Source organism: Lissotriton vulgaris, unplaced genomic scaffold (assembly GCF_964263255.1).
Source record: "Lissotriton vulgaris unplaced genomic scaffold, aLisVul1.2 SCAFFOLD_2350, whole genome shotgun sequence".
Lineage (NCBI taxonomy): Eukaryota > Metazoa > Chordata > Amphibia > Caudata > Salamandridae > Lissotriton > Lissotriton vulgaris.
In genome coordinates, this window is record NW_028245866.1 from 248236 (window position 1) to 320039 (window position 71804).

At 50.9% G+C, this 71804-nt stretch overlaps 1 pseudogene; it reads left to right on the forward strand.

Annotated features, from left to right (window-relative positions):
* The first annotated feature begins 53981 nt into the window (after positions 1–53981).
* LOC147666263 (uncharacterized) lies at positions 53982–56313 on the forward strand (annotated as a pseudogene).
* The last annotated feature ends 15491 nt before the right edge of the window (positions 56314–71804 follow it).

Here is a 71804-nt window from a genome sequence, read left to right on the forward strand (position 1 = left end):
GTCATGCTTTTTCATGAAGGGAAGGTGCAGTGACGTGTGATGGGTGGAGTTACACACAGTGCATCTCTTATAAAAAGACAAACAACTCCTATTCCATCAGGGCCCACCAGAGGGCGCTCCTCGCCTGCTGATGAAACCCACTGAGCTGCACATTGGATGAAAGGGAGAAGGGTTTCCTCTTCCGGGTCAGCAGCGGCAGAGGCAGCACCAGCAGCGGTGCTGACATCACTCCCGGCCTCTGCAGAGGAGGGAGGACCCACTGTGTGTCTGTGCAGCTATCTTCATCTTCAGACCCTCACAGACCCCCCTCAGACCCCAGATCTGCCCCCCCCCTCAGACCCCTAATCTGCCCCCCAGGCCACAGATGTGCCCCTGACCCCAGATCTGCCCCCCCCCCCCCCCCCCCATCAACACCCGAGGAGGAGGGAGAGCCTGGACATTCCTGCACAGGTGTCTGCTCAGGTAGGAGATTGTCAGCACCTTCTGCTGTGTTTGTAGAAATAGACTGATTAATCCTGGAGGGAATCTCTGAAGGACCCTGGGGCTGAGCTGGGCTCTTCTGTCCTGGGCCCCTGGGGCTGAGCTGGGCTCTTTTATCCGGGGGCCTTGGGGCTGAGCTGGGCTCTTCTATCTGGGGCCCCTGGGGCTGAGCTGGTCTCTTCTATCCGGGGGCCTTGGGGCTGAGCTGGGCTCTTCTATCCGGGGGCCTTGGGGCTGAGCTGGGCTCTTCTATCCGGGGGCCCCTGTGGTTGAGCTGGGCTCTTCTATTCGGGGACCATGGGGGGCTGAGCTGGGCTCTTCTATCTGTGGACTCCTGGGCCTGAGCTGGGCTCTTCTATCCAGGGGCTCATGGGGCTGAGCTGGGCTTTTCTATCTAGGGCCCCTCTGGGGGGCTTTCTTTCTGGCCCTAAGGATGTTTGTGGGCATCATTTGTGTTAAAGAGGAGATTTGAACACTGCAGTGCATCTTACTGTACGACGAGGAATCTGTGCACAGTAGTGCATCTTACTGTACTATGAGGAATCTGTGCACTGCAGTGCATCTTACTGTACTATGAGGAATCTGTGCACTGCACTGCACCTTACTGTACTATGAGGAATCTGTGCACTGCAGTGCATCTTACTGTACTGTGAGGAATCTGTTCACTGAAGTGCATCCTACTGTACTATGAGGAATCTGTGCACTGCACTGCACCTTACTGTACTATGAGGAATCTGTGCACTGCAGTGCATCTTACTGTACTGTGAGGAATCTGTTCACTGGAGTGCATCTTACTGCACTGTGAGGAATCTGTGCACTGTAGTGCATCTTACTGTACTGTGAGGAATCTGTGCACTGCACTGCACCTTACTGCACTGTGAGGGATCTGTGCACTACACTGCACCTTACTATACTATGAGGGATCTGTGCACTGCATCTTACTTTACTATGAGGAATCTGTGCAGTGCATCTTACTGTTCTATGAGGAATCTGTGCACTGCAATGCACCTTACTGCACTATGAGGGATCTGTGCACTGCACTGCATCTTGCTGTACTATGAGGAATCTATGCACTGGAGTGCATCTTACTGTACTATGAAGAATCTGTGCATTCATGTTTGTTACATTTCGGGGGTCTCTGGTTGGAACAGGTAAGGACTTGTGTCAAGCAGGGACCCTCTCCTCAAGTCAGTTTAAGGGGATTACCCTCTAAAATAACCCCTGCTCACCCTCTAGGTAGTGTGGTGCGAGCAGACAAGGCTTATCTAAGAGGCGTTATAGGCTAAGCACTTGTGAACACATACAGTAACTCAGTGACAACTCCACACATGGACACTACACCAATCTTTGTATAAAAAATACGTATCTTTATAACGTTTAAAATTAGGCCACAGTACTATTTAGCAAATGAGAGTCCTTTAAAAATGTGTAGTTTAAGTTCCATGCACTTCGCGCTGCCTGTGCGGCTCTCTCTGGGATGATCATATCTGGCAAGAGTTAAAAATCAGCGTCACGGACATTCGGGTCCGGCGCGCATACAGTCACAGTGCGAGGCGTACAGTTTTCCTTGAAATGCATCCGACGAGGACGAGGCACTGGCAGGAGTGAAGGCAAACCAGGGACGTTGGCGGCCCCACTGCGGTGCGGACCCCCGCTGGCTGTGGGCGTCTTGTGAGAGGCATAGTGCAGGGGCCCCGAGGAGTGAGGCGGACAATGCTGGTTTTCCGGCATTCACTGTGGGGGGCGTGATGCGCGTCGTGCCTCAGAGCGGGGATGCCTTTTCGATGCGAAGCAGCGCGGTACAAGGCAGCTGGTACATGGCGAACGTACGGGCCATACTCTTCGAGTGTGGGGCTGCCGGGGGATCTCACTAGCGCAGTGCAAGGGGGACGGTACGCTGCGAGCGAACGGGCCGTACTTAGCCTTTTTGGTGCACTCAGATCCCTGTGTCCAGCGGTAGGAGTGCCGCGAGTCAGTCCGGCTCGAATGGAGGAGGGAAAAGTGGGGTGCGGGTGGCCCTTCTTGGACAGTGCGAGCTATGGCTCGAATTTGGAGCGGAGTCACGTGGTGCGGGGTGGCTGGGCACAGACTTCAAAGTGAACAGGGGGGTACGAGTCGCACTCGGATTGCGGCTCCAGCAGTAGGTAAATCTTGGCAATGTCCAGCGGCTCTGTTTGAGGCAGTAGGAGTCCAATATTCCTGGGACTCCGTTCAGGGGGCAAGCTCACCCACAAGCCCTTGGAGATTGGTAAAAACACAAGTTGATAAAAGTCTCTTTAGTCTCTTCCTCTCCTCTCGCAGCAAGGCAACCACTGCAGGCCGATCCCCCAGGTCAGGGACAGTACTCCTCCTTGCAGCTTTCCCAGTTCCTTCTCGTTGGGCAGAGGTTCTTCTTGGTTCAAGCAGGATCTGATTTCTTCGGAGCAGGGCTCCAATATTTAAACCACAAATCTTTTGTTCTTTCAGGCCCGGGTGCCTTTTCCTAGTTCAGTCCAGTTCTTGAGCACTTTGTGGACATGCTTCTGACTTCTTCTTTCAGGGTGCAGGGCAGAGACATCAGACGCTCCACAGGAGGTGGAGCCAGCATTGTGGTGGTAGAGCACAGCCCTATTCATAGTCTAGGTGCACTCCTCCCACCCATCTGGATGTAATCTCTCTATTCGCCACCTGGCTGCCCAGCCTGTCTCCTGGAATTCTCCAGCCCTGTCACCCACAGAAACCAGACAGCAGATACACATCAGAGCAGAGGCGGGCTGAAATGGTTAGGCAAGCAAATGCCAACTTTCTAAAAGTGGTATTTGCAAACACAGAACATTAAAATAAACTTAACTGAAAGATGTATTTTATTATTCTGAGTTCAGGCATACTAAACTCGAATTTCTACCATGTTCCCTGAGTCTGTTAGGATCATAGAATGTAACAATTCTAACAGCCCATTCTGGCCTATGAGAACAGGTAGCCTTGCAATAGTACAAAACGAAAATGGCTGTGATTCAGTATTAGGACATGCCACACTTATCAGGGCTTGTCCTTCCTTATGCTTACAATGCTCCCTGCCCTTGGGCCTACCATAGGGGTGAATAATATGAAGTTAAGGGAAGGTTTAGGGACTGGCAAGTAGGTGCACTTGCCCAGTCAGCATGACAGTACCAGACTGCACGCAGGTTCTGCAATGGCAGACCTTAGACACATTTTAGCAGGCTGCTTCTGTGGGTGGCGCAACCAGTGCTGCAGGCCCACCAGCAGCATTTGTATTTACAAGCCCTGGGCACTCCTTGTGCACTTTACTGGTCGACTGACAGTAAAAAAAATAAGCCAATCATGGAATCCAATCAATATATGCATTTTATACAGAGAGCACTTGCACTGTGATACTGATTGGCAGTGGCACAGTGCTCCGAGCAGCTAACACCAGCAAAACACATGAGGCACATCAGCAAAAAGTGGAAGGGAGACTCACACCAATGGTGCCAGGTCTAACACTTGTCTCCTTCAGCTGAAATGTGGGGAGAACTACCCTACCCCAGGGTAGTTCTCATCACTAAGGCGAAAAAATCCAGACAGACCGTCAGCATTGGCGTGATCTGTGCCAGGGCGATTTTCCACTGTGAAATGCATACCCTGTAGTGTTTCAGTTTCATCAACTTTTATTCGATTATTAAATTGAATAATCATAAAAAGTACATTTAAAAAGGTTTTACACACAAAGAAAGTTTAAAAGTAATAGAATCACGTGAAAAGTTATATCACTGTACAGCAGAGCATTTTGAAATAGTGGAATCGATTTTACGAGTTTATGAGAAAAACTGGTTTAGCTAGAAATGTTACGGCGTGCTATTATGACTGTTTTAAGAAAAGTCGCTATGAGTTTGGCTTCATAAGGGGATTTGGGGGATTGTAAGTAGGAGAGTGCTGGGTAAGATTGTCTGAGTCCACTTGATCGGAGAATGGGGATGATCCATGTTTTCCTTGCTAGTTTGTAGTATTTGCAAAAAAGGACAACATGAATCGTGGATTGTGAGGAGACTCCGTCACAGGGGCATCTCGTCAGGTTGCTGGACCAGTTCTGTATTTCCGGGAATGAAACCAAGCAATAGAAAACATCGAAACGTAGTCTTGTGAGTAAGAACTTTTCGTGGTTCGATAAAAAATATGTCAAGTAGGGTTGGATAACTTTTCCTGGCTGCAATAAACAGATTTTTTCGTTTTGTGGTTTGATAATCTCGGCCTGATTCCGGAGGTCTCTCAGATGGCCCATGGACATTTGCTTAAGTTGTTTCCTTGAAATGTCTTCAACTGACGGTGGTTCAAGAAAATAATGTTCACAGTCCAGATCTTTAAAGAAGTTGTATATGTAATTTAGCCACGGGATTTTCTGCCATTTTGTCAAGCCTAGACAGTCAGTAATGAGGGAGCGGGTAAGATGACTTTCAGGATTACACCATATACGATGCCACAATAAGATTGGCTGGCATCGGATGGTATCGATGATGTATTCCATACCAAGCTCCCGGTGCGAGGCTAAAATCGGGGAACCTTGGGGAAGGGCAAGAATGTATTTGATAAAGGCATTTTCGGTGACCTGAAGCTGGTCAATGCGACCATGTCCCCAGATTCCAGCTCCGTAGGTGGCCACACTGTGGCATTTTGCGTAATATATGGCTAACAATTCGGATGGGGCTGGTTTACCCAATTTCCTCGAAAAAGATGTTAATGCTGAGGTTGCTCGACGGAAATGGAGGTTTCTAGCTTCCACTGCCTTGCGCCAGTTCATTTTGTCATCCACTAGGATACCCAAATATGGATAGACCGGGGTTTTTTCTAGACTGTTGTTATTGATAGAAATGGGTTTGGAAACTTTTGTCCTGGGGCCAATGTTCGTTGTAAATGTTTTCTTGATGTTAATTTTTAGGCCAAGAGTGTCCATGAATGTTGCGTATTTGTTGAGCTGCCGCTGGAGTTGGTTTAAGGTCCGTGCTAGGATTACTGAGTCATCAGCATACAAGAGGGTGGGTATCGGGCGGTGGTTTATCTGAGGCAAGTCCTGGCTCCCCTCCAGCATCGCCTGTTCAAGCCCATTTGTGTAAAGGTTGAACAGGAAGGGAGCCAGTACACAACCCTGTCTTACTCCTCTTGTTATTTGGAAGGGTCGTGACAGTTCGCCGCTGGTACCAAATCGTACTCGACCCTCTGCATTAGTGTAGAGTTCTCTTAGGAAGGTTAGTATCGGGGGATCCACACCAAGGTCGGCTAGTGTTTGCCAGAGCTTCGCATGCTGGACACAGTCAAATGCTGCACTTAGGTCTATGTAAACAAGGAAGATGTTGCCTCCTTTAGCACGGACATATTTTCCAACCAGGAGGACAAGGTTAAGGGCCTGTTCCACGGTCCCAAGTCCCTTCTGGAAACCGTATTGCAGGTCGGTTATGATGTTATTCTCCCGGGCCCAAGATTGTAGTCGGTCCAGGAGTAGTCGACCTGCAATCTTGCCCATGGAGTCCAGAAGGGAGATTGGCCTGTAACAAGTGGGATCGTTGCGGTCACCTTTTTTGAAGATGGGTAGTAGTATTGAGGTTGACCATGAATCGAAGAGGCCTGTTAAGACTACTGCTGACATGACCCGTGTAATTATTTTTGACCAGTAGTCTACGTCATATAGGAACAGATCCATTGGAATCCCGTCGGGGCCAGGGGCGTTGCCAGGTTTTGAAGCCTTAATTGCCTTTGTGATTTCGTTAAGGGAGAACCGTAAATTGATAGGGTAGATATTGTTTTTCTCCAGTTCGGCTTCTTGTGTTTGTTTGTTTGGTGTGGCATCTATCGGTGTTCCAAAAATTTTTGAAAAATGGGAAACCCAGTCCTCCTCGGTTATTGCCACATCGAGGTGATCAGGATCGTTGCTGTTGGCCAAGAAGGGTGATCTTATGGTCTGCCAAAATGCGGTGCTATCTTTCCTTTGAGCACTGTCATGTAGACGTAGCCAGAGGTCTCGTTTGATCTGTTTTTTGCGGTCTTGCCGAGCAGTGTTGTAGTTTTTCCTCAGTTGGGAAACTTCCTGGGGGTCTCTCGGCTGCTTGCGTAGAGCTTCTTTGAGAGATGTAAGAGCCTTCCGGCAGGAGGTATCAAACCATCTCACGGTAGGGAGCTTGGGCTTGTTTTTTGAGCTTACAAATAGCTCGTCCCTTACTGCTTCCCGTATTCTTTGGAAGGAGGTAACAATTGTTTCAGGTGGTGTCTCCAGGGACATACATTTGGATCGCCAATGGTGTGTTTTTCCGAGAATCCTCTGTATCGTCTCTTCTGGGTCAATCTTTGCCCATTTGATTGAGTACCCGTTCAGTTTGTTCATGGTGATCGAGTGTTGATCGAGGGTGTGTCCCTGCTTGTTTCGTGTGGATTACCACGCTGAGCGGATAGTGATCACTTATTGGGTTTGATCCAATCTCATAGTTAGTTGCCCTTTGAGGGAGTTTGAGGCTATTATGTAGTCAATTGTTGTGGAACAGCCTCGCCCATGAAAGGTGGGTAAATAGTCTTGCTGCGGATCTACTAGTTCGTTGACAAAATCCAGGTCTAGTGAGAAAAGGATTTCGTTTAGTTTGTTGCCGCATGGCGAATGAGCAAAGTGAGGTATCGGATTCCCAAGTTCATTTTGGAGCCCACAGTTCCCATTTTTGTGTTTTGGGCACAGTGTAAGATTGAAGTCGCCACCCCAAATAAGATAAGTTGGGGTTTTGTTATTGTCATTATGAAATGAAGTTAGAAATGCAGCTATTTCTTCTAGGTATGAGCAGCATTCCAGAGTGCCTGAGTTATTGTAATAGTTGATGAATATGTGATTGTTTCCTTTGGATGCTGTTGGCTGCGTGATTTGTATGATTTGAAAGGTGGGTGACTCCTTTAGTAGTTTCACTTTGAGAGGTAGGGTATTGGCGATATAGGTCGTAAGCCCCCCCTTTGGTCTACCCATGTTTCCTGGTATTGCTTGGGTGAAAAGAGTTTTGTAACCCACCAGATGCAGTGGGGTTGTGCACCAGGTTTCTTGTAGACACAGAATTTGGTGTTGCTTTGCTGTATCGAGCCACGAAGAGGATGTTATTTTTGTGGTTAGGCCTGCAATGTTCCAGTATGCGATGGAGACACTCAAGTTTGCAGTTTCCAACGAGGCATGTAGTGGATTTGGCTGGTTATTAACAACGTTGACTACTGATAGTTGTCGTGGTCTGACCCGCGGGGGTCCGACAGAAGCTTTAGAGGCTACAGTTGGTTGGTGACGCAATCCAGAGGTAGTGTGTTTGTCAGAAGGGGGCTCTGGGAGTGCTAGGTGTTGTGTGAAGTTAGCTGGTTGCGGTGTAGTGACAGGTTTTACGTGTCTAGGTTCATCCCTGAATGGTCAGTGGACCATCTCTAGACAGTCAAAACGGTTTTGCGTTGGGAGGCCCTGCCAGCCTTCGTAGGTTTGGCAGGGTCTTTCTTGCCAGTAGTGCCTCGGCCGTTCTCTCAGCCGTTCTCTCGGCCCATTCCTGCCTGCGTGGTCATATATATACTCCGTCTGGTTCCATGGCTCTTGGTTCCATGGTTCTTTAGGGAACTGATGCCAGGACCAAGGAGGTGTATTGCGGTGCTGTCTCACTGGAGGATAAAAAAAGGAGAGATGCCGAGCATCGATCCCCCCCTTCTTTTCCAGCGAGGGCCAGGCGCAGATGTAGTCCACTGCAGACGGGTCTTTGCATGTTACTACAATACAGTCACCGCGGATTGATTTTGTTGTTTTGCCTACCCAGGCTACCCTACGGATTGTGGTGATCCCTCCAGATAGATGGGATTCGAGAGGTCTGTTGATGCTTAGCCACTGCATGACCTTGTTTTTAAGTGACCATGCAGTTTCAGGTGTATTGTCAGTTAATTCTGGTACGCCTGTGAGGACTATCGTATAGGGAGTGGCTTCCGGGGGCAAATGGGCAGGGCGTCTTGTTACTGGTGTTTTTTTGAAGGTGTTTTTGGGAGACGGCTGGGAGGCCGCTGGTTTCAATGGGGGGGATGCTGGCTTTTTTTCCGGGTGAACTCTGCTGTTGTCTTTATTCATCACTGGGCCCGGGGTATCTACAATGACAGAGTCAGTGTTTTCAAGTTGTTGATTAGATACAGCAGAGGTTTTATTCCGCTGTATTTGAGGCGTTTTGGATGGTGGATTTTGATTTATAATGTTTTGTTTGTCACTTTTTTGAACTAGGGTTGTTGAATTGGAAGGTTTAACTGCTTTATTTGATTGTGCTTGGAATTGTTTTTTGGATGGCTGCGGTGGATTCCGTTGACCCTTTGTTTCAATGCGGGTGTTGGTGTCGAGGAGGGTGGCAGAAATTATAGTTAGCTGAGCTTCTAAGTTTCTGATGCTAAGTTGAATGGGTTTTAGATATTGAAATAAGAGATCTTTTGTTGTAGTGAGAACTTGCGAAGTGACTTTGCATGTTCTGCATATATTGTCAGAAGTCTCGTTTGAAATTGCCAAATGAGGTAGGTTGGTTGCAGAGGGGAGTAGTGTACTTTGCTGCGTTATGGAGATCGAATGTGTTGTAACATGCTCTGGACTCGGAGCCGTAATTGCTGCTTTATCGGCAGTTGGTGTGTTTCGTTTTGGGATAGCTCCTTCCCTTTCTCCTTGTTGGAACAGGTTAGTGTTTGTCTGGGCGTCCTCCTGGGTACGACAAATCGCCAGGTCAGGGGTTGCTTCCAAGTCGTCCGAAGTTATTGAGAGGTCAGACTCGGACTGTGTTACAGACAGATTTACTAAGGATGGTACTGTATTTATGTCTGGTGCTGACAGAGTCACGGGAAGGGAACAGTTTTGAGAGTTGTGGTGTATGGGAGAAGTGGCGTTTGCTATAGCGCCTAGAGAAGAACGTTTAGCGTTCGCGTTCATGAGATCTAGTGACACTCTCTTTTCCATCAGAGCAATACTCTGATTTATTACCTCATGGGTCCGTGAGATAAATAGGTCGATGGGACCCGTTATTTGAGCTACCTCCTGTGCATGTTTGGATTTAGTCTTTGTGGTACTCCTGGTTTTTGGTGGCATGATGTTAATTTGCTGCAGGTTCAGTGATGAAAGAGAGGTGGCCCGGTCCAGTCTCTATCGGGCACTAACTGGCAACAACGGGCCCGCCCTTGGCCCGGGCTTCGCCCCGGGCTACGACCCGCGCGCATCCCGCGATGCGCGTCTATGCTCTTGTTTTTATTACACTGTCAGGTGATGGGGGAGGCGGGCACTGGGAGGGGGCGCGGCTCACACGGGAAGAGGCAACAGCTGATGGAGTTGAAGGCTGAGCCTCGCAGTCCCGGAGCCACGCCTCGCGCCTCCTCTGCGGCCACGCAGACGATGAAACTTCCCTCTTCACCCAAGGGCTGGAACAGAGTTTAAGCAGGGAGCTACTCCTGTAGCGGCTGGTAAGAGCAAACCTAAGCAACCTCAAAGCGAGCGGCTCCCGCGAAGCGGGGGCCGCAAGAGGTTATGAAGCTTGGTGGGCGGGCACTGGGAGGGGGCGCGGCTCACACGGGAAGAGGCAACAGCTGATGGAGTTGAAGGCTGAGCCTCGCAGTCCCGGAGCCATGCCTCGCGCCTCCTCTGCGGCCACGCAGACGATGAAACTTCCCTCTTCACCCAAGGGCTGGAACAGAGTTTAAGCAGAGAGCTACTCCTGTAGCGGCTGGTAAGAGCAAACGTAAGCAACCTCAAAGCGTGAAATGGACCACCTCAACATCTTTGGATTGTCATCCCTCATTTGCATCAACTATCTGAGGGGCCTGTGGTCTGTCTGAACCTGGAGGTGAGTCCCAAACAGGTATGGTCTCAGCTTCTTCAGTGCCAAGACCACAACGAAAGCCTCACGCTCAATTGCACTCCACCTCTGTTCTCGTGGAAGTAACCTCCAACTGATGAAAGCTACAGGTTGGTCAAAGCCCTCCTACATGGTTACGTATATAGAAACAATGATTAACGTGGAAATAAATCTCTTTAGGAGTTTCACCAGAAGGGAAACCCATAACACACACATAGAATAATTCTTTTTGACAATAAATGTAACATGGTCAGGGACAAAAGTTTCATAGAAAAAGATATACTTTTATTACTTTAAAAATCTTTGCTTATTATCATCAAGACTTAGTTGTCATGCTTTTTCATGAAGGGAAGGTGTAGTGAGGTGTGATGGGTGAAGTAACGAACAGTGCATCTCTTATAAAAAGACAAACAACTCCTATTCCATCAGGGCCCACCAGAGGGCGCTCCTCGCCTGCTGATGAAACCCACTGAGCACACATTGGATGGAAGGGAGAAGGGTTTCCTCTTCCGGGTCAGCAGCGGCAGAGATAGCACCAGCAGCGGTGCTGACATCACTCCCGGCCTCTGCAGAGGAGGGAGGACCCCCTGTGTGATTGTGCAGCTATCTTCATCTTCAGACCCCCCTCAGACCCCAGATCTGCCCCCCCTCAGACCCCATATCTGCCCCCCAGTCCCCAGATCTGCCCCTGACCCTAGATCTGCCCCCCCCCCATCAACCACCCAGGAGGAAGACAGAACCTGGACATGTCTGCACACGTCTCTGCTCAGGTAGGAGATTGTCAGCACCTTCTGCTGTGTTTGTAGAAATAGACTGAATAATCATGGAGGGAATCTCTGCAGGAGCCGGGCTGAGCTGGGCTCTTCTATCCGGGGCCCCGGGGGCTGAGCTGGGCTCTTCTATCCGGGGCCCCTGGGGCTGAGCTGGGCTCTTCTATCCGAGGCTCCTGGGGCTGAGCTGAGCTCTTCTATCCAGGGGCCCCTGGGGCTGAGCTGGGCTCTTCTATCCGGGGGCTCTGGGGCTGAGCTGGGCTCTTCTATCGGGGGGGCCCTGGCGCTGAGCTGGGCTCTTCTATCCGGGGCCCTGGGGCTGAGCAGGGCTCTTCTATCTGGGGTCCCCTGAGGGGCTGAGCTGGCCTCATCTATCCGGGGCCGCTTTGGGGGACAGGCCGAGCTGGGCTCTTCTATCCAAGGCCCCTGGGGCTGAGCTAGGCTCTTTTATCCGGGGGCCCCTGGGGCTGAGCTGGGCTCTTCTATCCGGGCCCCTGGGGGCTGAGCTGGACTCTTCTATCTGGGGGCCCTTAGGGCTGAGCTGGGCTCTTCTATCCGGGGCCCCTGGGGCTGAGCTGGGCTTTTCTATGCGGGGGCCCAGGGGCTGACCTGGGCTCTTCTATCCCAGGGACCCCTGGGGGGCTGAGCTAGACTCTTCTATCTGGGGCCCCTAGGGCTGAGCTGGGCTCTTCTATCCGGGGCCCCTGTGGCTGAGCTGGGCTCTTCTGTCCAGGGCCCTGGGGCTGAGCTGGGCTGTTCTATCCGGGGGGGTTCTGAGACTGAGCTGGGCTCTTCTATCCGGGGCCCGAGGGCTGAGCTGGGCTCTTCTATCCGGGGGCCTCTGGGGCTGAGCTGGGCTCTTCTATCCGGGGGCCCGAGGGCTGAGCTGGGCTCTTCTATCCGGGGGCCCCTGGGGCTGAGCTGGGCTCTTCTATCCAGGGCCCCTGGGCTAAGGTGGGCTCTTCTATCCGGGGGCCCCTGGGGCTGAGCTGGGCTCTTCCATCCGGGGCCCTGGGGCTGAGTAGGGCTCTTCTATCTGGGGTCCCCTGAGCGGCTGAGCTGGCCTCTTCTATCCGGGGCCCTTCGGGCTGAGCTGAGCTCTTCTATCCGGGGGCCCCTGTGGTTGAGCTGGGCTCTTCTATTCGGGGACCCTGGGGGGCTGAGCTGGGCTCTTCTATCCGTGGACTCCTGGGCCTGAGCTGGGCTCTTCTATCCAGGGGCTCCCGGTGCTGAGCTGGGCTTTTCTATCTAGGGCCCCTCTGGGGGGGTTTCTTTCTGGCCCTAGGGCTGTTTGTGGGCATCATTTGTGTTAAAGAGGAGATTTGAACACTGCAGTGCATCTTACTGTACGATGAGGAATTTGTGCACGGTAGTGCATCTTACTGTACTATGAGGAATCTGTGCACTGCAGTGCATCTTACTGTACTATGAGGAATCTGTGCACTGCAGTGCATCTTACTGTACTCTGAGGAATCTGTGCACTGCAGTGCATCTTACTGTACTGTGAGGAATCTGTTTACTGAAGTGCATCCGACTGTACTATGAGGAATCTGTGCACTGCAGTGCATCTTACTGTACTGTGAGGAATCTGTTCACTGGAGGGCATCTTACGGCACTGTGAGGAATATGTGCACTGTAGTGCATCTTACTGTACTGTGAGGAATCTGTGCACTGCACTGCACCTTACTGCACTGTGAGGGATCTGTGCACTACACTGCACCTTACTATACTATGAGGGATCTGTGCACTGCATCTTACTTTACTATGAGGAATCTGTGCAGTGCATCTTACTGTTCTATGAGGAATCTGTGCACTGCAATGCACCTTACTGCACTATGAGGGATCTGTGCACTGCACTGCATCTTACTGCACTTAGAGGGATCTGTGCACTGCATCTTGCTGTACTATGAGGAATCTGTGCACTGGAGTGCATCTTACTGTACTATGAAGAATCTGTGCATTCATATTTGTTACATTTCGGGGGTCTCTGGTTGGAACAGGTAAGGACTTGTGTCAAGCAGGGACCCTCTCCTCAAGTCAGGGTAAGGGGATTACCCTCTAAAATAGCCCTCTAGGTAGTGTGGTGCGAGCAGACAAGGCTTATCTAAGAGGCGTTATAGGCTAAGCACTTGTGAACACATACAGTAACTCAGTGACAACTCCACACATGGACACTACACCAATCTTTGTATAAAAAATACGTATCTTTATTACGTTTAAAATTAGGCCACAGTACTATTTAGCAAATGAGAGTCCTTTAAAAATGCGTAGTTTAAGTTCCATGCGCTTCGCGCTGCCTGTGCGGCTCTCTCTGGGATGATCATATCTGGCAAGAGTTAAAAATCAGCGTCACGGACATTCGGGTCCGGCGCGCATACAGTCACAGTGCGAGGCGTACAGTTTTCCTTGAAATGCATCCGACGAGCACGAGGCACTGGCAGGAGTGAAGGCAAACCAGGGACGTTGGCGGCCCCACTGCGGTGCGGACCCCGGCTGGCTGTAGGCATCTTGTGAGAGGCATAGTGCAGGGGCCCTGAGGAGCGAGGCGGACAATGCTAGTTTTCCGGCATTCACTGTGGGAGGCGTGATGCGCGTCGTGCCTCAGAGCGGGGATGCCTTTTCGATGCGAAGCAGCACGGTACAAGGCAGCTGGTACATGGCGTACGTACGGGCCATACTCTTCGAGTGCGGGGCTGCCGGGGGATCTCACTAGCGCAGTGCAAGGCGGACGGTACACTGCGAGCGAACGGGCTGTACTTAGCCTTTTCGGTGCACTCAGATCCCTGTGTCCAGCGGTAGGAGTGCGGCGAGTCAGTCTGGCTCGAATGGAGGAGGGTGAAGCGGGGTGCGGGTGGCCCTTCTTGGACGGTGCGAGCTATGGCTCGAATTCGGAGCGGAGTCACGCGGTGCGGGTGGCTGGGCACAGACTTCAAAGTGAACAGGGGGGTACGAGTCGCACTCAGATTGCGGCTCCAGCGGCAGGGTAAATCTTGGCAATGTCCAGCGGCTCTGTTTGAGGCAGTAGGAGTCCAATATTGCTGGGACTCCGTTCAGGGGGCAAGCTCACCCACAAGCCCTTGGAGATTGTTAAAAACACAAGTTGATAAAAGTCTCTTTAGTCTCTTCCTCTCCTCTCGCAGCAAGGCAACCACTGCAGGCCGATCCCCCAGTTCAGGGACAGTACTCCTCCTTGCAGCTTTCCCAGTTCCTTCTCGTTGGGCAGAGGTTCTTCTTGGTTCAAGCAAGATCTGATTTCTTAGGAGCAGGGCTCCAATATTTAAACCACAAATCTTTTGTTCTTTCAGGCCCGGGTGCCTTTTCCTAGTTCAGTCCAGTTCTTGAGCACTTTGTGGACATTCTTCTAACTTCTTCTTTCAGGGTGCAGGGCAGAGACATCAGACGCTCCAGAGGATTTGGAGCCAGCATTGTGGTGGTAGAGCACAGCCCTATTCATAGTCTAGGTGCACTCCTCCCACCCATCTGGATGTAATCTCTCTATTTGCCACCTGGCTGCCCAGCCTGTCTCCTGGAATTCTCCAGCCCTGTCACCCACAGAAACCAGACAGCAGATACACATCAGAGCAGAGGCGGGCTGAAATGGTTAGGCAAGCAAATGCCAACTTTCTAAAAGTGGTATTTGCAAACACAGAACATTAAAATAAACTTAACTGAAAGATGTATTTTATTATTCTGAGTTCAGGCATACTAAACTCGAATTTCGACCATGTTCCCTGAGTCTGTTAGGATCATAGAATGTAACGATTCTAACGGCCCATTCTGGCCTATGAGAACAGGTAGCCTTGGAATAGTACAAAACGAAAATGGCTGTGATTCAGTATTAGGACATGCCACACTTATCAGGGCTTGTCCTACCTTATGCTTACAATGCACCCTGCCCTTGGGCCTACCATAGGGGTGACTAATATGAAGTTAAGGGAAGGTTTAGGGACTGGCAAGTAGGTGCACTTGCCCAGTCAGCATGACAGTACCAGACTGCACGCAGGTTCTGCAATGGCAGACCTTAGACACATTTTAGCAGGCTGCTTCTGTGGGTGGCGCAACCAGTGCTGCAGGCCCACCAGCAGCATTTGTATTTACAAGCCCTGGGCACTCCTGGTACACTTTACTGGTCGACTGACAGTAAAACAAATAAGCCAATCATGGAATCCAATCAATATATGCATTTTATACAGGGAGCCCTTGCACTGTTACACTGATTGGCAGTGGCACAGTGCTCCGAGCAGCTAACACCAGCAAAACACATGAGGCACATCAGCAAAAAGTGGAAGGGAGACTCACACCAATGGTGCCAGGTCTAACACGTGTCTCCTCCAGCTGAAATGTGGGGAGAACTACCCTACCCCAGGGTAGTTCTCATCACTAAGGCGAAAAAATCTGGACAGGCCGTCAGCATTGGCGTGATCTGTGCCAGGGCGATTTTCCACCGTGAAATCCATACCCTGTAGTGAAATGGACCACCTCAACATCTTTGGATTGTCATCCCTCATTTGCATCAACTATCTGAGGGGCCTGTGGTCTGTCTGAACCTGGAAGTGAGTCCCAAACATGTATGGTCTCAGCTTCTTCAGTGCCAAGACCACAGTGAAAGCCTCACGCTCAATTGCACTCCACCTCTGTTCCCATGGAAGTAACCGCCAACTTAGTTGTCATGCTTTTTCATGAAGGGAAGGTGTAGTGAGGTGTGATGGGTGAAGTAACAAACAGTGCATCTCTTATAAAAAGACAAACAACTATTCCATCAGGGCCCACCAGAGGGCGCTCCTCGCCTGCTGATGAAACCCACTGAGCACACATTGGATGGAAGGGACAAGGGTTTCCTCTTCCGGGTCAGCAGCGGCAGAGATAGCACCAGCAGCGGTGCTGACATCACTCCTAGCCTCTGCAGAGGAGGGAGAACCCCCTGTGTGTCTGTGCAGCTATCTTCATCTTCAGACCCCAGATCTGCCCCCCCTCAGACCCCATATCTGCCCCCCAGGCCCCATATCTGCCTCTGACCCTAGATCTGCCCCCCCCATCAACCCCCCAGGAGGAGGAGAGAACCTGGACATGTCTGCACGCGTCTCTGCTCAGGTAGGAGATTGTCAGCACCTTCTGCTGTGTTTGTAGAAATAGACTGAATAATCATGGAGGGAATCTCTGCAGGAGCCGGGCTGAGCTGGGTTCTTCTATCCGGGGCCCCGGGGGCTGAGCTGGGCTCTTCTATCCGGGGCCCCTGGTGCTGAGCTGGGCTCTTCTATCCGAGGCTCCTGGGGCTGAGCTGGGCTCTTCTATCCAGGGGCCCCTGGGGCTGAGCTGGGCTCTTCTATCCGGGGGCCCTGGGGCTGAGCTGGGCTCTTCTATCCGGGTGCCCCTGGGGGTGAGCTGGGCTTTTCTATCCGGGGGCCCCTTGGGCTGAACTGGGCTCTTCTATCAGGGGGCCCCTGGGGCTGAGCTGGGCTCTTCTATCTGGGGGCCCCTGGGCTGAGATGGGCACTTTTATCCGGGGGCCAAAGGGGCTGAGCTGGGCTCTTCTATCTGGGGTCCCCTGAGGGGCTGAGCTGGGCTCATCTATCCGGGGGCCCCTGGGGCTGAGCTGGGCTCTTCTATCCGGGGGCCCCTGGGGCTGAGCTTGGCTCTTCTCTACAGGGGTTCTGGGGCTGAGCTGGGCTCTTCTATCCGGGGGCCCCTGGGGCTGAGCTGGGCTCTTATATCCGGGCCTCTGGGGCTGATCTGGGCTCTTTTATCTGCGGGCAACTGGGGCTGAGCTGGGCTCTTATATCCGGGCCCCTGGGGCTGATCTGGGCTCTTTTATCTGCGGGCACTGGGGCTGAGCTGGACTCTTCTATCAGTGGACCCTGGGGCTGAGCTGGGCTCCTCCATCCGGGGGCTCTGGGGCTGAGCTGGGCTCTTCTATCTGGGTCCCCTGAGGGGCTGAGCTGGGCTCTTCTATCCGGGGGATCCCTGGGGCTGAGTTGGGCTCTTCTATCCAGGGGCCCCTAGGGCTGAGCTGGGCTCTTCTCTTCGGTGGTTCTGGGGCTGAGCTGGGCTCTTCTATCCGGGGCAACTGGGGCTGAGCTGGGTTCTTCTATCAGGGAACCGTGGGGCTGAGCTGGGCTCTTCTATCCGGGGGCTCTGGGGCTGAGCTGGGCTCTTCTATCCGGGGGCCCCTGGGCTGAGCTGGGCTCTTCTATCCGGGGGCCACTGGGGATGAGGTGGTCTCTTCTATCTGGGACCCCTGGGGGCTGAGCTGGGCTCTTCTATCCGGGGGCTCTGGGGCTGAGCTGGGTTCTTCTATCTGGGGTCCCCTGAGGGGCTGATCTGGGCTCTTCTATCCGGGGCCATGGGGCTGAGCTGGGCTCTTCTATCCGGGGCCCTAAGGGCTGAGCTGGGCTCTTCTATCCGGGGGCCCATGTGGTTGAGCAGGGCTCTTCTATTTGGGGGCCACTGGGGCTGAGCTGGGCTCTTCTATCCAGGGGCTCCTGGGGCTGAGCTGGGCTTTTCTATCCAGGGCCCCTCTGGGGGGCTTTCTTTCTGGCCCTAGGGGTGTTTGTGGGCATCATTTGTGTAAAGAGGAGATTTGAACACTGCAGTGCATCTTACTGTACTACGAGAAATCTGTGCACTGCAGTGCATCTTACTGTACTGTGAGGAATCTGTGCACTGCAGTGCATCTTACTGTACTATGAGGAATATGTGCACTGTAGTGCATCTTACTGTACTATGAGGAATCTGTGCACTGCACTGCACCTTACTGTACTATGAGGAATCTGTGCACTGCAGTGCATCTTACTGTACCGCGAGGGATCTTTTCACTGCAGTGCATCTTACTGCACTGTGAGGAAATGTGCACTGTAGTGCATCTTACTGTACTGTGAGGAATCTGTGCACTGCACTGCACCTTACTGCACTGTGAGGGATCTGTGCACTACACTGCATCTTACTGCACTTAGAGGGATCTGTGCACTGCATCTTACTGTACTATGAGGAATATGTGCAGTGCATCTTACTGTACTATGAGGAATCTGTGCACTGCAATGCACCTTACTGCACTATGAGGGATCTGTGCACTGCACTGCATCTTACTGCACTTAGAGGGATCTGTGCACTGCATCTTACTGTACTATGAGGAATATGTGCACTGCAGTGCATCTTACTTTACTATGAGGAATCTGTGCATTCATGTTTGTTAGATTTGCGGGTCTCTGGTTGGAACAGGTAAGGACTTGTGTCAAACAGGGACCCTCTCCTCTAGTAAGGGTAAGGGGATTACCCTCTAAAATAACCCCTGCTCACCCTCGAGGTAGTGTGGTGCGAGCAGACAAGGCTTATCTAGGAGGCGTTATAGGCTAAGCATTTGTGAACACATACAGTAACTCAGTGACAACACCACACATGGACACTACACCAATCTTTGAATAAAAAATAAGTATCTTTATAATGTTTAAAATTAGGCCACAGGACTATTTAGCAAATGAGAGTCCTTTAAAAATGCGTAGTTTAAGTTCCATGCGCTTCGCGCTGCCTCTGCGGCTCTCTCGGGAATGATCATATCTGGCAAGAGTTAAAAATTAGCGTCACGGACACTCGGGTCCGGCGCGCACACAGTCACAGTGAGAGGCATGCAGTTTTCCTTCAAATGCATCCGACGCGGACGAGGAGCTGGCAGAAGTGAAGGCAAACCAGGGACATTGGCGGCCCCTCTGCGGTGCGGACCCCGGCTGGCTGTAGGCGTCTTGTGAGAGGCATAGAGCGGGGTCCCCGAGGAGCGAGGCGGACAATGCTGGTTTTCCGGCGTTCACTGTGGGAGGCATGATGCGCGTCGTGCCTCTGAGCGGGGATGCCTTTTCGTTGCGAAGCAGCACGGTACAAGGCAGCCGGTACATGGTGAACGTACGGGACATACTCTTCGAGTGCGGGGCTGCCGGGGGATCTCACTAGCGCAGTGCAAGGCGGACGGTACGCTGCGAGCGTACGGGCTGTACTTAGCCTTTTCGGTGCGCTCCTATCCCTGAGTCCAGCGGTAGGAGTGCGGCAAGTCAGTGTGGCTCGAATGGAGGAGGGTGAAGCGGGGTGCGGGCGGCCCTTCTTGGACGGTGCAAGCTATGACTCGAATTTGGAGCGGAGTCACGTGGTGCGGGGTGGCCAGGCACAGACTTCAAATTGGACAGGGGGGTACGAGTCCCACTCGGACTGCGGCTCCAGTGGCAGGGTAAATCTTGGCAATGTCCAGCGGCTCTGTTTGAGGCAGTAGGAGTCCAATATTCCTGGGACTCCGTTCAGGGGGCAAGCTCACCCACAAGCCCTTGGAGATTGTTAAAAATACAAGTTGATAAAAGTCTCTTTAGTCTCTTCCTCTCCTCTCGCAGCAAGGCAACCACTGCAGGCCAATCCCCCAGGTCAGGGACAATTCTCCTCCTTGCAGCTTTCCCAGTTCCTTCTCTTCGGGCAGAGGTTCTTCTTGGTTCAAGCAGGATCTGATTTCTTAGGAGCAGGGCTCCAATCTTTATACCACAAATCTTTTGTTCTTTCAGGCCAGGGTGCCTTATCCTAGTTCAGTCCAGTTCTTGAGCACTTTGTGGACATGCTTCTGACTTCTTCTTTCAGGGTGCAGGGCAGAGACATCAGACGCTCCACAGGAGGTGGAGCCAGCATTGTGGTGGCAGAGAACAGCCCTATTCATAGTCTAGGTGCACTCCTCCCACCCATCTTGGATGTAATCTTCCTATTCACCACCTGGCTGCCCAGCCTGTCTCCTGGAATTCTCCAGCCCTGTCACTCACAGAAAGCAGACAGCAGATACACATCAGAGCAGAGGCGGGCTGAAATGGTTAGCCAAGCAAATTCTAACTTTCTAAAAGTGGTATTTCAAACACAGAACATTAAAATAAACTTTACTGAAAGATGTATTTTATTTTTCTGAGTTCAGGCATACTAAACTCGAATTTCTACCATGTTCCCTGAGTCTGTTAGGAGCATAGAATGTAACAATTCTAACAGCCCATTCTGGACTATGAGAACAGGTAGCCTTGCAATATTGAAAAACGAATATGGCTGTGATTCACTATTAGGACATACCACACATATCAGGGCTTGTCCTACCTTATGCTTACAATGCACCCTGCCCTTGGGCCTACCATAGGGGTGACTAATATGAAGTTAAGGGAAGGTTTAGGGACTGGCAAGTAGGTGCACTTGCCCAGTCAGCATGACAGTACCAGACTGCACGCAGGTTCTGCAATGGCAGACCTTAGACACATTTTAAACAGCTGCTTCTGTGGGTGGCGCAACCAGTGCTGCAGGCCCACTAGCAGCATTTGTATTTACAAGCCCTGGGCACTCCTGGTGCACTTTACTGGTCGACTGACAGTAAACCAAATAACCCAATCATGGAATCCAACCAATATATGCATTTTATACATGGAGCACTTGCACGGTGACACTGATTGGCAGTGGCACAGTGCTCTGAGCAGCTAACACCAGCAAAACACATAAGGCACATCAGCAAAAAGTGGAAGGGAGACCCACGCCAATGGTGCCAGGTCTAACACGTGTCCCCTCCAGCTGAAATGTGGGGAAAACTACCCTACCCCAGGGTAGTTCTCATCACTAAGGCAAAAAAATCTGGACAGACCGTCAGCATTGGCGTGATCTGTGCCAGGGCGATTTTCCACCGTGAAATCCAAACCCTGTAGTGAAATGGACCTCCTCAACATCTTTGGATTCTCACCCCTCATTTGCATCAACCATCTGAGGGGCCATGTGGTCTGTCTGAACCTGGAAGTGAGTCCCAAGCAGGTATAGTCTCAGCTTCTTCAGTGCCAAGACCACAGCGAAAGCATCACGCTCAATTGCACTCCACCTCTGTTCCTGTGGAAGTAACCTCCAACTGATGAAGGCTACAGGTTGGTCAAAGCCCTCCTCAGTCACCTATGAGAGAACAGCCCCTACACCATGCCCTGAAGCATCTGTCTGCACAAGGAACTCTTTGGAGAAGTTGGGTGCCATGAGCACGGGCGCCGGGCACAAACCAGTTTTCAGGGTCTCAAAAGCTTTCTGACAGGTGTCAAGGGTGCAACAATGTTGCCATACCCTTTGACAAACCTCCTGTAGTGCCCGGTGAGTCCTAGGAAGGTCCTCACCTCTGTCTGGGTTTTGGGGGGTTCCCAAGCAAGGAGGGTTGCAATGTTGAGCTGAAGGGGTGCCACCTGGCCGCTCCCAACTTGGTGCCCCAAGTACACCATGGAACCCTGCCCGATCTGGCACTTACTCGCCTTGATCGTGAGGCCTGCCTTGCGCAGGGCCAGCAACACTTCCCAGAGGTGGCACAGATGTTCTTCCCATGTGACACTGAACACTGCGATGTCATCCAGGTAGGCAGCACTGAACTCATCCAGCCCAACCAACACTTGGTTGATCAACCTCTGAAAGGTGGCAGGGGCATTCTTCATCCCAAAGGGCAAAACATGGAACTGGAAATGCCGATCTGGTGTGGAGAATGCTGACCTCTCCTTTGCCCCATCAGTCAAGGCGATCTGCCAGTACCCAGATGTCAAGTCAAACGTGCTGAGGTACCGGCAGCCCCTAACCGATCGATTAGCTCATCAGCTCTGGGGATGGGGTGCGTGTCAGTCTTGGTAACTGAATTGAGCCCTCGCTAGTCCACACAGAACCAGAGTTTGGGTGTGGCACCCGGCGCTGCAGCCTTCGGGACCAAGATTACTGGGCTGGCCCAAGGACTGCTGCAGGACTCAATCACCCCAAGAGCAAGCATCTTTGAGACCTCCTCTTTGATGCAAGCCCTCACCCTGTCAGTTACCCGGTAAGCCTTGTGCTTCACAGGTAAGCTGTCTCCTGTATCCACATCATGGACGCACCAATCTGTGACACTAGGAACCAGGGAGAAGAGAACAGAAAACTGTCCCGGCAGGTGGCGGCAGTGATTCTGTTGCTCAGGGATCAGGGTGGGAGAGAGGTTAATTCCATCCACTGACCCATCTTGCTCTGTGGCTACCAGGAGGTCAGGAAGAGGTTCGGTCTCCTCCTCCATTCCATCATCTGTTGCCAAGAGCATGCCCACTTCGGGCCTCTCCAAGTGGGGCTTAAGGCGGTTTACATGCAGGACCCTCAAGGGGTTCCTGGGAGACTGCAAGTCCACCAAATAGGTGACAGGGCTCTTGCGCTCCACAATCTCAAAGTGTCCGGTCCACTTATCCTGGAGCGCACAAGGCTCCACGGGGGCCAAGACCCACACCTTTTTTATAGGCTGAAGCTCTACCAGAGTGGCATTCTGGTCGTACCACCGCTTCATCTCTTCCTGGCTGGCTTCCCGATTTGCCTCAGCGAGTTGCCTGAAATGCCTAGTCTGGTTCCTGAAGGCCAGCATGTAGCTTTATACATTCTGGGGAGGTTTCCTGGGAGATTGCTCCCAGTCTTCCTTGACCAGACTTAGAGGTCCTCTCACGGGGTGACCGTACAAAAGTTTAAAGGGGCTGAACCCTAGAGACTTTTGTGGTACCTCGCGGTAGCGAAGAGAAGGCATGGCAAGAGGACGTCCCACTTACGCCTCATGGTCTCTTCCAGACCCATGATCATGCCTTTTAGGGTTCGGTTCAACCTCTCAACCAACCCGTTTCCTTGGGGATGGTAAGGGGTGGTGAACTTGTAGGTTACACCACACTCTTGCCAAAGGGACTTCATATATTTCGATATGAAGTTGGTCCCCCTGTCAGACACCACCTCTAGGGGGAATCCTACTCGGGAGAAAATTCCCATCAGTACTCGTCCCACCACGGGGGCCGTCACTGTCCTAAGAGGGATGGCTTCAGGGTACCGGGTGCCATGGTCCACCAAGACCAGGATGAACCTGTTGCCCATAGCTGTCTTGGGGCCCAGAAGCCCAACAATGTCAATACCCACTCGCTGGAATGGCGTACTGACCACAGGGAAGGGCTGGAGCGGAGCCTTCTCCTTCCTCCCGCTTTTCCCACTTGCCTGGCAAGTTTGACATGTCCTACAGTGGACATCAGAGCTCTTGCGCATTTGGGGCCAGTAAAAGTGGGTGACAAGCCGTTCGAAGGTCTTGTCCTGCCCTAAATTTCCTGCTAATGGAACGTCGTGAGCCAGCCCCAGTAGGAAGGCTCTGAACTTCTGGGGTACCACCAGCGCACGGGCTGACCCAGGTTCAGCAACCTTAGGCTCAGTATACAGGAGGTCGTTCTCCCAGTAAATGGAGTGAGTCCCGGACGGACTACTATTGGCCTGGTCTGCAGCCTGCTGCGGCACACCCACGAGAGAAGGGCACTCACTCTGCTCCCTGCAGAATTCCTCCCTGGAGGGACCTCCTTCTTGCTGCCAATGGGTCAGTTCATTTAGCAAAATACAAGTGATGCCAATGGTGTTCAATTTGAACGTAATTATTTAAGGACAAGGATACCATCAATTATCCCTCTCCACTATACACATTTACAATGACTTGATCCGATGTCCTACTTTTTAGTTCATCTTATGGTTAAATTTCTAAAGAAACACCAAACACATAAATGATATCGTTTTTTCTTTTTAGTAATCTTTTCCCCCAAAAATTTTTGGGGGGAGTTTTTCGGTATTGTAATCATATACATCAAAATTACACAATATCTATTTTCTTTTGTCAAACAATTTTCAACAAGACATACAGGCAGAAAAACACATAACAAAATAACATTTGAACAATTGTTAACCCTTAATCCATGGGTTATGTCTGAAGCCCAATCCCCTTGGGCTTCAGACATACAATACTGAAAAACTCCCCCCAAAAATTTTTGGGGAAAAGATTACTAAAAAGAAAAAACGATATCATTTATGTGTTTGGTGTTTCTTTAGAAATTTAACCATAAGATGAACTAAAAAGTAGGACATCGGATCAAGTCATTGTAAATGTGTATAGTGGAGAGGGATAATTGATGGTATCCTTGTCCTTAAATAATTACGTTCAAATTGAACACCATTGGCATCACTTGTATTTTGCTAAATGTATATTCACCCAGATGCCTAGTGGTTGATTGGGTACCCCCTGTTTTTGTTAGAGAATGGGTCAGTTCAGGCAGGTCTCCCAGTTTGGCAATCTTTTCCCCGGTAGGTTCCAGGGCATCCCCCTCGAGGTCTGCCTCCTCCTGGTCTGTGGGAACAGTGGGGACCGGCTGTCCGCCCCCCTGTGCCTCCTTTCTAAGGCTGGTTCCTGGGCCTATCCCTAAGGCTCCAGGATGTCTTCAACACCCCTACTGGCTGCCATTGACCGGGTGGTCACGCACGCCCAATCGGGTAGACCCACCATCCGCAGACGGGTCTGCTTCTCCACCTTTTTCCAAGGGGAGTTCTCCAAATCGTTCCCTAGCAAACAGTCTACAGGCATGGCGTTCCACACAGCGACCTGCAGAGTACCAGAGACCCCCCCCCTCTCGAAGGGAACCTGAGCCATTGGACAACGACTCTCAGAGTTGTCAGCGTTGACAACCCTGCAGTCAGCATGGGGTACAACCTGCTCTTGACACACCAGGTGCTGCAGGACTGCAGTCACACTGGCTCCTGTATCTCGAAGAGCCTCCACCTTCCTTTCATTGACAGTCACTACTTGTCCATATTTCTTAGTGTTAGAGGGCAAGTAGTTCTCTGGGACCATCTCGCTGTCTCCGAGTGAGACTAGGGTCATCTGAACGGTATTCCCACCCCCTTGGACTGCTACCTCCTCCCCAAAATTAACACTAGCCAGTTGCCGGGGTGGAGCACCAGTGGGTGCGGGTTTTCCAAACAAGCGACACTTCGGGTCAGTGGCAATGTGACCCTGGTCACCACACCTGTAACTGGTGATGGATCCCCTCTGAACAGGTCTACCTGTCGGGCACCGTTCTGCTTCGGGGGTGGGGTAGGCTGAGAACCCTTCTGCTGGTTCCCTTCGGGATTACTTTGGGGGCCTTTTTGGAACCCTCTCTGTTTACCCATGTCCCCCCCACTCTTCTGCTGGGGACCCTGCCCACCTTTGGCTGAGTCTCCCACTGGACCCTTGTGGACCCTGGTGCAGAGCCAGTGGCCCGCCTCCTCAGCAATCTTCCTCACCCTTCACCCAACCATCCAGTGCTCTGCAAAAAAACTCACATACTCCACATACGTCCCCCTAGGAAGTTTAACACACTGCCCGAATCTTTGTCGGTACATCTCAGGAGTTAACCCAAACCTGGTCATCAGGGCCTCTCTCAAGTGGGGGTAGGAATGGTGTACTTCAGAGGGTAGGTCTAACAGGGTGTCCTGTCCTTCACTAAGGAATCTCCCCCACAACCCCGCTCCCCAATCCTTCTCAGGGACCCGGTGGGAGGACATGGCTACCTCGTATGCTCAGAACCACTGTCCTATGTCATCCCCCTTAAAATACTCCTTCACTACATCTTTAGGCATGTACACCCTTGACTCTACCTGCACTGGGTTTGCGCTGCCACCAGGAGCTACGTCCAAACTTTTGGCATTCAGCTCCAATTCCTTAATCTCCATCTCGTGCTCCAACTGGAGCTTCTGTCCTTCCATTGCCAATCTTTGCTTTTCCATCTCCACTTCATGTGCTCTGGTTGCGGCCCTTGCCACCAACTTCTCTGGCGACAGGACTCCCGGCACCTCGATAAGGCTGTCTGGTGGATCCACCATGTTAGACGGGAAACCTGAGGGTCGGCCGAGCAAGGGGGAGAGGCATCCTGGCGAGGGTCCTCTCCTTAGATCGTACGGACGGGCAACCACCCCCCCACAGATGGACACCACACAAAGATAGGTTCTCAACACTTTTATCAGTATTCTTAGGCAGGTTATCGGAACGTTACAGAAAGAGCAGGATACTGGGATCCCTGCAATTCTAGTCTCTGTGGGAAGGGGGTAGCGGGACAGTCTTGGTACCGGTCTGGTACAGGGGTCTCGGGTGGTCAGCTCTCAATCCTCGAGCTGGAGGATTCTCTAGTAGGGGCTGCGGCAGTGCCAGCAGGCCCTCAAGGATGGTGCACGAAGATGAGCCGCGGCAGCGCCAGCAGGCCTTCAAGGATGGTTCACGAAGATGAGCCGCAGCAGCGCCAGCAGGCCTTCAAAGATAGTTCACGGAGATGAGCCGCGGCAGCGCCAGCAGGCCTTCAAGGATAGTTCACGAGGATGAGCCGCGGCAGCGCCAGCAGGCCTTCGAAGATGGTTCACGAGGATGAGCCGCAGCAGCGCCAGCAGGCCTTCAAAGATGGTTCACGAGGATGAGCCGCGGCAGCGCCAGCAGGCCTTCAAGGATAGTTCACGAGGATGAGCCGCGGCAGCGCCAGCAGGCCTTCAAAGATGGTTCACGAAGAGGAGCCGCGGCATCGCCAGCAGGCCTTCAAAGATGGTTCACGAAGAGGAGCCGCAGCAGCGCCAGCAGGCTTCCAAGGATGAGTTTGCCTCGGTGTCTCTCGACTCCAGGATACAACTGGCTTCCTGCTCTGGAGCTGCCCCAGTTATAGGTCTGGTGCCCTTTGATGTCCGGACCCTCGCACTTGGAGGTCGGGGGGTCCGGGATGAGGGAGTCCAGACACCCAGCAGGGGGGTGGAGCCAGCGCCCAGGGAGGCTGGGGGCGATCGAAACCAGGCAGATGGGAGCCATCGACACTCCTTCTCCCATTGACTCGCCAAGTGGTCTCTTTACCCCCTGGGTGGATGGTGGTGCCTCAATGTCGGGGCCTGGCTGAGCCTGAGGCTGAGGTCGACCCTAGGCCACGAGGCCTGGTCGTGGAGGGTCCAAGATGGTGGCTGGGCTGGAGACGGTGGTCCGGGAAAAGGGGTCCGGGCCAGCCGAGAAGGTTGCGGACATGAGTTTGAGTTCCATCGGGGAATAGCTGGGGTAGCCCGGAGGGCGGAAGGTGCGGCTCTTGTCCGGGGAACACGGGTAATGGTAGTCTGGGACCCGCCATGCGGGAGGGGTCAGGCCACGCCACGAGGCCGGGTCCAACATGCTTCCCCCCCAGCTGAAGGCAGGGAGAGTCACCCATCTCCTTGGGTATTCTTCTCGCCGAGGCGGAAGAAGCGGGACAGGCCGTCGGCATTGGCGTGGTCGTTGCCTGGGCGATGTTCCACAGTGAAGTCCATCCCTTGCAGGGAGATGGACCAACGCAACAGCTTCGAATTCTCCCCTTGCATCTGCATCAGCCATTGCAGAGGTCGGTGGTCCGTTTGTACCCGGAAGTGGGGGCCGAAGAGGTAGGGTCGGAGCTTCTTGAGGGCCCATACCACGGCGAAGGCCTCTCTCTCAATGGTGCTCCAGCACTGTTCTCGGGCCAGCAGACGTCGGCTGATGAAGGCTACCGGCTGGACAATTTCCTCTGCATTGATTTGGGAGAGAACGGCTCCGATGCCGGGATCGGAGGCATCGGTCTGTACCACGAATTACCGGCTGTAGTCGGGAGCTTGGAGCACGGGTGCGGTGCACATCGCTGTCTTGAGGGTCTCAAAGGCGGCCTGACACTCGGGGGTCCAGTGTACCTTCGGGGGTGCTTTTTTGACGTTAGTTCTGTGAGGGGCCCCACAATGCTGCCATAGTCCTTCATGAAGCGCCGGTAGTATCCGGTGAACCCCAGGAAGGCTCGGACTTCTGTCTGGGTGACCGGGGGTTCCCAGGCCCAGATGGCGGCGATCTTGGGTTGAAGGGGGGCCACCTGGCCACTTCCCACCTGGTGCCCTAGGTAGGTCACGGACCCTTGGCTGATTTGGCATTTGCTGGCCTTGATTGTTAGTCCTGCTCGCCGGAGGGCGGCCAAGACCTCCCTGAGGTGTTGGAGGTGTTCAGCCCAGTGGAGGCTGTACACGGCAATATCGTCCAGATAGGCGGCGCTGAACTCCTCGAGCACCGCCAGCACCTTGTTCACGAGTCTCTGGAATGTGGCGGGGGCGTTTTTCATCCCGAAGGGCATCACCTTGAAGTCAAGTCAAGTCAAGTCAAGTCAAGAGATTTATATAGCGCGCTACATACCCAGAGGGTCTCAAGGCGCTTGAAGAAGGGTGGGGAATTACTTGTCAAATATCCAAGTTTTAAGTTGCTTTCTGAATGCTAGGTGGTTCTGAGTGAGGCGAAGGTGAGTAGGAAGTGAGTTCCAGGTTTTAGCTGCCAGGTAGGAGAAGGATCTACCTCCCATGGTGGTTTTGTTGATGCGAGGTACAGTAGCAAGGGCTTGGTTGGAGGATCGCAGCTGGCGAGAGGGGGTGTAGAAGGAAAGTCGTGCGTTGAGGCATTCGGGTCCAAGTTCGTAAAGTGCTTTGTGTGCGTGGGTTAGGAGGCGGAAAGTGATCCTCTTATTGATGGGGAGCCAGTGGAGGTTTTTCAGGTGACCAGAGATGTGGTCTTTACGCGGGATGTCTAGTATGAGTCTGGCTGAAGCGTTCTGGATGCGTTGGAGTTTTTTCTGGAGTTTTGCGGTGGTACCGGCGTATAGGGTGTTTCCGTAGTCCAGGCGGCTCGTGACCAGTGCGTGGGTGACTGTTTTTCTTGTTTCGGTGGGGATCCAGCGAAATGTTTTTTTGAGCATGCGAAGAATGTTGAAGCAAGATGATGAAACGGCGTTGACTTGTCTGTTCATAGAGAGTGAGGAGTCCAGGATGACGCCCAGGTTCCGTGCGTGGTCCGTCGGGATGGGTGCTTTTCCAAGGGCCTCTGGCCACCAAGAGTCTTCCCATGCGGAGGGGGAGGTACCTAAGATAAGGACTTCTGTTTTGTCTGAGTTCAGTTTCAGATGGCTGTGCTTCATCCACTCGGCTACTTCTTTCATTCCTTCATGTAGGTTGGTTTTGGCAGTGTTAGGGTCTCTGGTGAGTGATAGGATCAGTTGAGTGTCATCAGCGTAGGAGATGATGTTGAGGTTGTGTTGGCGTGCGATGGCCGCGAGGGGGCTCATGTATACGTTGAAGAGGGTGGGGCTGAGTGAAGATCCTTGTGGTACACCGCAGATGACTTTAGTGGCCTCAGACTTGAATGGTGGGAGGCGGACTCTCTGGGTTCTTCCGGTGAGGAACGAGGTGATCCATTCCAGTGCTTTTCCTTGGATTCCGATGTTTCTGAGGCGCTGTAGAAGGGTGCTATGACAGACTGTGTCGAAGGCTGCGGAGAGGTCGAGTAGGATGAGGGCGACTGTGTCTCCATTGTCCAGTAGAGTTCGAATGTCGTCTGTTGCTGCGATGAGGGCGGTCTCAGTGCTGTGTTTGGCTCGGAAGCCGGACTGTGAGGAGTCGAGGGATTTGTTGGTTTCGAGGAAGGCGGCGAGCTGGTTGTTGACAGCTTTCTCAATGACTTTGGCCGGGAATGGAAGGAGCGAGATGGGGCGGTAGTTTTTGAGTTCGGTGGGGTCAGCTGTGGGTTTTTTCAGAAGGGCGCTGAGTTCTGCGTGTTTCCAGATTTCTGGGAAGGTGGCGGAGTTGAGGGAACAGTTGATGACGTCTCGGAGGTGTGGTGCTATGATGGAGTCTGCTTTGTTGAAGATGTGGTGAGGGCATGGGTCTGTGGGGGATCCTGAGTGGATGGAGTTCATCAGGCGGATGGTGTCCTCAGTGGAGATTGGGTTCCAGTCATTAAGGATGTTCAAGGGGGGTGAAGGTCCTGCAGAAGGTTGGGTGGGTTGGTCTCCGGGTTGGTTGTCGAAGCTATTGTGGATGTCTGCGATTTTGTTGTGGAAGAATGAGGCTAGGGAGTCGCAGAGTGCTTGAGAGGGGGTGATGTCGTTGGAGTTGGCTGATGGGTTGGTAAATTCTTTGACGATGTTGAATAATTCCTTGCTGTTGTGGGCGTTGTTATCTAGTCGGTCTTTGAAAGCGGCTTTCTTGGCAGATCGGATTAGTTGGTGGTGTATGCGGGTGGCGTTTTTGAAGGCGTCCCTGGTGCTGGTGTTTGGGTCTTTTTTCCAGGCCTTCTCGAGGGAGCGACACAGTTTCTTCGATTTCTTAAGATCATCGTTGAACCAGGAGGCGTTTTTGCTGCCTAGTTTGGTTTGACGTTTTTTCAGCGGTGCTAGGATGTCGGCGCTGTTGGATAGCCATTGGGTGAGGTTAATGGCTGCTTGGTCGGGGTTTGAGGGGTGGGCAGGGGGGTTTTGAAGAAGCGCTGAGGAGATCTGGTCGATGGTGATTTTGTTCCAGTTTCTTCGCAGAGTAGGTTGAGGATGGTTGTGGGTTGTGGTCTTATTGTAGATAAAGTGAACGCAGCTGTGGTCCGTCCAATGGAGAGCTGTGGTGTGACTGAAGGAAACATGTTTGCTGGAAGTGAAGATAGGGTCGAGTGTGTGACCTGCAATGTGGGTGGGGGTAGTGACAAGTTGTTTGAGTCCGAGGTTGGCGAGATTGTCCAGAAGGGTGGTGGTGTTGCTGTCATTGCTCTTTTCCAGGTGAAAGTTGAGGTCTCCCAATAGAATGTATTCCTCAGAGGGGAGGGCGTGTGGGGTGATAAAGTCAGTGATGCCGTCACTGAATTGTGCACGGGGCCTTGGAGGCCGGTAGAGGAGGGTGCCTCTGAGTGTGGTCTTGGGGTCGGTGTGGATCTGGAAGTGAAGGTGTTCGGCGCTGGCAAGGTTGACGTCAGAGCTGGTTGAGATGCGGATGGAATTCTTATGGACGATAGCGATGCCTCCTTCTGTTTGGTCGGTGCGGTCCTTATGGATGATCTTGTAGCCTTTCGGGATGGCAATGGTGATGTCTGGGGCTGATGAGGCGTTCATACATGTTTCTGTTAGGAAGGCGTCGTCCGGGGAGATGGTGTCTAGTAGATTCCAGAGGTCGATGGCGTGCCTGTGGACCGAGCGGGTGTTGAGCAGGATGCATTGTAGGTGGTTGGTGTCAGATATCTGGTTGGTGTTAGTGGATGAGGAGTTGTTCTTGGTGCCGTCGAACTTGCAGGAGTTGCAAGAGAAGGGTCCATGGGTGTGTCCAGGAGCGGCTTGGACGCAGTTGGGTGGATGGCCGGGGTTTAGGGCTAAGAGGGTGGTGGCGTCGTAAGTAATGCGGGTGGGGTGGGTGGTACAAGGGCCAGGGGGTCTGGCGCTGGGCGCGGTCCAGGCACGGACGGGCGGGCTTACCTTTGGCGCACCTTCGGCGCGTAAGGGGCGCGTGAACGCTGCGCGTAGGTCCTACTGACATAAGTTGGGAAGTGGAGGGGGGCGGAGCGTGGGAGGGTGAGCTGGGAGGCGTTAGCGAAGGGGGAGGGACGGGCTGCAGGCACAACAAAATGGTGGGCTCAAAAAAAACAACAGGACGCTATGCGAGGGCAATGTAAATACAAATAAAAAGATGCGAGGACTCAAAACAGCAGCGCTATGCACACAGGTCAGCAATTAATATTGTAAAGCCCTGAAATGGTAAACGACAGTAAGCAGCGTAATGCACGTAGGACCAAATATCAGCAATTAACTACGCAAATGCGGAGCGCTACGCTGGAAACGGGGCGCTAAATCAGGAATGAAAATGCCAGTCAGAAATGAAAATGCCAGTGGATAGGCAGCGCTACGATACCACAGTGGCGCTTGTAGGTCGGGAGGTGGGCAGGAGCAACCTCTTCACGTGGAGTTCAGCTGGTCAGTGATAGTGGAGGTCAGCTGAAGTGATAGTGGCCATCCGGAGTGAGGCCGATCTGCCAGTAGCCCGCAGTTAAGTCAATGGTGCTTAGGTAGCGGGCGGCCCGCAGGCGGTTGATCAGCTCATCAGCCCGGGGGATGGGGTGAGCGTCTGTTCGGGTGACGGCGTTCAAGCCCCGGTAGTCCACACAAAATCTGAGTTCGGGGGCGACGCCAGGGGCGGCGGCCTTGGGGACCAGCACGACCGGGCTGGCCCAGGGACTGTCGGAGGGCTCGATCACTCCCAGAGCCAGCATCTTGGACACTTCCGCCTGGATGCAGGCGCGTACTCGATCGGGCAGTCGGTAGGCCCTGTGCCGGATAGGGGGGCTATCCCCGGTGTCGACATCATGGAGGCACCAGGGAGTGACCCCAGGGGTGAGGGAGAACAGGTCGGCAAACTACTTTAGCAAGTCTTGGCAGCTTTGGCGTTGTGCTGGGGTCAGGGCGGAAGAGAGGTTGACTCCTTCAACGGAGCCATCCTTGTCGAGGGTCTTCAGGAGGTCCGGGAGGGGCTCGGAGTCCTCTTTAGCCCCACTGTCGGTAGCCATCAGGAGACTATGTTCGGAGCGCACAAAGTGAGGCTTAAGTCTGTTAGCATGGAGGACCCGGAGGCGGTTCCTGGGGGACTCCAGGTCCACCAGGTAGGTGACGGGGCCCTTGCGCTCCACCACCTTGAAGGGTCCTGTCCATTTGTCCTGGAGGGTGCAAGGTTCGACCGGGGACATGACCCAGACCTGTTGTCCCGGCTCGAACTCGATGGACGAGGTGTTTTGATAGTACCAAGGTTTCATGTCTTCTTGGCTGGCTTCGAGGTTTGCCTTGGCAAGCTCCCTGAATCGCCGAGTTTGGTTCCGGAGGGTCAAGAGGTATTTGTATACATCAGGAGGAGCATTCTGGGGGGTCACCTCCCATCCCTCTTTGACCAGACTTAGGGGACCCCGGATGGGGTGCCCATACAATAGTTCGAAGGGGCTGAATCCCAGGGACTTCTGTGGGACCTCCCGGTAGGCAAATAGGAGGCAGGGCAGCAACACGTCCCATTGGCGTCGTAGGGGCTCCTCCAGGCCCATGATCATACCCTTGAGGGTGCGATTGAAGCGTTCCACGAGTCCGTTCCCTTGCGGGTGGTAGGGGGTCATAAATTTGTAGGTGATCCCGCACTGTTGCCATAGGTTCTTCATGTATCGGGAGATGAAATTCGTGCCCCGATCACTGACTACTTCTCGGGGGAAGCCCACCCGGGAGAAGATCCCCATCAGGGCTCGGCCCACCACAGGCGCTGTCACGGTCCGGAGGGGTATGGCTTCGGGATAGCGGGTGGCATGGTCCACCAGGACGAGTATGAACCGGTGACCTTGCGATGTCCGGGGCTCCAGGGGCCCCACAATGTCAATCCCCACCCGTTCGAAGGGAGTGTTGACGATGGGAAAGGATTGCAGGGGGACCTTCAGTTTTCGGCCGCTCTTTCCGCTGGCCTGGCAGGTGGGGCAGGCTCGGCAGTGGTTGATCACATCGTTCCTCATCTTGGGCCAGTAGAAATGAGTCACCAGGCGGCTGTAAGTCTTGTCCTGTCCCAGGTGCCCAGCGAGAGGGACATCATGAGCCAGGTTCAGGAGGAAGTCTCGGAAGCGAAGGGGGACCACCAGCACCCGGCTGGCCCCTAGCTCGGCAATCTTCTGTTCGCTGTAGAGGAGCTCATTGTCCCAATAGATCCAGTGAGCCCCCGAGGCATCCCCTGCGCTCTGGGCTGCGGCTTGCTGTCGGATCCCCTCGAGGGAGGGACATGTTTTTTGTTCTTGGCGGAACTGTTCTTGAGTGGGGCCACCTTCCTGGCGCCACTGGGCCAACTCCGGGAGGTCGCGGAGTGGTTCCGATGCTTCGTCGTCGGGCCCCTGTGGGTCGGCGTCTGGGGTGGCATCCTCAGAGGTGACGGGCGGTGGAGGTTCGGGCCACTCGGGTTCTTCAGTGGAGGGGATGGCGCGGGCAGCCATGGATCGGGTCGTCGCACAGACCCATTCAGGAAGGCCAAGCATCCCCAGGTTCTCCCTTCGTTCAACGGCCGCCCAGGGGGAGCTTTCCAGGTCGTTCCCCAGGAGGCAGTCCACGGGGGCATCGTCTCGGACGGTCACTTTCAGCATGCCCGATACTCCCCCCCATTCGAAGGGGATGCGGGCCATCTGGCACAGGCTTTCAGAGTTGTCGGCAGACCATACTGGGCATAGTACGTTGGGCAAGATTTGATCTGGGGTCACCAGATGGCAACGGACGGCTGTTATGCTTGCTCCAGTGTCGCGGAGGGCTTCGGCCCGGCGTCCATTGACGGTGACCCACTGGCTGTACTTCTGCGTGTTGACCGGGATGGGGGCCCGAGGGACCATGTCTCTCTCCCCTAGACACACCAGGGACATGGCTGCGGGTTCCCACTCTGCCGGGTATGGTTCACAATCTTCGGGTTCTTCTTCACCTCGCTCTTCTCCGAGGGCGACGGCGGTGATCTGGCGGTTCAGCTGTCCCGTGGCCTGGCCTGGCTGGTTTCTGGGACAGTTGGGGTCATTGGCGTAATGACCGGGTCGCTGGCATTTGTGGCAGACAAGGTTGGTGCGGAATCCCGGCCGCGTCAGAGGACTTCCTCTTCCGGCCGGTGGAGTGCTGGTGGGGGGCATTGTGGTGGTGTCCCGGCCCCGACCCTGGCCTCCTCCTCCTCCTCGCGGGCGGTGGGACCCCTGGGAGGCTCGGCCTTGGTCACCCGCCCAATTCCTGGGGACCCGGGTGCTTTCCCATCGATTCGCTTCAATGGCGAGTTTCCTGGGCTCAGTCAGATTGCTGTCGAGGAGATGCTGCCTTAGTTCGACGAAACAGTTATTGGAGAGGTGCTCCCACACAATGAGATCGACTAATTGTTCGTAGGGGGTGACCTGGCTGCCTTTGATCCACCCCTCTAAGGCTCTGCTAAAAAAGTTCACATATTCCACCCAGGTGGTACCGGGGATCCGTTTACAGTCTCAGAATCGCTGCCGGTACATCTCGGGTGTGAGCCCATAGCGAGTGAGAAGGGCAGCTTTCATATGCTCGTAAGAGGTCATCTCAGCGTCGGGGAGCTGTAGCAGGGCATCTCTTCCTTCGTTAACGAATCTCCCCCACAATCCGGCCCCCCAGTCTTTTTGCGGGACACGGTGGGAGGTCATGGCTACTTCGTATGCCTTAAACCATTGCTGGATGTCGTCGTTCCGGTAGTACTCTCGCACGACATCTTTGGGAATGTGCACCTTGGTGTCCGTAGAGGGAGTGGAGCTCTGGTTCTCGGGGACGCCGAGGTCCCTGTTTTGCTTTCTTATTTCTAGTTCTTTTAACCCGCGCTCATGTTCGTACGCGAGCTTCTTTTCCTCCAGCTCCCTCTGGCTTTTTTTCTCTTCCCGTTCTCCCTGTAATCGCAAGTGTTCAAGGGCTATCTTTTTTTCTGCTAGTTTCAGTTCCCCATCTAAGCGGAGTCTAGCCAGTTCTAACTCGTGGAGCCGGGCCCTTTCTCGTTCTCGGGCCTCCTCGGGAGAGAGGCCCGCGCTTCTCTCCTCCTCGGGGGTTGCAATGATTTCTGCGGTCGCGATGTTTTCGTTTTGGGGTGGTGATGCTCCCGTCTCCACCCAAGTCTGCAAAACGTGCTTGAGGTCGTCTTTGGTACTTAGTCCCGTGGTAGCGATACCCAAGTCTATGCAGAATTGCTTCAATTCCTTGTGACTGTACTCTTCCAGCCGTTCCATCTGGAATTTTGCGGTTGTTCCGGTTTCTTTTATCGACATGGTCGCTGTATGTTTTTCGTTTGTAGTGGGGCGAGTTACTCTCCATACGATTTGCTTCGGCTCGAATCGCGCCGCTGGCCACCAATGTTAGACGGGAAACCTGAGGGTCGGCCGAGCAAGGGGGAGAGGCCTCCTGGCGAGGGTCCTCTCCTCAGATCGTACGGACGGGCAACCACCCCCCAACAGATGGACACCACACAAAGATAGGTTCTCAACACTTTTATCAGTATTCTTAGGCAGGTTATCGGAACGTTACAGAAAGAGCAGGATACTGGGATCCCTGCAATTCTAGTCTCTGTGGGAAGGGGGTAGCGGGACAGTCTCGGTAACGGTCTGGTACAGGAGTCTCAGGTGGTCAGCTCTCAATCCTCGAGCTGGAGGGTTCTCTAGTAGGGGCCGCGGCAGCACCAGCAGGCCCTCAAGGATGGTGCACGAAGATGAGCCGCGGCAGCGCCAGCAGGCCTTCAAGGATGGTTCACGAAGATGAGCCGCAGCAGCGCCAGCAGGCCTTCAAAGATAGTTCACGGAGATGAGCCGCGGCAGCGCCAGCAGGCCTTCACGGATAGTTCACGAGGATAAGCCGCGGCAGCGCCAGCAGGCCTTCGAAGATGGTTCACGAGAATGAGCCGCGGCAGTGCCAGCAGGCCTTCAAAGATGGTTCACGAGGATGAGCCGCGGCAGCGCCATCAGGCCTTCAGGGATAGTTCACGAGGATGAGCCGCGGCAGCGCCAGCAGGCCTTCAAAGATGGTTCACGAAGAGGAGCCGCGGCATCGCCAGCAGGCCTTCAAAGATGGTTCACGAAGAGGAGCCGCGGCAGCGCCAGCAGGCCTCCAAGGATGAGTTTGTCTCGGTGTCTCTCGACTCCAGGATACAACTGGCTTCCTGCTCTGGAGCTGCCCTAGTTATAGGTCTGGTGCCCTTTGATGTCCGGACCCTCGCACTTGCAGGTTGGGGGGTCCGGGATGATGGAGTCCAGATACCCAGCAGGGGGGTGGAGCCAGCGCCCAGGGAAGCTGGGGGCGATCGAAACCAGGTGGATGGGAGCCATCAACACTCCTTCTCCCATTGACTCGCCAAGTGGTCTCTTTACCCCCTTGGTGGATGGTGGTGCCTCAATGTCGGGGCCTGGCTGGGCCTGAGGCTGAGGTCGACCCTAGGCCACGAGGCCTGGTCATGGAGGGTCCAAGATGGCGGCTGGGCCGGAGACGGTGGTCCGGGAAAAGTGGTCCAAGCCAGCCGAGAAGGTTGCGGACATGAGTTTGAGTTCCATCGGGGAATAGCTGGGGTAGCCCGGAGGGCGGAAGGTGCGGCTCTTGTCCGGGGAACAGGGGTAACGGTAGTCTGGGACCCACCATGCGGGAGGGGTCGGGCCACGCCACGAGGCCGGGTCCAACACATCACCAGCTGATTCTCTGGTTCTCTCGATTCCTTCCAGGCTCTCATAGCCTTGATGAGCTGGGTTTTGGTTTTGCACCCCGTCTGGGCGACTCGGAACTTCAAGCAGAAACCTTTCAACTGCTCGACCTTGTAATCTTCAAGCTTTTCCCACTCAACGTCATCTAGTCCAGAGATGACAGAGGCTGCTCTCATGGGAAGTGAACCAGGCATGTTTTCAATGACGCGAGATCTCTTGGCAAGATTAAATGATGATAAATCTGTGGCTCTGTTAAAGGTCTGCTCTCACTACGTGGTGATCAATAATTCACTGTATATGAATCATAAATGCAAATCCGAAATCCTCACCGCTGCCACCAATGTTAGATTCAGGGGTCTCCGATTGCCACCGGTAGGTACTGGTGACAAGCAGGAACCCTCTCCTCTAGTCAGGGCAAGAGAACTACTCCTTTAGAAATAACCCTTGCTCACCCTCTAGGTAGTGTGGTGCGAGCAGACAAGGCTAATCTTCAGGGCGATAGTTGGTTAAGCATTTATGATCACAAACAGTAAACACAATGACCCACCACAAACGGACACCAGTCGTTAAGTTGTATCAAAAATACACAGACTTTATATTCAGCTGCAGATTTATCACAAGACCAATCTAACAGTTTAACGAGTGAAGCCACCAGATTTAAATAGGCGATTGTTCTCTTTTGTGTTCTTTACCAGCAAGGTACGTTGTAGTTCGTAGGACGATGGATGACAGGGAAAACAGAACGTTGCAGACCCTGGATCCGATGTGAACTCGGCCTGAGCTCACGTGTACCTTGTGTCGGATGTCCGAAGCATTTCAGGAGCGACCTTGGTGAGGGCGGACTCGGGACGAGACCGGCGGTTCTCCGGAGAAGGGTCCGGCTTGAAGCTCCCTCGAGGTGCGAGGCAGGTGAGCTGGACAGTGGAGGGTCACAGCGATCTGTAGTCGAAGCAGCTCACTAGGAGAGGCGCCGTTCAGGCCTGCGGGACGTGCTACTTCTTAGCACGCCGGGTCGTACTTGTGGATCTGTGCGCAATGTCGCGTTCTCGGACAGACAGGCGCAGCTCCAGGCCTCCAGTACCACGGTACGGAAGGCCTTTCTTGAGGTGCGGCACGAGCCCTGGTATGCAGGAGTGCAAAGCGAGACAGTCTGGTACGTGACGATGTACGACCGTCCGAGGCTATGAGATGCTTTCCGTGCAGATTCCTGCGGGAGAAGATGAGAGGCGTACAATGCGCTCCATAGCAGGTGAGGTGTCAGGAGAGCGGGCGGCCCGGCACTGAAGCGAAGAGCGACCCAGACTTGAGCGGGGCTCTCTGCGGCGGGGCGGTAAGGCTCCGAGCTTAAGCATGGGCGAATTTTGCGAATCTCGCGTTCGCGAATTTTGCGGATTTGCGAACTCGCAATCCGCAAAATCCGCAAATTCTCGCAAATTTGCGGATTTTTTTTTTTTGTGTTCGGACGGGTTTCTGCCAGTTCGCGAGGGTTTTGTACAATTTCGCAAAACGCGAACTTACCTGTTGGGTCGCAAGTTTCGCGAACTTGTTGTTTCTACGTGTCCAGCCTGTTTGGGACACTCTTCTTCATCACTGCCACTCTCTGTCACCACTGCCACTCTCTGACTACTCATGCCACCCTCTGGCCCACCCATGCCACCCTCTGTTTCATCACAGCACCCTCTGGTTGTCCAGTCAGTGTACATTATTGTGGCAACGCAAGCACACCTTCCCTGCCTCAAGTGACCTGAATTAATTTGAGGCTGATTAATGTGTCACAGAATATTTTTTTAGCTGGCACCTGCTTCTTTAGTGCTTCCTGATTAGTGATCTTTTGCACTTGCTAAGTGCTTTTATTGTTGCAAAATTAGTTACAACACCTGCCCTGCCCCAACTGACAATAATGAATTAGGGGCTGATTAATGGATTTGAACTTCCAGCCTGGCTCCTGCTTGTCTCCCTTAGCTGTAATTCAGGACCTTTGTGGCATATGTGTAACTATTCTGAGGTTCAGAGCAGGGTCACATAATAGTTGCAACTGGCAACTGAACTCTGGAGGGGCCCCTCAGGAAGCACTACAGGAAATGGCTACTAATGATGAGCCTGAACTTTTGAACCTGGTAAGTAGTTTCAGTTTTGCTAAGATCGTATTTCTGCAATTTTGCGCTTATTCGCGGGGCGCGAAGTTGTACTAGGAAGCCGCGAACTCACGCGAACAGTGCGAGCAAGCCATAAAATCCGCTGCTCGCGGATTTGCGGATTTTGCGGGAGATTCGCGAATCTCGCGGATTGCGAATTTACCGAAAATCCGCAAAATCCGCGAGCGAAACGGATTTTCCGCCCATGCTTATCCGAGCTGTCACGACCTTGGAGGACGAAGGCACCCGAGTCACAACTCCGGCGAGGGAATAAGAACTTGAGGGCCCAACAGCAGATGGGCACAGGCAGAATTGAACCCAATGGTCCTGGGATTCAGGTCAGGGGGCAGGCTCAGATCAAGCCCTTGGAGATCGTTTCAGGCACAAGTCTGCAAAGTCCTCTCTGGTCTTTTCCTCTCCGTTCTCAGCAAGGCACCACTGCAGGATTCCTTTTCCTCAGCTTCTCTTGGTCCTTCTAGTCAGGCAGAGGTTCATCGTATTGAAAACTGGATCTGATTTGGTAGGAGCGGAGCTCCTCTTTTTATACTCCTTTTCTTTTGTGTTCCCTGGCCAGGGGGGCCTTAGCATAATCCATCTTAGCTCTTGAGCACTTTGTTTTGCGAAGTCTGGGTTTTCATTTCAGTGAGCAGGGCAGGCCCTGCCGACGCTCCGCAGGAGGTGGAGCCACCATTGTGGAGACAAGTACAGTCCAGGTGTACTCTTGTTGAATTTGAATTTGAATTTGAATTTAAAAACATTTATGAAGCGCGCTTTTACCAAGCGGTTTCATGGCGCTTTTCAGATTACGACCAACGTCAGTGGCAGGGGGAGGTTAGGCAGCAAAAGCTCGGGAAAAGAGAAAGGTTTTAAGATTTTTCCGGAACTCAGTGTAGGAAGGTGAAGTGCGAAGTCCCTCAGGAAGGCAGTTTTCGAAGCGTGGAGTAGCCAGGAGTGCCATGTGGGTGGAACGGAGTTCTCTACCCGGTATGTAGGGCTTGATGACAGAGCATATAAACTCAGGGGCGGTGCCCATTCTGCCCTGGAAGGTGAGGCAGCCAAGTTTGAATAAGGCTCGCTTTCTCACAGGCAACCAGTGTAGTGCCTGCAATAGAGGGGTGGCACAGTGAAATTTGGGCAGGCCATGAATCAGGCGGGCAGCCTGATTCTGCACTAGTTGCAGGCGGTGAATAGCATAGGCCAGCACGCCATTATAGATTATGTTGCCATAATCAAGGCGTGAGAGCACCATTGCCATCACGATGATTTTTAGAGCCGGGAGGGAAAAGAAGCGGGAGATCTTCCTGATTGTCCTAAGGGAAAAAAAACAAGAAGACACAACAGAACTAACCTGGGAGTGAACGGAAAGTTTGCAGTTAAGAAAAATGCCGAGGGTTTTAACTTTGGGAACTGGGAGTGGGGGAGCACCAAGTGAAGGGGGCCAATGGGACGGAGACCAGGGACTGCAACCACCTCCGGTCAAGACCAACTCTGTCTTGTCCGGGTTGAGTTTGAGGTGGTTGCAGTTCATCCAGTCCTGAATGAACAACATAACAGTTTGGACATTCTGGGCGGATGAGGGGGAATGGGAAAGGTTGAAGATTAGCTGGAGGTCGTCGGCGTAATTAAACGCCGTGACCTTGAGCTGCTGCAACATAAAAATGAGGGGGTAGATGTATAAATTAAACAAAAGAGGGGAAAGTGAAGAGCCCTGGGGAACACCACACACTACCTTGCGGGAGGCGGCAGTGAAACCGGCAAGGTGGACTGCCTGAGCCCTCTTGCTCAGGAAAGACTCGAGCCATGAGAAGGCTAGGCCCTCTATGCCCGCCGCCCTGACACGGGTGAGAAGGATGGAGTGGTCCACCGTGTCAAAAGCGGCGGACAGATCTAAAAGGATGAGGGCTTGCGGAAGGTTGGTGTCGATGCCTTCACGTAGCCCGTCCATCACTGAGATCACCACCTTCTCCGTGGAGTGGAGGGGCCGGAAGCCTGCCTGACAAGGGGAGAGACAGTGATTAGTCTCCACGTGGGTGCTCAGGGTGCTGGTAACATGGGTTTCTAAAACCTTACCCAAATAAGGCAGGAGAGAGATGGGGCGATAGTTAGAAGGGGATGATGGGTCGGCGCCAGCCTTTTTTGAGATAGGGATGACGACCGCAGATTTATGGAGGGTAGGGACAGGGACAACCCCATTACTGAGTGAATCGTTAAGGAGTGTGAGGGGCGGGGTAGGATAAGCTAGGAAGATTTCTCTAAGGATGTGGGCAGGGCCAAAATCCAGGGGGGAGCCCGACTTCCCCCTTTGGAGCAGTGGGAGGAGTGTGGCTTTGGTCAGGAGGGGAATGGTGGTTAATTTAGAAATGGTGGAAGGGGGGAAGGATTTAGAGAATGTGAGAGATAGAGGGGGAATATTGGTTTTAATATTTGCGACCTTTTCAATAAAAAACTCGTTGAGCGAATCACAGAAGGATTGGGAAGGGGGAATCGTAGCCGTAGCTCTATCGGATGAGGCCAGTTCATGCACAGTGGCAAAAAATTTTTTTGATTGGGACTCCGCTGCTAGTATTCTGTTGGAATAGAATTCAGTTTTGGCGTCAATAATGCCTTGTTTGTAAATCTTGAGAACAGATAAGTAAGTGGCTTTTAGAACAGGGCAATACGCTCTTCTCCATGCTCGCTCGGCTCTCCGCGCAGCCAGTTTCTTCTCCTTAAGGTCTGAGATGAACCAACGGTTGGCAGCATGGGCTCGCTTAACCGTGATTCGACCTAAGGGGGCGAATTCATCCCCCGCTTGGGTCAGCCAGTTATTGATGGTAGCCAGCTGAGCAGGAGCTACAAGGCCGGAAAGGTCAGGGCTGGATTTGGCCAGAGACGAGCAGAAGGATGGCATGTCGGCTTTGCCCCATTTCCTAACCCAGGTATTCTTAGGAAGCGGGGCTTAGTCTCAGGGGCTAGGGCAACGGAAAATGAAATTAGCGAATGGTCAGACCAGGAACAAGGGGAAATGGAGGGAGGTGTAGTGGGGATATTCAAGGTCCAGATCTGATCCAACGTGTGGCCCTGTTTATGAGTGGGGCTGTGAATATGAGATGTAAAGTTAAGGCTAGTCATGAGATCAGTGAACTCCTTAGAGAGGGAGCTTTCAGCAGGGTCGTTTGGCCAGAAGTTAAGGTCTCCTAGGACTAACACTGACGAGTTGTTTATTACCAGTGTGGCCAGGAGATCTTGGAGGCTGGAAACAAAAGAAGGGGTGGAATGAGGGGGGCGGTAGATAAGAACAGAGGTCAAGGGAGCCTGATGGGAAGTCGAACGGGTTACCAGGTAGTCTACTTCAGGAATGGGAGGGGAGGGAAGGATCTGGAAGTGAAGGTCAGTGCGAGCTATCAAGGCCACTCCTCCGCCTCTTCTGCCCTCCGGTCGATCCGCTCGAATGGCAGAGTATGAGGGGGGCAGTGCAGCTAGAACGTTAGGCAGGGAGTCGGCCTTGAACCAGGTCTCCGTTAGAAACAGGAGATCCGGTTCATGAGTATCGATGTAATCGAATAGCTCGTACTGATGATTGACCGCCGACCTGGTGTTCAGGAGCGTGGCCGCGGTATTAAATGCCGGAGTATAGAGGGTAGAAGGAGGGGAAGGAATAGGCGGGGGAGGGGGGCGAAGAGATCAACCGTGATATGATCGCGGGTGGAGTGCGGGAAGGGAGAGAGAGTAGACCAAGGTGGGTCAGAAGATCAGTGACAGAGTCCAATCGCACCGGGGTTCCAGTATGAACAGAGAAGGGATGAAGAATATGTATGTAAAGGGGCATAATGAGGTGCCCCTTGCCCCGGTCAGCCGCGGACGGGCGCAGACGGGCTCGACTCTGGTGTGACTCCGGCGCGCCTACGTCGCGCCCGCTGCGCTGACACATGGCGGCCGCAGCCACTGTAAGCCCGCGATGACAATCAGCCCACAGACAGCCACGCACAGCCCCTAAAATGCAAGATGAAGGTTAGTAACCTGTTGACTTTCAGGGCAGGTTAGTGCACAATTAAAACAATCAATTTAGAGCAATTACAAAAGCGTGTCACCGCTCGCAATCAGCGTGACAAGAAGCGCTTGATTAAAAACCACACAGCAACCATCTAGCTACTGCCAGCGAGCCCACTGCCACCGGGCTGCTCGCAATCACTGGGGAGGCGCCAGAGACTCTCCTAAATAGAGGAGGAGCATGGGGGGAGTGGCGTGGGTGGGGTTTGCCGATCCAGCCCAAGCCAAGATGGCGGCCGCGGCCGCGGCCGCTGTAAGCCCGCGATGACAATCAGCCCACAGACAGCCACGCACAGCCCCTAAAATCCAAGATGAAGGTTAGTAACCTGTTGACTTTCAGGGCAGGTTAGTGCACAATTAAAACGATCAATTTAGAGCAATTACAAAAGCGTGTCACCGCTCGCAATCAGCGTGACAAGAAGAGCTTGATTAAAAACCACACAGCAACCATCCAGCTAGCCCACTGCCACCGGGTCTTCCCACCCTTATTTACACGGTGATGGGCAGAGTCGTCAGCCGCTCCCAGGGAGGGCGGAGACGGTGTTGGACAGGCCACATGAAGGGCCGCTCCCCCCGGCCCAACCAGGCCTGAGTCCCGTCACGCGAGTACCACACACCACCATTGCACGTCCTCCGTCCTCTCAGGGCCCCTGCCCTCGAGCACGTTAACCTCGTGGGTCCGATCCACTGCCGGCCCACGCGCCCAGCCTGGGCCGCCATCTTGGACGCTTCACCACGAGGCCGCCTGGCCCCCGATCGACCTCAACCCTGGGCCTAGCCTGGCCTCAGACATTCCGGCACCACCCTCCACCCAGGAGGTGAGCGGGCTACTTGGCAAGTCAATGGGAGAAAGAGGTGCCGATGGCTCTCCCCCGCCAAGTGCCGCTCGCCCATCGCCTCCCCGGGCGCTGGCTCCACCCCCCTGCTGGGTGTCTGGACTCCCTCATCCCGGACCTCCCGACCTCCAAGTGCGAGGGTCCGGACATCAAAGCACGCCAGCCCTATAACTGGGGCAGCTCCAGAGCAGGAAGGCAGTTGTATCTTGGAGTCGAGAGACGTAAAGAGGAACTCATCCTGGACGGACTACTGGCGCTGCCATAGCTCTGTCCTGTGCACCATCGTCCTGCCTGTTGGCGCTGCCACAGCCTTCGCAACCTTCAAATCCATCATCGTCGTCGGGACCTGCTGGCGTGGCCGCGGACCGTTGTAACCGTCATCTTCACCGGGACCTGCAGGCTCCGCCGCGGACCGTCGTCCTTCCTTCGTCCATCTCGGGACCTGCCTGGCTCCGCCGCGGCCCGATCATCTAGAACGCCGAGCTCGAGGATTGAGAGCTATTTTCCACTCATCGGTAACAAAGACTGTCCCGCTACCCCTTTCCTAAGCCAGAGACTAGAACCGAGGGGACCCCTGAGTCCAGACCTCCTTGTACCATATCATCGTAACCTAAGAATTGCATATAAAGTCTCGTTAACCTTCAACCTTGTGTGGTGTCCGTCTGTGGGGGGGAAGTTACTTGTCTGTACAGTCGTTGGAGACGGCTCTCCCCGGAGACCTCTCCCCGTAATCTCGGCCGACCCTCCCGGTCCGTCTAACATTGGTGGCCAGCGGCGCGATTCGAATCACCGCATAACGTACAGAGAGTAGCTCACCCCACGACGAAATCGCAATGACAACTAAAGAAAGCGGATCAACCGAGAAGTTCCAAATGGAGAAACTAGAGGAGTACAGCCATCGTGAACTAAAACAATTCTGCATCGAACTGGGTATCGCTACCACCGGACTAAGCACCAAAGATGATTTCAAGCATGCCCTAGAATCTTGGGCGGAGACCGGGGCTGCCGGAACCCCCGATCAAAGCACCGCAGAAAAAACAACCACGGCCCCTGAAGGGCAAAGAACGGGTCTCTCGCAAGACGAGATCCAGGAAAGAGAAAGAACCCGACTACACGAGCTGGAAATGGCCCGACTCAAGATGGACATTGAACTCAAGCTGGCCGAACAAAAAATCAACTTAGAGCACCTGCGTCTCCGAGAAGAAAGAGAAGAAAAACAGAGACAAAGGGAGCTCGAGGAAAAGAAACTGGCATACGAACACGAACGGAACCTAGCCGAGATCAACCTGCGCAAGCAGAATAAAGAAGCAGGGGTGCCCGAGCGACCCCACACCTCAGGGGCCACAGAGAAAAAGGTACACATCCCCAAGGATGTCGTCCGAGAATATTTCCGAGAAGACGACATCCAGCAATGGTTTAAGGCCTATGAAATCGCTATGACTGCACACCGGATCGATAGAAGCGATTGGGGAGCCGGTCTATGGGGGAGATTCCTCAATGAGGGCCGCGATACCCTGCTACAACTCCCGGACCACCAGATGACCTCCTATGACCATATGAAAGCGGCCCTTCTCACCCGCTATGGCCTCACACCCGAGATGTACCGTCAGAGGTTCAGAGACTGCACCCGCATCCCGGGTACCACTTGGGTGGACTACGTAACCTACTTTAGCCGAGCCTTCGAGGGCTGGATCAGAGGAAGCAATGTCACGACCTACGAACAACTGTTCAATCTGATGGTATGGGAGCATCTGTCGAACAATTGCTTCATTGAACTCCGCCAGCACCTCCTCGACAGCAAGTTAACAGATCCCCGGCAGCTCGCAGCGGAAGCTGACCGGTGGGAAATCACCAGAGTGGGCCGGAATGGGTTCTACGAACAGAACCGGAACAACAATGGTCAGCACCGACCCAGAGGAGGAGGAGGGGGCCAAGGACGAGGAAGAGACAACGCTCCGGCCACCCCCGCAACCAGCACCACCCCCCCGGCCAACCGGGGCAGCACCCCGGCGCGACCGGGGTACAGAGCCAATGTCACGTGTCACCGATGCCAACAAGTCGGCCACTACGCAAACGACCCAAACTGCCCACAGTACCAGAGCCCAAGACCCCGCCAAGTGGCCGCCGCGGCCCTAGGGGAAGAACAGATCTCCGAGGAGCAGGAAGAATACGAACAAGAGCATCAAGAGTGGGAGCCAGCCGCCATGGCTCTGGCATGCTTAGGGGGGAAAGACATGGTCCCGCGGGTCCCCCTACCCGCTAACACCCAGAAGTACAGCCAATGGGTGAGCATCAATGGGCGCCGGGCCGAAGCCCTTCGTGACACCGGGGCCAGTGTAACAGCCGTCCGCTGTCACCTGGTGGCCCCAGAACAATATTTACCGAACATTCTCTGCCCTGTACGATCAGCCGATAACTCGGAAAGTTTGTGCCGGATGGCCTGCGTCCCTTTCGAATGGGGAGGGGTCTCCGGCATGTTGAAAGTAACAGTCCGAGACGACGCCCCCGTAGACTGCCTCCTTGGAAATGACCTTGAAAGCTCTCCGTGGGCAGCCGTGGAGCGAAAAGAACACCTGGGGATGTTAGGCGTCCCAGACTGGGCGTGCGTCACCACCCGGTCCATGGCCGCCCGTGCCAACCACCGCCCAGAAGAACCCGAATGGCCGGCGCCACCGCCTCCGGTCGCCCCAGCCGAAACCACCGACCATGACATCCCCTCCGAACCAGCTCAACCCTCCGACCTCGCTAACCTCGACCAGTGGCCTCAAGAGGGGGGGCCCACGCAAGAACAATTTCGCCAAGAACAGAAGACCTGTCCCTCCCTCGAGGGACTCCGCCAGCAAGCGCTCGCCCAAAGCGCAGGGGATACCTCCGGAACTCATTGGGTCTACTGGGACAATGACCTGCTGTACAGCGAGCAAAGAATCGCCGAGCTGGGGGCCAACAGAGTATTAGTGGTGCCCCTCCGCTTTAGAGACTTTCTGCTAAACCTGGCCCACGATGTCCCCCTGGCAGGGCACCTGGGACAAGATAAAACTTACAGTCGCCTAGTGACCCACTTCTTCTGGCCCAAAATGAGGAACGATGTGCACCAGCATTGCCGATCTTGCCCCACGTGCCAAGCCAGTGGAAAGAGCGGCCGCAAACTAAAGGCCCCCCTGCAACCTTTCCCTGTGGTCACTACCCCATTTGAGAGGGTCGGAATAGACATTGTGGGGCCCCTGGACCCGCGCACAAAACAAGGCCATCGATTCATCTTGGTACTAGTGGACCACGCCACCCGCTATCCTGAGGCTGTTCCTCTGCGGACTGTGACAGCCCCGGTAGTCGGCCGGGCTCTGATGGGGATCTTCTCCCGTGTGGGCTTCCCCCGAGAAGTCGTCAGCGACAGAGGCACGAACTTTATCTCTAAATACATGAAATCCCTCTGGCAGCAGTGCGGGGTCACCTACCGATTCACGACCCCCTATCACCCTCAAGGGAACGGACTTGTTGAGCGGTTCAACCGCACGCTAAAGGGGATGATCGGGGGGTTGGAAGAGCCCCTCCGTCGCCAGTGGGATGTGCGACTGCCGTGCCTCCTCTTCGCCTACCGAGAGGTCCCTCAGAAATCCCTAGGCTTCAGCCCATTTGAACTGCTATATGGACACCCAGTGCGGGGGCCGCTCAGCCTAGTCAAAGAGGGCTGGGAGATGCCTCCGTTAAAGAACCCTCCAGATGTCTTCCGGTACCTCCTCACCCTCCGCAACCAGACCCGGCGGTTCAGAGAACTAGCGAAAGCCAACCTAGAGGCCAGTCAAGAGGACATGAAAAAATGGTATGACCAGAATGCCTCATCCATTGAATTCGAACCTGGCCAACAGGTATGGGTAATGTCCCCTACGGAGCCATGCGCTCTACAAGACAAATGGACGGGGCCCTTCAAAGTAATCGAGCGCAAGGGTCCTGCCACCTATCTCATCGACATGGAATCCTCCCGGAACCCTCTCCGGGTCCTCCACGCTAACAGACTAAAGCCCCACTTTGTACGAACAGAGCTCAGCCTCCTGATGGCCACAGACAGTGGGGTTGAAGAAGACTCCGAGCCTCTCCCTGACCTCCTACGGACTCAGGAGCAAGACGGCTCCGTGGATGGGGTCCGACTCTCGGAGACCCTCACCAGAGAACAACGCCAAGAGTGTCAAGCCCTCCTGTCACAGTTCGCCAGCCTGTTCTCCCTCACCCCAGGTGTCACTTCCTGGTGTGTGCACGATGTGGACACCGGGGACAGCCCCCCTATCCGCCACCGGGCCTACCGCGTGCCAGATCGGGTACGGGCCTGCATCCAGGCAGAAGTAGCCAAGATGCTCACGCTCGGGGTCATCGAGCCCTCAGACAGTCCCTGGGCCAGCCCTGTCGTACTGGTCCCCAAAGCAGCTGCCCCCGGCACCACACCAGAACTCCGGTTCTGCGTCGACTACCGGGGCTTGAATGCGGTCACCAGAACAGACGCCCATCCCATCCCCCGGGCAGATGAACTGGTCGACCGAATGGGAGCTGCCCGCTACCTCAGCATCTTCGACCTGACCGCAGGCTATTGGCAGATCGGCCTCACACCCCGAGCGCAATAACGTTCTGCCTTCTCCACCCCCGATGGCCATTACAATTTTACGGTCATGCCCTTCGGCATGAAGAATGCCCCAGCAACATTCCAACGGCTCGTCAATCAGGTCCTGGCGGGGCTCGAAGGATTCAGCGCCGCCTACCTAGACGACATCGCTGTATACAGCCACCATTGGACCGAGCACCTCCACCACCTCCGAGCAGTGCTGCAAGCCCTTCAGCGAGCTGGCCTCACGATCAAGGCCAGCAAATGTCAAATTGGACAAGGGTCTGTGACCTACCTCGGACACCAGGTGGGAAGCGGCCTAGTGGCCCCTCTACAGCTGAAAATTGCCGCCATCCAGGACTGGCAGCCCCCCATCACCCAAACCGAGGTACGAGCCTTCCTGGGCCTCACGGGCTATTACCGAAGGTTCGTGAAAGACTATGGTACCATAGTGGGGCCCCTCACAGAACTCACGTCAAAGAATCAGCCCAAGAAAGTGAACTGGACCCCAGAGTGTCAAACGGCATTCGAACAGTTGAAGGCCGCCATGTGTTCCGCTCCTGTGCTCCAGGCCCCAGACTACAGCCGGGAGTTCGTCGTCCAGACGGACGCCTCCGACCAGGGCATTGGGGCGGTCCTGTCTCAAGTGAACACCGAAGGCCTTGATCAACCGGTGGCCTTCATCAGCCGGAGACTCCTACCACGGGAGCAACGCTGGAGCACCATAGAGAGGGAAGCCTTCGCTGTGGTATGGGCCCTCAAGAAGCTCCGGCCCTACCTTTTTGGCACCCACTTTCGGGTGCAGACCGACCACCGACCCCTGCAGTGGCTGATGCATATGCGGGGGGAAAACCCAAAGTTGCTACGCTGGTCCATCTCCTTGCAAGGTATGGACTTCACAGTCGAACACCGGCCTGGGCCAGATCACGCCAACGCGGATGGCCTGTCCCGGTTTTTCTGCCTCGACGAGGAGAGTCCCCAAGAGGATGGGTAACTCTCCCCGCCTTCAGCTGGGGGGGACGCATGTTGGACAGGCCACATGAAGGGCCGCTCCCCCCGGCCCAACCAGGCCTGAGTCCCGTCACGCGAGTACCACACACCACCATTGCACGTCCTCCGTCCTCTCAGGGCCCCTGCCCTCGAGCACGTTAACCTCGTGGGTCCGATCCACTGCCGGCCCACGCGCCCAGCCTGGGCCGCCATCTTGGACGCTTCACCACGAGGCCGCCTGGCCCCCGATCGACCTCAACCCTGGGCCTAGCCCGGCCTCAGACATTCCGGCACCACTCTCCACCCAGGAGGTGAGCGGGCTACTTGGCAAGTCAATGGGAGAAAGAGGTGCCGATGGCTCTCCCCCGCCAAGTGCCGCTCGCCCATCGCCTCCCCGGGCGCTGGCTCCACCCCCCTGCTGGGTGTCTGGACTCCCTCATCCCGGACCTCCCGACCTCCAAGTGCGAGGGTCCGGACATCAAAGCACGCCAGCCCTATAACTGGGGCAGCTCCAGAGCAGGAAGGCAGTTGTATCTTGGAGTCGAGAGACGTAAAGAGGAACTCATCCTGGACGGACTACTGGCGCTGCCATAGCTCTGTCCTGTGCACCATCGTCCTGCCTGTTGGCGCTGCCACAGCCTTCGCAACCTTCAAATCCATCATCGTCGTCGGGACCTGCTGGCGTGGCCGCGGACCGTTGTAACCGTCATCTTCACCGGGACCTGCAGGTCCTTCCTTCGTCCATCTCGGGACCTGCCTGGCTCCGCCGCGGCCCGATCATCTAGAACGCCGAGCTCGAGGATTGAGAGCTATTTTCCACTCATCGGTAACAAAGACTGTCCCGCTACCCCTTTCCTAAGCCAGAGACTAGAACCGAGGGGACCCCTGAGTCCAGACCTCCTTGTACCATATCATCGTAACCTAAGAATTGCATATAAAGTCTCGTTAACCTTCAACCTTGTGTGGTGTCCGTCTGTGGGGGGGAAGTTACTTGTCTGTACAGTCGTTGGAGACGGCTCTCCCCGGAGACCTCTCCCCGTAATCTCGGCCGACCCTCCCGGTCCGTCTAACAGACGGCATTCAGGTGGCAGAGCACAGGCCTATCTCGAGTCAGGGTGTACTCCTCCCACCCATCCATGCGTAATTATCCTAATCACCACCTGTCTCCTCCCAGCCCTGTCATGCACACACCCAGACAACAAATACACACACGAGCAGAGGTGGGCCGAGATGGTTAGGCAAGCAAAGGCTAACTTTCTAAAAGTAGCATTTGCAAACACAGGATATTGAAATAAACCTCTTTCCGGGCCTTGGTAGTTTTTATGTTTTGTTTTTTTATTGCCTGCTACCAGCCGCTTCTGGTCGCTCCTCTGTGGTGGCTGTGCACCTGACTCGGAAAGAGCCCGAGGGCACAACCAATACCTCTGCCTTCGTCTATGCTGCTGCCGCTGGGAGGTTTAGGCCGGCAAAACAACCAGCGGCTACAGGCAAGGCAGCGAGTGGCGGGCAGTGAGCCATGGATGTGTTATCTTGCCGATTTCCATGGTTTCCCCGGCTTTCCTCTGGAGAGAGTTTTTGCGGCTGCTGCTTCAAGCCTCAAGCTCCGGACTGCAGACTGCAGATTGACCTGATACTTTATTTGCCAAGGAAAGGGGAAGAGGAATTTTGTGAACTTTTCATCATCTTGAAGAAGAATCTCCAAGGCTTGAAGTGTGCTTTAGGGATACAAGACTTCACCACCAGCTCCCCTGAATTCCCTTGCTGGGGATTCTACCTGCATAGAGGTGCCTACTGTTGTTTAGGCCTCGTGAGAAGACTGCGTGTCGCTGGGAGCTGGAAGCGCGACGCAACAAGAAGTAGCGTGTCACCACCGCAGAAGTTGCTGTCGCACCGCCGAAGAAGCATGCCACCGCTGCAGCTGTTCGCCGACGCATCACAGACAAAGCGTGTCACGTCACTGGAGAAGCGTGTCGCTGCTGCAGAGGTCGCTGTTGCATCACCGGAGAAGCATGTCACAGAGTCCAGAAGTTACTGAGTTCGCCGCACAGCCTTCGGGCGTGCACGCATCGCATCCAATGTTGTTGCATCGCACCAAAGACGCCATTTTGTTGCATTGCACCAGATCATCGCATTGCATCGAGGCGCCATCTTGTCGCATCGTAACCAGAACGCAATAAGAAACCAACGCATCACCTTCTCTTCAGTAAGGAACCGACACATCACCTCCCATGCGCTGCAGTAAGGAACTGGCGCATCACCTCCCCCGAAGCAAGGAACTGACCCATTACCTTCCCTGCAACCCTTTTGTTTGTATTGCGTGACGCATCTAAGGTACTTTGAGAATAAAGTGTTTCATTTACCAACTACATTGAACTAAGCTACTTTCTACCATTTTAATCTTATTTTTGATTACAATATTGTTGATTTTTGTTGTTTGGTCTTGTGATAAGTCTAGAGAAGATTGCTTATTTTTCTAAACTGGTGTGGTGTCCATTTGTAGTGTTTTCACTGTATTACTGTATGTGTTCACAAATGCTTTACACACTGCCTCTGAGATAAGCCAGGCTGCTTGTGCCAAGCAACCAAAGGGGTGAGCAGGGATTATCCAGGAGTGTGTCTCCCTTTCCCTGACTAGAAACAAGGGTCCCTACTTGGTCAATGGTACCTACTACTGCCAATTAGAGACCCCCAATTCTAACACCGAGTATCATTGACATATAATTACTCACGCCTGCCCAAAAACATTGAATCCCAGGACATTCCAGGGACATGTGTATGTCATCTGCTTTTCTTGGCTGCATTTTGGACACCTCGGCCTTACACCCTTCCCATATTTAGATGGGATATCGAATTTGGCATGTGAAGACAAAAAATATGGTTCCTCCTTAAATTTGCAGCATGCACCGTAGAGTACAGAATGTTACAGGATACTTGCCATCAGTCTTCAATATGTATTCCCGGTAACCTCTTTCCCCACTGGTCAGTTGGTAGTTAGACTTGTGTCTCAGTGTACCTTTGTGAATTGGGCCCTTGCTTTCTAAATTTCTCTTTCAGGGCCAGACCCAGGCCCTGTAGGCTTCACTAGATTTAGGGAGATTAACTTAAGTTATTGCGATAGGAAACACACCTCAACACACAAAAATTGTTCCAATCTTCCAGGTGAAAAAAACCCAGAAATGTTTGGACCAAGGGAGCTATTGACAATTTTAAAGGTGACTTAACAAACAGCGAGGTAAAGACAGGAGTTGGCATTTGAGCTGCACAGTGTGAACAGGAAAGGAATGAGAAGAAGTGTATGAATAGAATTTCTTTTGTTACATACTTATGAGTTACCTTTGTTATATACTTCCTGAAGAGTTACATCTGTTATATACTTCCTGAAGAGCTACTGAAATAACAGCAGCCCAGCTTGATCCCTCTCTATTTCCACAATCTGTTCTTGTTTAAATGAAAACTTGTCATTGTGTATCTACCTTAAACTGCACCTCAATCATGTGGGTGCTCTGTGACCACCCTTTCTTTTCTAGGTTACTCTGTGAACACTGGTAAATAGCTTCCTTTTCAGAAGTTAATAAGATGTTATATGGAGAAGTGTGGCTCACTGGTTAGAGGAGGTAGATCCTGAAGCAGCGGTCAGACCCGGGACCAGGGTTCAATTCCCGACGCGGCAGGGTCTTGAGCTCAAATGTCCACGGACTCGATAATTCTCACTTCGGCGCCTACTCGAATCACTGGTTCACACTCTGCAACTCTGGGCAATAGCTTGCTTAATCTCCACTACGGCCCCCCGCGGCGGGATGCCTGGCTTTCACCTTGGGGATGCCCAGTAGGGGCTATCTCACAGGGAAAAGCCAGGACGGGTTCCCAAAGCAAGCGCTTAGAGACCCCTGGGTGATAGGCGCTATATAAATCCAAATTACAATTACAATTACAATTATATGATCAACAGAACTTTTAGTTAAATATCCATATATGATGAAATATTCCTTGCTAAATTTTAAATATGGTAAAGATGAAATGTTTATCTACAGCCAGTTAAATATTGTGAATTCCCATTCCATTATTTCCATTTAGTAATTTTATATCTCTTTTCATCCAGCGGAAAAAATGCCTTGATTTCATGAAATTATTATGAATAATGGAACTAAAAATCAAAATCTGCACAAACCTGTCACCAACAATGATCTCCGGTGTTCAGAAAAACATCAGCGCAGTCAGCAACGGCGGAACCTGAACATAAACTGACAGATCCTGGCAGAAGCAGTCAAGGGGAGTTCAGTGGACATAAAACCTGAGCTGTGCACCTCCATGCCACAAGACTAAGAAATGATCTCTAGAAAAACATAGACAAGCCACCTTCTATATAAACAGGTGTCAGTGCCAGCTTTCATCATGGTATCGGTATGATGTGGTTACAGCAGTGCTTTGTTTTCTAAAGTGACAATAGACCATCATTTTGTGCTCTAGCTGTCTTATAAACTATTTCTGGCCAAACTGCAGCAACCAATGAAAGCACAACAGCGTGGAGCCTGAAAACTGAAGGGTAAAGAAAAGACGGATTCTGCTATCTACAGTACAACTGACCATCCCAGATTGCACCGGCCAGAAGGAAGATCTTTACCCACAAACGTGCATAACCATAATCCAATCTAAAGGCACAATCACCTACAAAAAATCATTATACATATTATGAGTGTGGAAAGGATTTAATGAGTATTGCACATTATTATTAAATCAGAAATCAAACGTGCAAAATACCACACAAATATACAGGATATGTTAGAATAACACAAGTGCTTTTTCAGCCATGTTGGCCCATCAGGAAGCACAGGCTTGGGATGTAGACAAATATACACCAGACCCACAGACACTAACAAAGAAAGAAGAATCATACACATTTGGTGAGAGCTCTAATTTTTCATCTCTATTAAAGTGCCATCAACGAAGACACGAAGGAGAAAAAACATTCAATTGCAGTGAATGTGGGAAGAGCTTTAGTCAATCAGCACACCTACATGAGCATCAACAAACACACACAGGAGAAAAACCATTTAGGTGCAGTGAATGCGTGAAGAGCTTTAGTCGATTACCGCACCTACAGAAACATCATCGAACACACACAGGGGAAAAACCATATGATTGCAATGAATGTGGGACTAGTTTTCGTTTGTACGCAACATTATGGAGTCATCAGCAAACACACACAGGGGAAAAACCATTCAAGTGCAGTGAATGTGTGAAGAGCTTTAGTCAGAAAGTATCTCTAAAAAGTCATCAGCGAACACACACAGGGGAAAAACCATTCAAGTGCAGTGAATGTGTAAAGAGCTTTTGTCACAAAGTATCTCTAAAAAGTCATCAGCGAACACACACAGGGGAAAAACCATACCATTGTAGGGAATGTGGAAGTAGTTTTAGTTACTCTTCAGCATTAAGGTATCATCAGCGAACTCACACTGGGGAAAAACCCTTTAAGTGCAATGAATGTAGGAAGAGCTTTAGTCAATCATCAGGCTTACACAGCCATCAGCGAACACACACTGGGGAAAAACCATTCAAGTGCAGTGAATGTGGGAAGAGCTTTAGTCAATCATCAGTCTTACACAGCCATCAGCGAACACACACTGGGGAAAAACCATTCAAGTGCAGTGAATGTGTAAAGAGCTTTTGTCAATTATCCGAACTACAAAAACACCAACATATCCAATCTGGCGAAAAACCATACCACTGCAATGAATGTGGAAGGAGCTTTAGTGATTCCTCAAAGCTTAGGATTCATCAGCGAAGACACACAGGGGAAACACCATATCATTGCAGTGAATGTGTAAAGTGCTTTAGTCAGTTAGGAAACTTACAAAGACATCAACAAACACACACTGGAGAAAAACCATATGATTGCAATGAATGTGGAAGTAGTTTTAGTGATTCCTCAACTCTCAGGATTCATCAGCGAACACACACAGGGGAAAAACCATTCAAATGCACAGAATGTGTAAAGAGCTTTAGTACGTTAGGAAGCTTACAAAGACACCAGCGAACACACACAGGGGAAAAGCCATTCAAGTGCACTGAATGTGCAATGTGCTTTAGTCAATTATCAGACCTTCAAAGTCATCAGCGAACACACACAGGAGAAAAACCATTCAAGTGCACTGAATGTGCAAGGTGCTTTAGTCAATTATCACACCTTCAAAGACATCAGCGAACACACACTGGGGAAAAACCATTCAAATGCAATGAATGTGGGAAGAGCTTTAGTCGATTATCACTTCTACAAATACATCAGCGAACACACACAGGTGAAAAACCATTCAAGTGTACTGAATGTGCAAAGTGCTTTAGTGACTTATCAAGCCTTCAAAGACACCAGCGAACACACACAGGGGAAAAACCATTTAAATGCAGTGAATGTGCAAAGTGCTTTAGTCAGTTATCACACCTTCGAAGTCATCAGCGAACACACAGGGGAAAAACAATTCAAATGCAATGAATGTGGGAAGAGCTTTAGTGCTTCCTCAACTCTCAGGATTCATCAGCGAACACACACAGGGGAAAAACCATTCAAATGCACAGAATGTGTAAAGAGCTTTAGTATGTTAGGAAACTTACAAAGACACCAGCGAACACACACAGAAGAAAAGCCATTCAAGTGCACTGAATGTGCAAAGTGCTTTATTCAATTATCAGACCTTCAAAGTCATCGGCGAACACACACAGGAGAAAAACCATTCAAGTGCACTGAATGTGCAAAGTGCTTTAGTCAGTTATCACACCTTCGAAGTCATCAGCGAACACACATAGGAGAAAAACCTGTAGTGTAGTTCCTATTTTCCCAATAGGCCCTGCGCATTGGAATAACATAAACATTAGTATCAACGTAGAAGTGCGGATCTTCCAGGCCTCCACTGACTATGCTGAACTTAATTGGGGTTGTTACCAACTAGCTCAGAGGTCACTGGAAACTTTCTTGACTGAAATAGGAAGTGATCAGCTTCCCTGGCATAGCCAAGAAGGGATTCAGTTTTCCAACAACCGTGCAACATGACAACTTTGCTCCTCAGATCAAGAGTCAATCTCTAGGGTCGTGTGAAACAATAGACAGTTATTTTACTCAGTCAGTGGTTGTGCAGTTTACTTTCACAATATGTAGAGAATAGAGAGACAGGCGTTGTCAATAAAGGGTAACATTTATTGAACAGTCTTTCTTCTCGTACAGGAGAAATGAATTGCCACAATTGCAAGACTTGTTATTATAAAAAGTACGTACAGTAAGATAAGTATTGCGAAATAATACTGTAAAAGCATTGATATGGTTTCTTACCCATACAATGGTTTAAAAGGAATAAAACATATATACATTCATATATACATTAGGCTAAAATACTCAACTGGTGCTTCTAACTACGCCTATCCCAGTGTACCTGACCTAAGCCTAATACTTGGGAGGGGAGTAAGTAAGTAGCTTTAAGTTAAGTTGGTTTTGCCAAGGTTTGCTTCAAGAATTCTCTCTAAGGGTTTAGTCAACACCATACCTCTGGAATAGATTGATGGAGGTCTGGTATCTCCTTCAGGGGGTCGATATCCCAGTCACCCGCAAGGGTAGACTAGAAACGCCGGAGCTGGATTTCTCTGCAGGAGAAAGACAGCGTCTCTTCTCAGCGCGTCGAGGAGGAGGAGGAGGGGCAGCGTCCGCGGGCAGCTTGCATCTGCTGGGCTCTTTGCAAGGGACGGCTGTTCAGCTCCTAAAATCACCACACCATCGTTCGCTAGTTAGCAGCGATAGCAGTAGCGATAGCAGCTATGGTAGCATCAGCATGACAGCTTCTTCAGCGATGGCATTGATAGCTTCAGCAACACAACAGCGATTGCTTAAGGCAACGTTGGTAATATTTATACCTGAAAGGTGCCTTGTTTGCCGTAAGTTTTCGGACATAAGACGTCAATAAAGATGTCACTAGGAAGTGATCGTCTATCAGTGCTCATTAGAGTTCTATTACTAATCAAAACACAGCAAGCGGGGATTTCCAGGTTGCTGAGTTTTTATCTTGTTGAAGAACTCGGAGTCTTAATCTAGGAATCTCAGATAGTAACTTCTGCTATGTCATTGCACTAATTGGTTGCAAAGGAAGTGGCAGAGAAAGGTATTCCGAAATGTGGCTCTGTTCGTGTGAGGCCAGAGACGAGTTTCTGAATATTGCACTTGAACGGTTATGCCAATATAGGGAATAAATGGATTTATAGCTGAATAGGGGCATAAGGTCACAGTATCGATCAGGGTCCTAGATTAGAACGCAACAAACCATTCAAGTGCACTGAATGTGCAAAGTGCTTTAGTCAGTTATCACACCTTCAAAGTCATCAGCGAACACACACGGGGAAAAACAATTGAAATGCAATGAATGTGGGAAGAGCTTTAGTCTGTTATCACACCTTGAAAGACACCAGCGAAGACACACAGGGGAAAAGCCATTTAAGTGCAGTGAATGTGTGAAGAGCTTTAGTCATATCTCCTAAGACATCCGCGACTACACATAAGGGAAAAACCATACCAGTGCAAAGAATGTGCAAAGTGCTTTAGTTGGTTATCACAGTTACAAAGACATCAGCAAACACATAATTGGGACTAACCATACAATTGCAGTAAATGTGGCAGTGATTTTAGTGACTCTTCAGCATTAAGGATTCATCAGCAAATGCACACTGTAGAAAAGCCATTTAGTTGCAGTGAATGTGTGAAGAACTTTAGTCAAAAAGTATAGTTACAAATTTATCAGCGAACACAGACAGGGTAAAAAAAAACATATCATTGCAGTGAATGTGGCAATAGTTTTAAACAATCTTCAGCATTAAGGAATCATCAGTGAACACACACTGGGGAAAAAACATTCAAGGGCACTGAATGTGTGAAGAGCTTAGTTCGGTTATCCAACCTCCAAACACATCTGTGAACACACATTAGGGAAAAAATATACAATTGTTGTGAATGCGTGAAGAGCTGTAGTTAATTATCAGAATTACAAAAACACTAAGAATGAGCGGATTTTGCGGATTCGCAATCCGCGGATTAGCGAATTCGCGGATTGCGAATCCGTAAAAATCCGTGGATTTGCGGATTTTGTGGTGGGGGGGTCTTCTGTGCGAGTTCACGTGCCTCTTATGTGTATAATTGGTCAGAGTCCGATCAGAGGAGCAGATTAGGAGAAAGAAGTTCCTGGTCATAGGAGCTGCATGGGGATTGCGCTCGTGAATGTCAAGGATGCAAGTGACTCTGTGCAGCATCACAGCTGATTTTCGAAGGTAGATGTGGGGAGAAAGCAGACCTGTGCCCAGCCTCGAAAAAGCTCACTATTGTTTTTGGGCAGATTAATGCGTTACTGAATTTGATGCTCAACTCGAGTACCTGCTTTGTCTCCTGTGGTGGGGGGGGGGGGTCTTCTGTGCAAGTTCACGTGCCTCTTATGTGTGTAATTGGTCAGAGACCGATCAGAGGAGCAGATTAGGAGAAAGAAGTTCCTGGTCATAGGAGCTGCATGGGGATTGCGCTCGTGAATGTCAAGGATGCAAGTGCCTCTGCCAGCATCACAGGGGGGGGGGGGCTCCTGTGCACTCCCCTGGCCCCTGACCCCCCTGAGCCTTATTTTAGCAAGGTGCCGGCAAGCTGCCAGCGCCATGCTAAAATACAGTTACTAATAGATAAAATAAATCAGGTGCTCGAGCATCTGCTTTATTTTATCTATTAGTGCTTCCTGTTCAAGCTTGAAGCTTGTAATTATCTCAGGATGGCCTGGCAGCTTGCTGGCGCCATCCTGGGACAGTTACAAGCTTCAAGCTTGAACTTTTGCCCCCAATCCGTTCCGTTCGCGGATTTTGCGAGAAAATCCACAAATTCTCGGATTGCGGATTCACCAAAAATCCGCAAAATCCGCAAACGGAACAGATTTTGCTCTCATGCTTAAAAAACACCAACAAACACACACTGGGGCCGGGGCATTGCAATGAATATGGAAGGAGTTTAGAGATTCCTCAAAGCTCAGGATTCATCAGCAAAGACACACAGGCGAACAACCATATCATTGCACTGGATATTACAGTAGTTTAACTGACTCTTGTGCATTAAGGATTCACTAGCAAACTCACACAGGATTCAGTTGCAGAGAATGCTTAAGGAGCTTTAGGCAAATATCAGACCTACAAAGACAACAACAAACACACACAGGGGGAAAAAACATTCAAGTGCAATGAATGTGTAAAGAGCTTTTGTCACTTATCAAACTTCCAAACACATCAGAGAATATACACTGACACCGTTGCGATGAATGTAGAAGTCGTTTTAGTGAATCTTCAGAAGCTTGGGGAGGGGGTACACAACCCCCCTCCCTAATAGAAAACTGCCTGGCATTGGAGCCCTGCAGAGGTGTGTTGCCCCTTCTCTAAAAAATGAGTGTGGCCCTGGGTATGGTGTCCCTGTGGACTGTATAGGCTTGGAGAGTGGAGCTGCACAGAACACCCTGAATAAAAAGAACAACAAAAAAGAATAAATGAGAGGCAGGAGCCACACATTTATTATTTACTGCTCCTTGAAAGAGTGCCCCATAATGCCCTGCAAGGGACTTTTAAGCATATTTTTACAACTTGGTGGTTCACCTAGAAAGCAGGGGGGACCAACACACATTTTAGTAATGTTGTGGGGGAGCAGCAGCAGCCTTCATAAAACATTTTTTTAAATCAAGTCAAGTCAAAAAACTTTATTCGGTTGCTCTTGTTGACAACCATAAAAGCATTTACATTTTACATATATTAGCACATATATTCATTAAAAAGAAATCTATTAAAAAATAGTAACATGAACAAGACAGAAATATACAAAAGTCATTCTGGTTTAAAAAGGCCTTAAAAAGTGTAACATTTCATTTATCAATACAATTATCCTTCCATACTATTTCTAAATTTCATAGCCAGTTTTAAAAAACTACATATGTACAAGGTGTATTCACTTCTTAGCAGCTGAAGGAAATGAAGAGCTGGTCTATATTGAGAGAAGTTCAGTTTTTTCAAGCAGGGTTTTAAATATAATTTCCTCGGTATAACATAATAAGGACAAAAAAACAAAAAGTGTGCCAGGTCTTGCGGAGACTTATCGTCGCAGCCGCAAGCCGGCAACACTTGTCCACGGTGAGATCCCTTGGGTATAGCCAGCAGTAAATGAAATAGGTTAAACTTGAACCTTGTCAATAAAAAACGGTCATAACTAGAGATTTGCCATGTTAGGTACGGTTCCAAAGACAGTGTACTTTTTATTAGTACATGATTACGTACACTGTCTTTTCTTAATTCACATGACTCCCTATCTTATTTATTTATTTATTTATTTATTTATTATAAAGTTTTGTATAGCGCGAACAAGACCCGTGGGTATCAGAGCGCTTAACATGAGGTAGGAAAAAGGAAACAAGGTTACATATGTATACATCGTTAGCAAGCAATCGCAGTGAGGTAGATGACATATAAATTCGTAACACAAGTGACGATAGCAAAAGTAAGTATACTATGATTAAATAAAATACAAGACATGTATATATAACAAATATGAGGTAGCACGGTATAGGTTCATGTATGAGGTAGCACGGTATAGGTTCATGAAAGATATTGTTCTTCTGTTCAATTAAATCTCCATTCCTGTTGGCTATTGGGTTGTTCCCGTATCCTAGGATACATATTCCATTATAGTATTGTCTGAGCCTTCTATTTTGATGGCGTACATGATCTGTACTAAGGCAGTATTATAGCAAATCCATGATCCGTGATCTTCATTAAGTAATGTATCTATTCATCAGCAGGCTCTTCACTTCCCGTTTGAATGTTACCAGATTCTGGATCTTCCTGATGTTTGGAGGGAGTGAGTTCCATATTCTGGGGGCCGCTCCTGAGAACGCTCTGTCATAAGTTTTTTTCTTTCGGAAGAATGCTGGTCGTAGTAGCAGCTCCCCAGCACTCCTAGATGTTCGGTTGCCACCGGACAACTGAATTTTCTTTGCTAGATATCTTGGGGTGTTGTCGTGTAATGCTTTATGTGTGATACATGCTAACTTCATTTGTATTCTTGCTTCATAAGGTAGCCAGTTTAATGCTTTTAGGTGTGGGGATATATGGTCATATTTCCTAGTTCCGGTGATAAGTCTTGCTGCAGCGTTAAGGCAGGCTTTTAGTGGTCCTGTGGACATTTTTGGTAATCCAGCCAAGGTGGTGCATCCATATTCAATCCTTGAGACAACTAAGGATTGGATTGCCAATTTGAGGTCTGACTCTGTGATGAAAGGTTTCAATTTTCTTAGGTAGTTCAAGTGAAATCGGGCACTTTTCGCCATTGAGTTAATGTGGGCTTTCATGTCTAGATTCTCATCTAAGATGATTCCTAGTGATTTGGCTGAGTTGACAAGGGTAGGGGTACAGTTTAGCGCAGTCACGACTTTCATCCATTCCATTATTTCTGTATTCCTCTTTGGTGGAGAGATTAATAGGAACTCTGTTTTATGTACATTCAGCTTCAGGTGGTTTGCCATTAACCATTGAAGTGTCATTTTTAGTGTCTCATTTATTAATTCCAATTCTTTTATGGATCCGATCTTTACGTATATTTGCGTGTCGTCTGCATACATGTGATAGGATATTTGAGATTTTTGTAGAATTTCTGTGAGTGGCTCGACGTATAGGTTAAACAGATCTGGGGATAATGTCGATCCTTGAGGGACTCCAATTGTGGTAGGGCACGGAGGGGAGATTGATTGGTTAACCAGGAAGCGCTGTGTTCTATTCTGTAAAAAGGACTCGAACCATTTCAGCACTGTTCCTGATATTCCCATCCTGTCCCGTAGCCTGGCCAGTAATGCTTCATGATTTACCGTATCAAATGCCGATGACAAGTCCAGGAGGATCAGTAAGCATGCTTGATTTTGGTCAAGGGCCTGTAATGCGTCATCAGTAATGTGGAGAATCGCTGTTTCAGTGCTGTGCCCTGCTCTGAATCCTGATTGGCATTCATCTAACAGGGAGAATTTGTTGATGTGTTGGCACAATTGGTTCTGCACACATTTCTCAGTCAACTTGGCCAGTAAAGGGATGTTGGTCACTGGGCGAAAGTTATTTGGATCTGATGTATCTGTATCTGTTTTTTGATTATGGGAACGACTTGACCTGTTTTTAGGCAGTCTGGAAGGATCCCTTGTGACAGTGACGCATTTACTATTTCGGTCCATATTGGAATCAAGATGTGATTGATTTCTTTTACGCATTTTGCCGGTAGAGGGTCTTGGTGGTGGTTGTTAGGTTTGATTCCAGAGAGCGCCTTGGCAATCATGTGTTGGTCGTATAGTTCAAATGTTTCCCAGCTTGCCTTGTTTTTTGCCTTAGTGCAATCTGTTGTAGAGTTGGCATCGTTAGTAGCCCTAGGTTCGTTGGGAAGGTTTAATGCCGAGTCTTTAAGCTCTATTTCGAGTGCTTTGGCCTTTTCCATGAAAAATGTGGAGAAATCATCACAGCTTAGAGATGTTTTTGAATGTTCTTGCACTGTTTTGGCTAGTTTGTTTGATTGCTCCTTTAGGATTTCAAATAGTTTTCGTGGCCTGTTTTTGGCATTATCCAGTTCTTCTCTTATAAATTCCTTTTTTGAGTTGATGATCTTTTTATTATATTGTTTCCTTGTTTTTCTGAGGGCTTCCAGTTCAGGAGTTGATGGGTGTTGCCTCCATTTTCTTTCGGCCATTCTCAATTTGCGTCTATCTTCATTTAGTCTTTCGTTAAACCATGGGTTTTTAGTCTTTTCTGAGATTCGTTTCAATTTTAGTGGCATGGTGTTATTAATGATATTTTCGACAGTTGTTATGTAGTGTTCCGTCAGTTCGTTAACTGTTTCCATATCGTTGGGTGGCTTTAAGTCTCTTTCACAGCTCTTGACCAGTAGTTCCATATTTGTTTCTTTTGTGTCTCGAGTCCATTTTTTGGTCTTGATAGGTTGCCTGGTTCTACCTTTTCTCGTTGCGGGTATCATGAAAGTTATGGCGTGATGATCCGACCAGTCACATGGAGTTATGGAGTGGATTGTTGCAGCTTTGTTTCTTGAGATTATCCAGTCTAACGTCCCTCCTTTCGAATGTGTGGGCAGTGTGCACGCTTGATTGAGGTTTAGTTCAGTGAGGAAACCTTTAAGCATGTTGACCAGTTTGTCATTGCAGTTCTCCCAATGCAGGTTGAAGTCGCCTAGGAATATGTTATTGGCAGCGTCATTCGAGTTGGCTGTTATGATCTCCATTAACTCTGCTATAAATTTTGTGTTATCTCCTGGTGGGTGATAGAAAGTATGCAGGTTGCACCATTGAGTGTTGGATGATCTTATGTTAAGACCAAGATACTCACATGATTCCAGCGGGTCGGCCTGAATTTGTTTAACCTCTATGTCAGATCGATGAATGCATGCTATCCCTCCCCCTAGCTTTCCGTGTCTATCCAGTCTGAGAACGTTGAATTGCGGTGGTATCAATAGATCCATGGTTGGGGATGAGGATTCCGTAAGCCAAGTTTCTGTAAGGATTGCCAGGTCGATGTCCTTGGGAATAGGGGCGATTCTTTTCTAAGGTGCTGATTATGTTCATTGTTTGTTTGAGAGGTAGGCCTCTCAGTTCTTCTAGTCGTGTTCTCTGGTAGAGGTCTTACTGGACCAGTTAACTCTACCCGGGTAGTCGCTAGAGTTGATGCCGGCGTATGATGGCTCCTGGTTCTAATTGCGCCTCTGATTGTGGCCTCATGGTTGTCTGGGGTGTCTACTGGTGGGGTTAGGAGAGTTTGATTACTCGGGTCGTCCAATGCGTCTTTTAACGATGGGAAAGTCTTGGCAAATCTCTCTAGATCACGGTTTGCTGCTTGTATCAGCACTGTTCCGGATTTATATATCGTGATGTTAAGTTCGGCTCTGCATCTTTGTGATGGTGCGGTTGACATTTTTAATCCGTGAGGAATATTTTTCGTAGTTTTTATGGTAAGCATCCTAGCGAAGGCATTGCGCCATTTAGCTGTTTTGGATGTATAGAATATGAGGTCATTCATTTTCGTACCAGTAGTTGCATTAAAGTATAGGTCTGCGAATATTATGTCCGGGTTTTTTCTCAGGTAGTCGTGTTTAAACTTCTTAGCTGCATTTTTAGTTAAGTTATTGGGGTATTTTATACTCTGGGCACTCAAGCCAGTAGTTTCTGGGTATCTTTCGCTCATTTTTGCTCCGTTCTGCATTTGTTATGGTGTTTCTTTTTCAGTTTTATTCCAGGTAGCCTCCCTGCTGATGTTATTTTATTGTTGAGTGCTGGGAAAGGCTTCTCTTTTTCCTAATTATTCCACATTTAGCTCTCGTAGTACTTTCAGAGTGCTTATTAATTAATTAATTAATCAATTAATTAATTCTCCAGCTGACATTTGTTCAGCTCTATGCTTGGTGTAAAAACCACCCTTCTAAGATGGCTGACGTTGTTTGTTTTATGTTAGCAGGGAGTCCTTTCTCACTTTCCACGTCCTTATTTGTCTGCACTAGCCGCCATCTTAGGGTCAGGCATGCGGTATCTGTCTCCCAGCTTCTGTTATGTGAGGGATTCCCCGGTAGCCGTGTGTAAATAAGTGAGATGGGGAGACCTTTTCTGTCCTGCCCTCCCTTCTGCTGGAAATGCCGACTGGGAGATCCAGAGCCTCTATCGTGACTCACTCTTCTCTCCGCTCGCCGTCGTTTGTCCTTCCTTTGTGTCCATGCTCCTCACCGGGGAGCAGATAATATCACTCACCGGGGCCGGATTCCCGGTAGCATGGCCAGGGTTCCTCCCGCCGCTCTGGTTGGCGCAATCACTCTTCCTCGCGTCGCTCCCCTGATTACTCCCGCACAGCCGCTCCAGTCATGAGCCCCGCTCCATGTCCTCCGACGCGGCCCCAAAAGCACTGATCTCTTTCCTCCGATCCCGCTTACCGGCACACCGCAACCAGCTTCACCGATGCATCTGTGGTCCGGCGCCTAGTCCCAGAGCCGCTCGGGTGGTCCACCGATCACAGGAAACTCGCCGCACGCCGAGCTGCTCAGTGACCAGACAGTGACCAGACAGGAGAAACGCAGTAAGGATCGTTCCAATTTCTAATTTGCAGTCATCTGTCGCCTGTTTCCATGTTCCGGTTGTTGTAGTTGGACGGAGGGTGGGCGGGCTGGGTGGTTTATCAGGGATTTACACCTGAAGGTGATCCCAAAACCAGGAGCTTCCCAGTGCAGCTCCTCCTCAGGCGGCCATTTTATCTAGCGGCTTTTATCTAGAAGAGATAAAAGCCTTCTTGACCGCATTAACATCCAGTTTAGTAATGGAATCAGGAAATAAGAAAAGTTCAGGACGACCTAAATCAGAAAACACATATACAAGTACTTTATCCAAGGAACCTTAATCCTATTATCCCATGTAAGTGCTTCTCTCAGTATAAGCTGGGTAAGTGGTATATTATCATTTAACCAGCAGTTCAGCCAGCATAATAGGGGATTTACTGCCATTTTATCACATAAGAATGGAACCCCCAATTCCTCGTGCAGAAATTTGCCGTTCCCCTGGGGACCCTTAGTATCTGTTTCAAAAAATTATTTTCAACTATCTCTAGGGCTCCCAGCGGGACATATCCCCATATCTCACTACCATAGCATGCCGTAGTGACACTCTTGGCCTGGTAAAGTTGGAGTAATGCAGCAACTGGACTATAACCCATTTTTCTGGAGAAGTCTAATATGGCCGCATTTGCCCTGATTATCTCTCCCTTCTTTTTTTGAATCACGGGTCCCCAATTTAATTGACTGTCGAATAGGACCCCAAGGTAAGAGAATGTATTTGTTCCAGGGATTTGTACTCCATTTACATTTAAGGGATTTGTCTTTTTATTTCCTTGGCCAACCTTCATTATGTAGGATTTAGAATTATTAATACTTAAATCTCTGGATTTCATAAAAGTAAAAAAGGAATCTAGTAGAATTTGAAGTCCATTGGTGGTTCTAGATAAAAGGACTGCATCATCCGCATAAAGCAGAACCGGCAGTCCCTTACGGCCAATGTACGGGTAGTCTGTATTAGTGCTTAAAAGGTGCTCTTCCAATTCATTTATGTAGAGATTAAAAAGGAACTGGGCCAGAATGCATCCTTGCCGGACACCCCGATACACTCCAAAGTCCTTTGTCACATTTAGATCTTGTGTGTATCTAACGTTCGCTTTGGTGTCAGAATGCATATCTTCTAACAAATTTACTAAATTCTGGTCCACTCCCATTTTTGCCATGGCGTCCCAGAGCTTCCCACGACTCACACAATCGAAAGCCGAGGAAAGGTCCATGAACGCCATATGGATTGTTCCTTGTCGGGCCTTAGTGTACTTCCCTATGATTAGGTATAAATTTAAACATTGTGAAATCGTAGAGTGACCAGGCCTAAATCCGTATTGAATTTGGGATATTATTTTGTTTTCTTCTGACCATGTGACCAATCTATTCAAAATTACTCCTCCCACCACTTTGGCTACGGAGTTTATTAGCGATATTGGCCTATAGCAGAGGGGGCTGTTACGGTCTCCTTCCTTGAATATGGGCACAATGGTAGATACCCCCCATGACTTTGGGCATCCACAGGACACAGCCGCATTAAGTACCGCTGTGAGAACCGGAGCCCAGAGTACTGTACGAGATTTGAAGAGATCGGGTGGTAGACCATCCGGCCCTGGGGCCTTGTTATTTGACAGCCCTTCAATTCCCTTTATTATCTCATCTATTGAGAAGAGCAGCAAACTTTCTCTACGATCGTTTAGAATGTGTTCTGCCTGCGACTCATTACTTTTAAAAATAGAGCTGAAATGGTTAATCCATTCTTCCTCTGGAATGTTAGTGCCCACATTGGGATTACTACAATGGTCAAATAAAGGTTTGTTAATAATGTCCCAGAACTTCGAGCTGTTTTTCAATGTCTCGGGATCTAACAATGTCTCCCAAATGCTTTTTTTTACCGCTCTCTTGCGGTTGGCAAGGGACTTCTTATACCTGAACCGCAAGTCCTTTATAAGCATGGAATCTCTCGGTTTTATTTTTAGTGCTTTCTTAAGCTCACGGCTGGCCTTGGAGCAATCACTGTCAAACCATTTTGGATTACTATTTGGATTTGCATTCCCTTTTATAGGTACCGTTAACAATGACTCCACCTTTTTGGCAACCTCCATAAAAGATGCTAAGATTTGGTGTGGCGCTGATGCAGGAGATGTACATACTAAAAATTCATGGCTACACATATTATTAATAGAGGAGTAAAAGTTATCACAATCCACCATTGACCATTTTAAGCGTCGCTTACTGTTAATACATTTTATAGAACCACGATCCACACGTGGATTGCGTTTTTCGAATGTATTCTCACCCATTTTAATACATAGGGGGTTATGATCACTATAAATGCTCAATTGTATGGAAAATTCCTCAACAATATTAACAAGATCTGCCGAAAGTAAAATGTGATCTATGTATGTTCCTGTTGCATGACCTTTAAATGTGAGAAAAGGGAAAACAGTTTGATCTGATGCTGTGGACATTGCTACGAAAAAAATATTTTCATTCAATAGGGCGTTTAGTTCTGTTCCCCGCCGCGAGTGATCAAAATGAATTCCTTCCATATTATTACATCCCATTTGACCAACAGTTGACACACTAGGATTCCCACATAAATGTGTGTTAAAATCGCCTACTATTATTTTTGGGCGAGACAAAGAACCAAAATTTTCCCTTAGGAATTCACGTAAAGACACAATGTTACAATCACCAGACTGATTCACAGCATTATAAAAGTTGATCAACATAAGTTTTGTTTTACCCCTCTTGAGCTCTAAGACCTGAATATTTCTGTTACCAGAATAGTGTTCAACTTTGTTACATACAAGTGTTAAGTTAACAAAGATTGCCAAACCCCCTTTTGCTCTACCACTGGCTGATGGAACTGGGGGGATTAAAAAGCTTTGGTACCCCTCAATATGTACATTTTTTTCCACCACCCAAGTTTCTTGGAGACATATTATCGGATATTCCTTAACAAAAGACAACCAACCATTATCACTCAGTTTGTCATGGAGTCCGGCTATGTTCCAGGATATTAAACTTTCATTGCATTTTTGTGGATCACTTTGTTTTGTCTCAACATTCTCATTTACATCTGAGCTATGGGGTATTAGACCTGTGCTACAGCAAACCCGTTCTTCAGCAGGATTATACCTAGTAGGAGCCAGAAAGGGGACAGGATTTATGTCAGTTTGCGAACCAGTCAAATCAATTAGCTGGTTCGCAGCACCCAACTAAGCATGGGCGGAAAATCCGTTACGCTCGCGGATTTTGCGGATTTTCGGGAAATCCGCAATCCGCGAGATTTGCGGATTTCCCGCAAAATCCGCAAATTCGCACGCAGCGGATTTTTTTGGCGGCGCGCGGCGTTGGTGATACAATTTTTGCGGCGCGCGGCGTTTATCATCGTTTGCCGAGTTGTTTTTTTCGATAGTTTGCGAGTGCTGCGCCATTTTGGATCTTGCTGTGTGATCCCGCGGGAATTGGCGAGCGCGATTACGTCATCGCGGCTTGCCAGCGATAGTTTGTCAACGCGAGTACGGCGAGATCACGTCTCGCGGTACTTCGCAATTGCGAGATTTGAGATGCGGCGAGCGAAAATATAAATTTGCAATTCTGCACAAGAAATCCACCAGCAAGCAGCATAAACCTTCTAGAAATGATGATTTTTATGTGAATAACTCCTTAGTTTGACATTTGCCTGCACTTTTTTAGCGAGGAGTCCATTTTGGGGAGGGGTGCAGGGGGGTGGGAGGAAGGAAGTGCCCCACAGTCTTCAACTTCCTGTTCCTGTTCAGCAGGCTCCTCCCAGTGCTTTGTCCATCTCCTGGTCACTTTTCATTTGGATGTGCAGCTGGAAGGATTACTTTTTGTGGATGCTGCTGGATCTTTGGATTTGAGGCCTTTTTGACTTTCTTTGGATCACTGTTGGATTAGAAATTTTACAAGTAAGTTTGTTTGGGGCAATACAGTTGCTGCAATTAAAATTTTGGAATTTTCGATTTTTGGGCTGTTTTGGGGCCTTTTTCCCAGGGGTACTCAGTGGTGGGTGGACTGAGTCTTTCTGTGGGGTGTCTTGAATTTAAACATCATGGAGGGGCTGGATGGCTTGGGATTGTGCTTATTTTTCAGTGATTTTCGTTTTTTTGGGCTGTACTTGTGGCCTTTTCACCAGGGGTAGTGAGTGTTGCATGGGCCTAGTCTTTCTGTGGGGTGTCTTGAATTTAAACATCATGGAGGGCATGGATGGAATGGGATTGTGCTGATTTTTCTGTGTTTTTCGATTTTTGACCTGTTGTTGGGGCCTTGACCAGGGGTAGTGAGTGGTGCATGGGCCTAGTCTTTCTGTGGGCTGTCTTGAATTTAAACATCATGTAGGCCATGGATGGAATGGGATTGTGCTGATTTTGCAGTGTTTTTCGATTTTTGGGGGTGTTCATGGGGAGGGACATGCCATGTGGCTGGTGGCCATTTTGAGTGCAGCTACAGGCACTGGCCATGTGCTGGCAGGCAAGTGGCCATTTTGAATGCAGGCTTTGTTGTTAGGCCTCCAACCATTTTGTCTACTTTTCAACCTTTATTTATGCCCAGGGGTAGTGAGTCTTGCATGGGCCTAGTCTTTCTGTGGGTTGTCTTGAATTTAAACATCATGGAGGCCATGGATGGAATGGGATTGTGCAGATTTTTCAGTGATTTTCGTTTTTTGGGCCTGTACTTGTGGCCTTTTCACCAGGGGTATTTGAGTCTAGCATGGGCCTAGTCTTTCTGTGGGCTGTCTTCAACTTAAACATCATGGAGGGCATGGATTGAATGGGATTGTGCTGATTTTTCTGTGTTTTTCGATTTTTGACCTGTTGTTGGGGCCTTGACCAGGGGTAGTGAGTGGTGCATGGGCCTAGTCTTTCTGTGGGGTGTCTTGAATTTAAACATCATGGAGGGCATGGATGGAATGGGATTGTGCTGATTTTGCAGTGTTTTTCGATTTTTGGGGGTGTTCATGGGGAGGGACATGCCATGTGGCTGGTGGCCATTTTGAGTGCAGCTACAGGCACTGGCCATGTGCTGGCAGGCAAGTGGCCATTTTGAATGCAGGCTTTGTTGTTAGGCCTCCAACCATTTTGCCTACTTTTCAACCTTTATTTTTGCCCAGGGGTAGTGAGTCTTGCATGGGCCTAGTCTTTCTGTGGGTTGTCTTGAATTTAAACATCATGGAGGCCATGGATGGAATGGGATTGTGCTGATTTTGCAGTGTTTTTCGATTTTTGGGGGTGTTCATGGGGAAGGACATGCCATGTGGCTGGTGGCCATTTTGAGTGCAGCTACAGGCACTGGCCATGTGCTGGCAGGCAAGTGGCCATTTTGAATGCAGGCTTTGTTGTTAGGCCTCCAACCATTTTGCCTACTTTTCAACCTTTATTTATGCCCAGGGGTACTAGTGAGTCTTGCATGGGCCTAGTCTTTCTGTGGGTTGTCTTCAACTTAAACATCATGGAGGGCATGGATTGAATGGGATTGTGCAGATTTTTCAGTGATTTTCGTTTTTTGGGCCTGTACTTGTGGCCTTTTCACCAGGGGTATTTGAGTCTAGCATGGGCCTAGTCTTTCTGTGGGCTGTCTTCAACTTAAACATCATGGAGGGCATGGATTGAATGGGATTGTGCAGATTTTTCAGTGATTTTCGTTTTTTGGGCCTGTACTTGTGGCCTTTTCACCAGGGGTATTTGAGTCTAGCATGGGCCTAGTCTTTCTGTGGGCTGTCTTCAACTTAAACATCATGGAGGGCATGGATTGAATGGGATTGTGCTGATTTTTTCTGTGTTTTTCGATTTTTGACCTGTTGTTGGGGCCTTGACCAGGGGTAGTGAGTGGTGCATGGGCCTAGTCTTTCTGTGGGGTGTCTTGAATTTAAACATCATGGAGGGCATGGATGGAATGGGATTGTGCTGATTTTGCAGTGTTTTTCGATTTTTGGGGGTGTTCATGGGGAGGGACATGCCATGTGGCTGGTGGCCATTTTGAGTGCAGCTACAGGCACTGGCCATGTGCTGGCAGGCAAGTGGCCATTTTGAATGCAGGCTTTGTTGTTAGGCCTCCAACCATTTTGCCTACTTTTCAACCTTTATTTTTGCCCAGGGGTAGTGAGTCTTGCATGGGCCTAGTCTTTCTGTG